A 61,596-nucleotide genomic window follows, 5' to 3' on the forward strand; every position below is an offset into this window, starting at 1 on the left:
CAACTAGGAAGTTTCCCGTTTTAGGACAGTCAAATTGGCAGGTTGCGTGTACATAATTCCAGGTAGGTACATGTAAAATATAAAATAAAATAAAAATATAACATATAAATGTAAGAAAGAAAAATAGAAAGAAAATATTTTTTTAGGAAAATACAATTTAGCAGTAATAAACAATAAAATCCAGATAGGTACATGTAAAATATAAAATAAAAATATAAAAATATATATTTTTATATATATTTTTATATTTTTATATATAAAAATATAAAAATATTTTTATATATATTTTTATATATACATGAAAAAATAATATTTTTGATTCTATTTTCGTAATAACTGACTCGTTGTTTGCAAACGGTTGTTTTTGTAAATTGTATGTAAATAACGTGTCTATGTTTTTAAATAAAAGTACACGGAGAAAAATAAGTATATCTGATTTATTGAAATCCTGTCAAAAACGTGAAATATCAGTCCATTCAGTATATATCGGAACACGTGTTCACGCAGGTTTGCTTTTCGAAAAAAATGTAATGACGGAATGTCACAATATTAGAATTTTTATGAGCAGGTGTTCCGCTGATATCATAAAATACAGACGTTTTACCGATACTTTGTTAGGAAATCTGTCAATTCAATCGATTTTTAATAAATTAGCAATTATTTATAACAGTAATTTTTCTCCGTGTGGCATATAATTTACCTTAAGTTTATTACCCGGAATAGCTACTTATATGTAGAGAAATGATTTGATGATAGACTAAAACGGCCGCCATCTTTAACCGGAACCGGAACCTTACAAATAAACCTACAGTAAAGCGACATGCCAAATGGTCGAGTAGTCCAAGATAAAAGAGGACTTTTTTATGTGAACAGCGCAGAAGAATCCCAACTGCTCCCAACCAGTGAGACTATGGCATCCCAAATCGGGGTATGTTTTTAGGCTAAAGGTAGTTGGAAGGGGAAGGAGATGGGAAAGAGGAAGTACCTGAGTGTTCAGATCTAGTCACCAAACACGGCTAAAGCCATTTCAAGCTTCAATTCTAAATGGTGGTCTTACACCAGTGCGATACTGACGGTATTTTCAATTATGGAACGTGACGCAAGCAATATTATGTTATTTTGTTAAAATGGGACAAATTGTGAAATAAAAGTTTATTTGCTCCCGCCGGTATTTGAATCCGCGACCTCCGGCTTGCTAGTCGAGAGCTTTATCCCTCAACCACGGAGGCCGTCATTTTTTTTTATTTTGTTCGTTTTGCTATATGACAGTTGTAAAACCATTCAATTTAAGACTTGTTAAAGTTACACGATATGACGAATGTGCACAATCAGTCATTCTAAAAATTCGTAATCAGAGATTTTAGTCACTATCATGTCAGTATCATTGAAATGTCTGCAGTGAAGCTTGTATGGAACCGGTGAACATTTTCTTGAGTGTTTTTATCTTATTCAGTCTTGTGTGATATGAGAATAATTTTTCTTGTGATTCGTTGAAAAAGTATTAATAATCAAGGTATGATCTATTTTTTGCACTAACTGTTTTGTAAAACTTACACATAATTGATATTATCAAGTTTCAATATTTTTTTGTTATTCGTTTTTAGTGTCTATAATATAATAACATATGTGAAGATACAAGTTATAGCGTTATGAGTATGAAGATGTTTTTAAGAATAACAGTTTAACTTACATATATTATTGGTATATTAACATTTTATTACATTTTGGTAATTATTTAGTATTAATAAATAAAAAATATTTAATTATATAATTAAGAGTATAATTAAAAGAGGTATATGTAATACGGACTTAATAATGTAGCTTTAAATGAGTGTTATTATTACGAGTTTAAATAACACAATGTTTTTCAATTAAGTAGATATATGGTACGTTTTTATGTGCATTACAATAGCCATTAATATAATTCTCATGCATTACAATAGCCATGAATATAATTTTGTTTGCATTGCAATAGCGATTGATATATTTTTTGGGAATTACAATAGCCATTAATAATACATTGTGCATTACAATAGCCATCAATATTTTTTGTAGGTGGTAAGTATATCTATTTTATGTATTTAATTTTAATTTAATATAATTTAATCTTGGATGATTTGTATAGCACCGTTTTTGTGAAAATACACCTTAAGAGGAAGCTACAAGCCAAAAATGAGTATATTCTTGGTATATCTTATATCGTTGGTAATAGGCATTAGAAACGTTCGATTTCAAGCAAAAAACTGGTTTTTACTTATTTTGTAAATAATTTTATGAAACTGTCACAGATAATCTTAGCTATAATACTGTATTTTTCAATAGTTTTTTCCTTTATGCGTTCATATATTTCTATTGAAAAAATATTTTTTGTAGTAGTTTGCATTTATATTTTTTATTGAGAAATATATTTTTTAATTTGTATTCTACTCAAGCGAAGCAATAGGAAAACCTTCAATTTAACTAAAGTATATTTTTTGGTTTTCATAATGTACACTTATTCGGTAAGATTAATCAACATAGTGATTTGGCAATAAACTTCGCCTTAAAGGCGGTGTAGTTAACATTATTTACGTATTTATATTATTATTAACGCCCCACTTTAGGAGATTTTACATTTGAATAAATAATATACCGTACAAAATTATACAGTATTATCCTTTTTTGATTTAAATATGAATACCGCACAATAATTCCAACTGTTCCCAACTGTATGGTACCAGTAAGAGTGTGGAATTCCCAATTGGGGTATATTGTGATACTGAAGGTATTGGGGAGGGGAAGGCGATGGGGTTGAGGAAGGTGGGGGAGTATTTGACTATTCTACTATAACTATTATAGCAATTTCAAGCAACGTTTCTAATCTGAATGGTGGTCTAACACCAGGGCGATACTGAGAGTATCTTCCATCCTGGAACGTACCGCAAGTTTACTATGTATTATTTTATATGAATAAATTTCGAAATAACACAAATTAATCAAATAAAATTTACTTACGCACGCCGGGGTTTGAGAGAGCATTACCCCTCGACCACGGAGGCCGTCAGAAAATAATCTAACTTCCCTAGTAACAATATTTTTAATTTATTTAGTGATAAAATGATATTCACTGACTCGCTATAATTATTTCCTCGATTAGTATTCTGGGAAATGAGTTATCCCAAGTGTTGTGATATTTTTTGAAAAATCGTATAAGTTATTTTTATTCTAGAACTTTATGATTAAATGCCTTTTACGATTTTATCTGATTCCATCTGATTGTGAAATGAAAATCAATTTCGAACTAGTATTATTGCCACATTGTTGTGAAATAAAAATCTGTGCAATTTATTCAAACTTATCTAATCGATATCTTAAGATTATTATGTTTGATATTTCATGGCCAAGGGTATTATCGTGATCGATTTTTGGGTTACTATGCCGTCTTCCTTTCTTTAGCCAACGTTTCGGACAGCCTTACAGGATCCATCATTAGGGCAGATGTGAAACTTTAGTTAGCTAAGGAGGAAGCGCAACACGGCATAATAACACAAAAATGAATCACGATAAAATTTGATTAGTTTATTAAAATTTATCTAATGGCGAGATGAATTCAAAATTTTCACACTTTATTGAAATTTATTTTATAGCAACCTTGTTGTGAAATCAAATTAAAAACAATTTATCGAATTTGTAAATGGATAGGTGCCGAGCTCCCCCTTGTCAATACTCCCAAACTCGTTCCATAATCACATCCAATTCATAGTAGTAATATGAACTAATAATTGTACTTTAAATCTATTATTAATAATAAATTCAATTTCATTATTTTTTTAGAAAACTTTCCTATATACTTATATAGTATTTCATAGTACCTACCTCAAACCACCCTATTTTCCACAAACTTCTAATGGATGGTCCACAAACTTGTCACTATTCGTCAATTTAACATCAACATTACTGAAGAACTCTCGATAAACAAACTCATTGTAACAATTAACGGATATATGACCTTTCCTTAACTTTGTAAAAAAAATACGCCTACTACGTATCTAATAAAAAAATTACAATAATGTCCCAAGCTGACGATTTTTTTTATTGTATTTTTTCATTAGGTAATTTCAAGTTATGATGAAGTTCAAATATAACATTAAATTTACAATTACATTACATTGAGTTTGTTTTCTTTTTAGTACATATTGATACACCTTTTTTTGGAGCAAATGCTCGTGTTGAAAAGGCGGAGAAAACGCGTGTAAATAATAATTTAACATATATATATAACATAATTAAAAAAATTGCAAAAAAATATCATTTCTTGGTAGAATCAGAAACAAAGTAAATAAAGAAACATGCCAGATAATATACAATACAATTATATCACCACACTTTAATTACTGTTCAAGTATTCTTTTTCTCTGCAATAAAGAGAAAATGAAAAAAATTCAAATACTGCAAAATAAAGCAATGCGAATAATACTTAAGCGCAACATATACACACGGATAAGAGACATGTTAAAGGAGCTGAATATTTTGACGGTGAAGCAAACTGTGTATTTGAATGTACTTATTTTTATACATAAAATTAACATAGGGATGATGTCTAAGGAACTGAAAAGAAAAATAAATTACAATAACGAGATACACGGACACGGGACGAGAAATTCTAAGCAAATTAGATTGCCAACAAGAAAAAAAACAAGCACCCAAAAATCTCTGATGTACCAGGCCGTTCAACTCTATAACAAAATCCCTAAGGAAATTGCTGTGATAGAAAATATTAATAAGTTCAAAAATGAATTAAGAAAATATGTCTATCTCAATTATTAATGTTTCTTTTTTTGTGACTTTATTGAAATATTTAAAGAAAGATTATGTTTGCCAAACAATGTACATGTTTATAAAACTATTAGCACACACGAAGATGTGAGCTAACTTAAGATTAATAAATAAAATTAAATAAAATAAAATAAATAATTATATCAAATAGAAAAGAGAAAGAGATAAGAATAAGATATAAGAAAATAAGAATAAGAAATAAGAGAAAAGGATTTCAATATAATAATAAAATGAGAGATTATATTGTGTTTTTAAGTATAAACGATTTTGATATGCTATTGATATAGTGTTTTTATTGAATTTTTGAATTTTTTATAATTCGTTTCCAATCTTAAGGAGGTAATTGGTTAAACCATTTGACACCAAAATATTTATAAAATTGTTGGGCTGTGGTAGTGTTACAGCGTGGGATAGTTATATAGCCAAGAATACTATGTCTATTGCTGTTCGAAAAAGTTATTAAGAGATAAGTTTTGAATGCTCCACCCCAACCAACAATTCCATATTGTAATACAGATTGAATTAGTGAAAAATAGATGGTACTTCATAATTTAAAATTTAGTATGTTTCGTATTCTAAGAAAAATGTACAGTAATTTTCTTAACCTTTTTACTGTTGCATTGATTTGTAATTTCCACTTTATGTTACTATTTATAATTACACCAAGATATTTTACATTAGTTTTAACAGTAAGTACAGAGCATTCAGGTTTACATAAATTTGAAATTCTATTACAATTAAATGAGTGTATACTTATCTTTAAATTATCAGAAAATGAAATATTAATAATTAATAAAAAAAAATTTAAAATGGTGAAAGGTATTATAATATTTTTTTCAGTATTGAGTTTTAACAATTTTTTATCGAACCATTTTTTTAGTATGTTTATGTCTAACTTTGCTGTTTTTTGGGTTTCATTCCAAGTTAATCCCTCAGTTAAAATTGCTGTGTCGTCAGCGTATGAAATAAGTTTAGACTTAATTGAGAGTTTAAACATATCGGTGACATAAATGATGAAAAGAATTGGACCTAGAACAGTTCCCTGCGGGATGCCAAAATTTGTGGTCTGCGAATCACTCAGAGAGCCATTTAACTTTACAAATTGCTCTCTATTAAATAGGTAATTTTTGATCCACGTAAAAGCATTGTTAGTTATACCAATTCTCAATTTTCGCTAGTTTCGAGATAAGATTAGAGTGCGATATACTATCAAATGCTTTTCTTAAGTCGACAAAATGTTAAAATGCATTTTTTTTATTATCTAAAGATTTGTATATTTCAGATGTTAAATCAACGATAGCATCTTGAGTGCTCATATTTTTTCTAAAACCATACTGATGTGCATTTAAAATATTATTTTCTTTTACAAATTTAAATATTTGTTTTTTTACAATTTTTTCAAATATTTTGGCAATGTTTGAGGTGAGAGAAATTGGCCTATAGTTACTACTTAGATTGGGGTCCCCAGATTTAAAAATTGGGGAAATAATAGTTTTTTTGTAGTTAAAGGGAAATTTGCCATTTTCAAAATTGTATTTATGATGTGAGCCAAAGGTTTACAGATTGAGTCAGATTTTTTAAAAGTATTTCTACAGAAATGTTTTCAAAGCCAGAAGAAGAATAACCTTTTAATTCATTAACAATTTGTTTAATTTCATCAACATTAGTTCGTTGAAATTGACTCAAGGTGTTACAATTATTGGATGGTGATGGTAGATCTTTATTATCAGTGTTTTTATTTTTAAGTGCTAATTTTTCATTATTATCAGTGTTTTTTATTTTCATTTCTAATTTTTCACCAACTGACCCAAAATATCTGTTAAAAATATTTGCACATTTCGTTGGATCCGTGTTTACATCATAAAGTTTGTTATCAATATCTGTGATTTTGTTTATGTTAGATTTTTTTGGTTTATTATTGATAATTTCATTTATAGTTTGCCATATCTTTTTATTATTGTTGCCAGCATTATAGATTTTTTCTTTATAGAAATCTTCTTTAGTTTTCCGAATAATGTGGCATAGTTTATTTCTGAAGTTTTTAAAATATTCGTATAGTTTATAGTTTTATGGAAACTTTTTATGTTTTTTATAAATTTTTTCTTTATGTCTAATTGACATTATGATTCCTTGAGTGATCCACGGTTTTAATTTTTAAATTTAGTTTTTGGAGAGTATTTTAGAATGGAAGAGGAAGATTTGATGTTCTTATTCAAGATTGCTTCAAAATTTAGTGAACATAAGTCGGTGTTATTAGAGGATAGGACAGTTTTCAATATTTAGGTTTTGTTGTAATTTTTCGTAATTAATGATAGTTTTTGGAAAATTATTGCGGAAGTAATTATACACATCTATTTTGTCAGTTTTAAAAGCTACAATGCATGTATGATGATCAGTTATGTTATTTTTCCAAATAATTGTTTTTATTTTTTCAGTTTCATTAGTATTACACCAGATATGGTCTATGCATGATGACCTTTGTCCATGAAATTCTCTCGAATATTTTTTTTACACATGGTTTAAAATTTAGCTCCGTTAATGTGTTGATATATTCATTTTTTTCTTTATTTCTATTGTTTTCAAATTCATTAGATATATCAATGTTAACATCGCCTACAATAAATGCATTTTGAGAAAAATTAGTATTTATAATAGATTTCAGATTCTCGGTGAAATTACTAATGCTCGAGTTATGTGTTCTATATAGTGCTATTATATCATAAAACGTGTGTTTTTTAATAATTTGAATATGAAGACAATTTACAAGATCGATATGAATTTCACTTACGGAAATATTCTCATGAATAGGTTTTACAAAAACAATGATTCCGCTGTTTTGATTTATTTTGTAAGTTGTGACAAAGTATTTGTATCTAGGTAAATTATAGGTACCAGAGTAGCTGCTAATTCTGGCTTCAGACAACACAATACAATCCGGTTTATGAGTGAGTTCGTTTAATGCAAGTGTAAAGTGATCAAAATTTTTTGAGACACTTCGAATATTTAGGTGAAGGATTGTTAATGCTTTTAGAGGATCTATTTCTAATAATGTGTTATTACATTCGACACTAGTTAAACAAATATTTTCCGAAATCTTAAAAGATGAGTCTGATCTCTTCAAATAATGAGTCAGACATGGTAGTGTTTTAAGAGTATAGAAAAACAAATTATTGATTTTTACATTATTGTTTTCTTGAAATATAATTGTAGGAAAAAATGTATTTGAGGAGAAAAAGTTTTCGCCGAGTTAAACATTAGTTTCAGCAAGAAAATAAATATTAAGAAAATTATTATCAGAAACACTTAGATTACTGAATTTACTACTAATAATACTAAATTACTGTCAAATATTATTATTCCACTATTTTTATTGACATCTATTTTGGTAGCAATATAATTGTATTCGGGTAAGCAATAAGAAGGTGACTCAGTATTTGTAAATGTTTCGTATAATACTATGAAGTCCGTTTTTTTTATTAAATTATTTATTTTTACAATTAGCTCTTCAAGATTTGTTTGAACACAACGTATGTTTAGGTGCATAATAATTATATCATTGTTGTTTTTAGGAATAATTTTATTACATGAATCAGTGGATATGTATTCATATTCTTGAATTTTAATATTTTTTTCAAAGTCATTATTTATGAAATCATCTGAAATCTTCATGAAGTATTTGATACAGATGAATGAGTAGGTATGACATATTTTTGGGAAGAAGGTAGTATTTGTCATCTGTATTATACACTTTTTTCTATATTATAAGTGTTATCTAGTTCGTTCGTACTAATATTATTACATCCTACTTGTCTAAAAAGTGTCATTTGTAAAATGGATGAGTGTTTAAATAAATATGTTCGGAAGTATATTTTGTTAGTAATTAAGAACTCGTTTCTATTAATAACGTCGTAATTGGGCGGAAAAATAATAATCGTAAACTTAGAATTAATAATGTAACTCGACTGTGAGTTGTTAGTACATGTAGATACTGCAAATTTGAACAGGCGCTATTAAACAGGGTGTTGACGTTGATATGCTATAAACAAAGTATAGTTGAAATATTAATTTCTTACTTGTTTTTTTTTAATGAATATAGTATTTTAATTATAGTCAAATTTCTGGGAAGCAGATTCTGTGATTTTCTTGACGTAGTGGCACTTGCTGTCATTCGCTCGATGGTTAGAATTTATATTTATATTTCTTTTTTTATTAAAGGCTAGACAATTGTAGCATTTTGGTGTTTCATTTTTATTTGGGCAGTTCGCTAGAATGTGTTCTTCTGCGCAGTGGAGACATTTGGGTTTTTTTGTTTTCTTTCGGCACTTGTTGGCAGTATGTTCAAACCACAGGCAGTGGTAGCATTGGGACAATGGGTTGGAGTCCTTTACGTGAACCCGCATAAATCCCAGGTTAATTCTTCCTTTTTCGATTAATAGTTTTCTCATTTGACCGGTTGTTTCTAGGGTGTAGTTGAATAGTTGATCGCTTCTTTTGTTTTTTTTATTTTTGCCATTATTTTGGGTATGTGTTTGCTGTCTTCTTTGGTAAGTTGATAAATGTCTTCATTTTGTTCTATAAAATCTTCGTTGAAATCTTGAATATTGTAGTCTTTATGTATTCCTTTGATGATAACATTTGGTTTACGTTTTTTTTAATTTCTGATGTAGATATGCTGTTATTTTTTTTTTCGTTTATTTCTTTCATAATTTTGTCAGCGTCTTCTTTTTTGGGTCAAGTGATGGTAACATTGTAATTAATTGTTTTTTTTATTCCAGAAACTTCAACTCCCAATTTCCCGACTCTTATTTGTTTTTGTATGTTTATTTTTATTTGGTCTGTGTTTTAATTATTATTTGAAATTATTTTAATTGTATGCAGCTCTTCTTTTGGCAAGTTTGGTTTTCCTTTTTCAATTACGCTAGCGTACGTTTTTTTGTCGTCCGCCGCTGATTGTTGCGGGGGTTGGGAGACAATTTTTTCATATGTCATTAATTTACCCTCAATTATTCCTACCTTGGTACCAACGTCAATCATTTTGCTTGAGAGGGTAGATAATTTTGTCAAAAGTTTAGTTCATTGGTAATTTTGAGAGATGGATCCGTAATGGCATTATGGATGCCGTCAATGAGTTCTTTCGCTTCATTAATAGATATAAGGGCGTTATTGTGAATATTCATGTTGTTGTGTATGACAGCCCTGCTTGAGCACACAATGTAATTTATTAGATGCGGTAGTATATTTGCACCGTGTTGTGTGCACCGTTACACCGATACATGCGAGGTAGGTACTGTGAACTGTGATTTTATGCGTCCAAAATGAAATGTTATTATCACTTGTTCTGTCACTGTCACTGAAGATTTTTATTTCACTTTAAAATATTTTAATATTGTTCTGTTTTAACCAGCTGTTAATCTTGTTTATCAGTTGTCCCTCAAGGGACTACTTTCGATTTAAATATATGCTTTAAGCGGACTTTTTACCGGGTTTAATACAAATTTAACACGGAGCACAGACAACGTGTGTCTTTCGATATTATTGTTCGCGTTAATTGATAAAACAGTTTTCTATACAAATTACATAATTTGCTAAACTTTAGATCAATTCAAAGGATAACGAACATAACTAATGAGTTAGAATCATATTATATTTAATTGGTAAGAAACATTTCTTTCTGAAATTTTCTACTATTGATGTAAGTCCATCAATAGTAGAAAATTGAAGTCATAGAAATGAGACAGGTTTAGGACTAAATAATCTAGAAGCAATAGAAATAAACATTTATATTTATTGAGTATCCCAATAGGCCTCTTGCATCCCATTTTTTTATTTTATTTTCCGGTTTAGGCAAATATTCTAAGACATTCTGTATTTTTTTTTTTTTTTTAATCGTATTTTTGAAACCATGGCGATTTTTTGAAAATTTTAATCCGAAAAATCGGACCATTTTTTCATAAACCGGAAAGACGGAACATAATTTATGGGTGCGAAAACAAAATAATTACATAGCCCAAAAACATTTAAAAAAAAAACGACGCATTTCACACGAATGGCAGAGGAGAATAACGAGGCATACCAAAAATATTACATCTCATAAATATTTTTTTCCTTGAACCTTCTTATTGATCATTAATCCTTATTAATTTATTTAAAGTTTTATTCCAGCAGTACTGGGAGGATATTGCAATCTCAGTCTGCCATATTAAATGAGATGACATATAATATAAATATACTTATACACAATATTATAGGATTGATGAATATATACGATTATAATGTTCAGTCACTTAATCCAAATATTTTACAATAAAACCTAATGTACATAAAATTAAATGAATTAAAGGGGAAGGTTTATCAACAATATGAAATATATAAACAAGTATAAAGAAGGTTCTCATAAAATATATTTAGTTGGTCGAAGTACCTATATATTCTATATGTACCAAGGTTGGTTTTTGTTTTTGCAATGAGACTATTTTTAACAGCTGCACATTCTAGTTATATAACATATAACTTGATATTGTACCTCTTGTTTGATACTATCCAAATGTTGCGATTTAAATTATTCTTGTACTCATAAACTCATAATAATATATTATTAAATTTGATTTTGTTAAAATCAGGACCATCACCATTATACTTCTAAGACAGCCGCCACGGAAGGATAATCTGTACGATTTTCACATCATAACATCTGTCACTTCTGAATAATATCTGTCATGTCAAAACGAAGTACTTCCAATTCTAACGCTGCGTTTTGTTACTGTTTTGTTATTTAATTAAACATGGATTCGTGTAGTAACCGTAGGATCCGAGATCGTAAAAATAATTATAAATATTGTATGGTTCCTTTGTGCCCAAATACTTCGGCGACTACTAAGGAAAAAAGATTTTTCGTTGTACCGCGAATTTCAGCAATTAGAAAACAATGGTGTATTGCAATTCATAGGTCCAGTCAATTGGGTGAACTGTCAAATAAAACCGTACGATATGTCTGTGAAGATCATTTTAATGTAAGTATATTTTTTACAATATTATTGTTTGAACACAATATTTAAAAAATACATATTTTTCTTTGTTGCATGCTTCACGAATAGTTTGCTGTACAGTACAGTAGGTTGAGTAGGTGGGTCTATTACCTAGTGACAACAAGCCTACACACATTACAATATTGTTACACTTTTGCAGGCTATTCTCAAATGAAGATACTTATTATATTTGCATTGTTAAGTTTGTATTGAATAAATACAATGTCTCTTGATAAGTTGTATTTTTATTTTCAGTTAAGCGTGGATGCTCGGAAATGGCCCCAACATCTAAGTAAAAGGGTGCTTTTAAAAAAAGGAACCATTCCTCATAAATTTGAATGTCAAATTGGAGCTGATGGGCGAGATCTACTCAATGTGGTGGATCAGCATCCAAGCTCATCTAAAGGCGGTGAAGTGTTTGTTGCAAGTCTCGAGCCAATGTCTCCTTGCCTGTCTGATGTGGATGAGTCTGTGCCACAACAGATCATCAATCAACCTCAAGACTACGTTGAACTGGAAGTGTCGTTTCCTCTCGAGAAGCCTCAATGCTCTGGACTCCAAATACTTCAACAACATGTGGATGGACCACAAGATACATCAAGCTCCGAAGAAAACTTTCACATGTTGATAGTTGAGAACGCAACTGATTCGAAAGCCATTCAATGCAATTTGAAAAAGAAATTCAAAAGTAAATTGACAAATACAGGAAAAGAACACAGTAGGGGTCCAATCGAGTGTTTAACTACTCGTGACGTAAGTACTTCTCCTGTGAAGCATAATAAAAATACCAAGAATGTACAACTAAAGCATGTCACTCTTCAGCCAGACAGTTCTGCCTCGGAATCGGCATCTGGTTCAGAATACTCCCAACAAGCTACGTCAGATTCGTACGTTGATAGTAGTTCAAATAGTGATTTCAAAAGTCTGTCATTGAAATTAACTCTGCAGCATATTGAAAACAAACCAAAGCTGTATTTAGGAATCCTTAAAGATTTTTATTGGATTGTTAAAACCCTAGCACTCCTTGAAAATATAAACATTTTAAATGTTTTAATCGTTTTAAAAAAAATTAAATTAAACTCTAGTTTCAGCATTTTAGGTGATGAATTTGGCCTTTCTGAGGCTCAAGCTTCAAGAATCTTTAAGCAAAGTTTACCGAAGTTATCTCGTCATCTTGCAGAACTGGTATTTTGGCCTAAGTCAGAAGCAATAGAAGCCTTACTACCAATTCCATTCAGAGCAAGATACAAACATGTCGTATCAATCATAGACTGTTTTGAAATTCAGATAGAGAAGCCATCAAATCCACTGCAGCAGGCACTAACTTGGTCAGAATATAAAAAATGCAATACACTCAAGTACCTAATATCAATCACTCCTGATGGCTTTATTAACTTCATTTCAAAGGGCTTTGGTGGACGTACTACAGATATGATGATTGTGGAAAAGTGCGGCTTCTTGGACAACTTGTCTGAAGGCATGTCGGTAATGGCAGATAGAGGTTTTAAGCAACTAGCTACTATTTTAGAAGGCAAACATTGTCAACTTGTGCGTCCACCAAGTGTTGTTACAGGTGTAAATAGCACTAAAAGAGAGGTGAAGTTATCCAAGCAAATAGCAGCCCTGCGTATACACGTTGAACGTGTAATAAGCCGGCTCAGAGAGTATAATATTCTAAAGCCACATTCTTGTATAGACTTCCATTTGACTCAACAAGTTGACCATATTGTTATGATTGCATGTGGACTCATAAATCTACAAAAACCAATAATTTGATCATATTAGTCTTATTAATATTATTAGTCTTTTAGTGTTTTGTGCTCTACGCTAATGTTTAGTTTAAAATGTTATGTGCGCTTCATTATCATATAAACTTTAACTTGAATATAAATATTCATAATATGTACCAGTGTAATTTTGTTTATCCTTCATGTAATGTATATAGAATAAGTCTAAAGTGTATAATATTATGTAATTATAGCGCCAGTATGTGTTTTTTATAAAAACATATGTTGGAGCTTTTACTTAGAGTTTATAGGCAATGAAGCCACCAAAAGGGATAATATCAAATACTGTAGAATAATTTATGTATAACACCTTCAACTTCTTACATTTACCATACATTCTGATTATGCTATACTAGCGCCTCCTAGCCCCGTGACTTCTGTGGGTTGGTTTTTTTTAATGCATGTTATTTGAAATGTTTTCTTTATTTTACGTTAATAAATTATATAAGTCGAAAATAAAATATTTAGTAACCTACATACGACCTTACTGTTCTTATGCTCACACGTAAAAAGAATAGTCCCGAAGAAATGCAACATGCTACACTAGCGCCATCTAGCGGCCAGCGTTACCAGTCAGTGCAAGTACTGACTATAATAATGCTTCCAATATTTTACTGAGAGTGGATTGATTGCTATTCATTCATTACGCCTTACTTTTACATCAAGTTTATATAAATACAGTTGTGTTGTAGCAAAGTGATCATGTTCCACTTTTTAATACATTTCTATTTGTGTTAGAATTTCCACTTTGTAATCATTTTCTTACTTCCAATAATAAATACAAAAAAAATCTATGCGATAATACAATAACATGTGTACGTATTATCAAATAAATACTAGGTATAAATGTAAAAATATGTCTTATGTAAACTTTTTGTTTTTGTTTTTCTGTCACTTTATACAAATACATATTATACTATGGTGGATGGGATGAAAATAATATGATGCTATTGTACATAATCAATATAATCATGTATTATTATGAATAAAGAAGCGAGTGTAGTGCAGTAAATACGTGATTTATTTCAAATAATGTATACCTATACATTTTTTTTAAGTACAGGAAATATAGCTCTGGACCAAAACAGCATGGCTTTATTAATAGCTTCGACACAGAATTCTTCATCGTAATCGATGTGGAAAACATTTATTTTGCCAGATGATTCAAAGTTGGGTTCAGCAACACAAAACACTCCCTTGAATTTGTTCAGTACAAACATTTGTATTTGCATTTGTGCATAATACTTTCTGGCAACAACACCCTCAAAAAAGTAATTTTTCATTGTACTATGTTTGACTGGACACTTGACCTCAACAATATAATCATCAGTGACTGCATCCGGGGAGCCACCGATAATTGGTAATTTGCAACTGATTTTGAAACCACATTCTTTATATTTGTGTCCCAGTTGGTTTGCTAGTACCTTTAACACCAAAGGTTCTAAAAGCCGACCTCGTTGCATAGCCTTTGTGTCTGGAATCTTGGCTGCCCCTAAGATGACTTCAGTCAATGTTCCATCCAATGTTTTGCAGTTAGCTGCCTCGTATAGTTTGGATGCAGTAATTCTGCCATATCGCATTTCGTACCATAACGGGCAGTTAGCCTGCTTTCTTGTTAATGAAAAAACTTCCTCGAAGATATTTGGAGGAATATTTAGATCACATGTAATAAAATTGATGAAATCTGTAGCACTTGTATTGTGCAGGTTTCGTGTTTTCTTAAAAGCAGAAATCATCCTGTGCATGGACAAACAGTCAGTGGGCTTCGGATCCATGTAAAGTTGAGTCAGTTGGCATCGAAGCCCCTCCTTAAGACTCCTTTGGAGTACTGCTGCCAGGAAATCTCCATTACCTTTTTCCACGCTTTTTACTGCGTTCTTGCCAACTTGGGATGCCAGAATGAACTTTTGGGAGGTTCCGACACACGATAACTTTGATTTTCTCCAATAACAGTCGACAGATGTCGACGCTGGTTCTTCACTTCTCCTATGGAGCCATGTTAGAAATGCCAGTGCATGTTTACAGCCACCTGAAAGCAAAATGTTCCAAATATAAATTATTTGTCAACAGGTAGCTGGCAGAGACCCTCGCAATGATTCTGTGTTTGTTACATCACACAAGAGTTTGCTCTTCCCCACATCTCCATAGGGTAGAAGAGTGTAGAGGTTAGAGGAGAGAAACATATTTTACAATATAGCGACATACAGTTCAACTAACCTCTAGAAGCTGCACAGTCTTGACATTCTAACACCCGTATTCAGAGTCGATCCTTTAGTTCAAGAAACCTTCCTTTCCTTTAAAAAACACCGTTTTATATTCAGAGACACGCCTAAAGTCGGTGTGACGTCACTTAGTAAGGAAGCTACCTTTCTCAAGATTTCAAAAAATTTTGTATTCAGAGACGTCACTATGGAAGTCTCTACGACACTGCGCACGCGCATACTTGCTTACTTTGACTTTTAGCTGTCAAAACTCGAGGTTGGTGGGTAGGGTACCTTTGCCTTGCTAAGTCGGTGATTTGTTCCCAGTTGTTGCGGTTGTTGCTGTTGAAAACATAAAACAATGGAGATGCAGATTATGGAAATGGAGATCATGGAAATGGATAACGAGTTTTTGGATTACATCGTTGATCCATACAATACACGTGACGACGTTGGCACGGACAATATGGGCAGCGTGCGGCGTTATTTACGCGATTTTGAAAATCCCGTGGAGTTTTACAGTGACCGGCAATTTAAGGATCGTTATCGGTTGGAGAAAACAACTGTAATGCATATATTAATTCCTCTATTATTTCCGAATTACGCTTTAGTTAATAATAGAGGCTTGCCCATACCTCCTGTTATTCAGGTAGCTATCGCGCTGCGATTCTACGCTACTGGTAATTATCAGGTAAATGCGTCTTTTTTACTAGATATCTATTGTCAAATTATGTTCTACTTTTGTGAAACGAAAATATTACATTTTGTGATGCTGAAACTTGTTATTTACATTATGTCTGTACTGATTTGAAATCGACAAAGAATGAAAGAATGCATATATTATTTAATGAAAACATGATGTCAACCTAAAATTAACCAGATGCCCTTAGATGTACAAAATATCTAGATGGAGTGTTCATCTTGTATTATTTTCAATGTTCATTAACTACCTACATATTTTTATATGATTCCAGATTGTTGCGGGAGATCTACACAAACTGAGCCAACCAACCTCCAGCAGAGTAGTGCAAAAGATTTCCTCCAGATTGGCGCAACGGATAACTGAATTTATTCATTTTCCTCAACGGCCCCAGGACTACGCTGAAAATCGGAAACTCTTCTATTCAAGAGCCCAATTTCCAGGAGTCGTCGGATGTATTGACTGTACACACATTGCCATCAAGAGCCCAAGCCGAACAATAGGGGAATCTTTTCGCAACAGGAAAGGATGGTTCTCCTTGAATGTGCAAGCTGTGTCAGGTCCACGTTTGGAATTTTTGGACATAGTTGCCAGGTGGCCTGGTTCTACCCACGATTCCAGGATATTTCAAAACAGCGCGTGCCGCCTAAAGTTTGAGGAGAAAAGGATTACAGGCATTCTTCTCGGGGACAGCGGATATGGCCAGACAAATTATATGTTCACACCAGTATTAAATCCTGCAAATGAAGGGCAAGAAAAATATAATAAGGCGCAAATTTCCACACGGAATGTAGTCGAAAGATTATTTGGTGTATGGAAGAGGAGATTTCCTTGTCTGAGGAGGAAATTAGAAAATAAACTAAGTAATACTACAAACATTATCGTTGCGTGTGCCATTTTGCATAATTTATGTATATCGTCAAACGACCAGCATTTTGGGCGGTTTGAGGGTATAAATATACCTGTCAATTCGGTGGTGCAGTCTGCTTCAGGCAGAACGATAAGAGATGCATTTATCCAAAGACATTTTACGTGATGTGTAATGAACTGTGAAAGGACACCATATATGTAATGAATAGTGACGTCAGTAATTGTGCCGTGTAATGAACTGTGAAAGGACACCATATCTAATGTATAATAATTGTGCTGTGTAATTAACTGTGAAAGGACACCATATATAATGTATAGTAATTGTGCTGTGTATTGAACTGTGAAAGGACACCATATCTAATGTTATGACTAATGAAGTCATATTTTTTAATGCATAGTAATTGTGCTGTGTAATGTCATGCTGTGAAAGGACACCTTATCTAATGTAATGAGTAGTGAAGTCATATTTTTTATAATATGTTATAATTATGCTGTGTATTGAATTATGAAAGAGCACAAGGGTTTATCTTAAATATATACCTATGTATGTATTAATAATGTCCATTATCAAAAAAATTGAAACAGAATGGAAAATAAATAAAACATTTATTGGAGATTAATATATTTTTTATTCATATTTATTTATTGGCGAGCTCTTTTTCCAATTCTGCCTTCGCTCTTCTTATTTGTAGTTCTATAAGTTCGTTCTGCAGACGAGCTCCTTTCGACTGCTCCCGAGCAGTCTCGATCTGCTCCCGGGCAATCTGCTGGGCAGTCTCCCTCTGCTCCCGGGCAGTCTCGATCTGCTCCCGGGCAATCTCCTGGGCAGTCTCCCTCTGCTTCCGGGCAGTCTCCTTCTGCTCCCGGGCAGTCTCTCTCTGCTCCCGGGCAGTCTCCATCCTTACTACGTGCATTTCTTCATCGTACTTTGTTAGATTGGTGCTTCTGAGGCAACGCACTTGGCCCTCGTCCCGAACCACCTGCCCACTAGATGGTATCAAGTCTGAAACAACACAAAATTACAAGCTGATTAGTGAAACAACACAAAATTGCAAGCTGATTAGTCATCAATGTAAATAACAGGTTTATTTGTGTAAATAACACTCTGTGCCCCATGACATAGTGCACAGTCGGGAAACACGCCAAACACGCGCCCAACATATTTATTTATTTACACAGTAAAGTAAGTAAGTGTAAAGTAAATATAAAGTGCAAACTATAAATTACAAGTAAAAATTAAAATTTAAAGTAAGAAAAAAAACAGTAAAAATGTAGAAATATAAATTATCTCTAAAAGGTACCCACAAAGATTTAAATATAAAAAGTAAGAAATCCTGGATTATGTCATCCGATTTGATAAATTTTTCAAGTACCTATGATTTCTAGTACATTAAATAGTTTTGGAGTGCAGTACTGGTAGGCATATTATGTTTACATGATGTATTATCGTGGTACCTACTAGCAAACAAATTAAGTTTAATGCATCTCTTGTATGAGGCCAGATTACCGACGAAGTGATCGATATTAGCATATTCATTGCATGTACACGGATGACATTTGTCATCAACAGCTCGGCTGTGGAACGATTTGCTGGCCTCTGTTTTTCCTCCCTCCTACAACATTGGTCTCTTCAAGACCCATTTTCACTCCTTCCTCAAAAACATTCCCCACACAGCATCTTCAACAGGGCCCCTCTTTCTTTATGGTGGAAAACGAGAGGTTAAAGTAAAGCTCTCCGAACTCCGAGCATTATTTGAACCTTTGTACGAAAATGCAAGTAATCACAGCAAATAGAGAGGTAAATATAGTCACCTTTCTTGGCTATAATGCGACGTGTCTTCGTCTTGAGCTGGGGCGTTGAACTTTCCTCCGGTGTTTTTGTTATATCTGAAAATTAAAAACACTTTTGCAATATTTCTATCTCGAAAATTATTTAAGATTTAGCATGACAACTGATAAAATTATGTAATAAGTTCCTACAGAGAAATGCGAACACTACCATCTAACAACAAATCACATTTTGAATTGATAAGAATCAATTATATTATCAAAAATTGACTTACCAAACACCGGCACTTCCGTCGACTGGTCAGTCCATGGCATGCTGAATAAAGCAGACGTGCTGGTGCTGGGCACAGCGGTATCTGAAACTTAAACAATACTTTATAAGAAATAAGGTCAAAGTTAAATAAACAAGTAGCCAAAATATTTCACATAACTTTCTTAAACTAACCGCGATCGCTGTCGTTGCTAAAGCTCAGTTCAACGTTGGTGGCCAAGTCCAGCACGCTGTCAACGGGATGATGCTCATCAGAGACAGTTGGCGACAGCCTGCCCCCTCCCGTCTTCATCCTGCTCCTCTTTTCCTCGCAGAGCTCCATCTTCCTTTTTGACTTAATGTTGTCCCAGCATTTCTTAAGCTGCGCTTGGGTCCGCTAAGAAGGAATTCAATAATACAGTATTATAATAGTATTACGGAATCGGAACAATAGAAGAGTATGTATATGAATGAAAAAAGAGTATCCCTGTGGGGAAACGGCGTGATGGCTAGTTAGTATTTCAATTACAAAAGATACAAACCTTTTGATTGCCGGCGATTGAGTTGAAATCATCTGTCAACTTGGCCCACGCATTTTTCTTCTCGCCAAGTTGCAGATGATTAGTCGAAATGCTGGCAACGGCAGGATATGTGTTTATTAAATCTAATAAACATTGCCTTTCACTCGGCGTGATTATAATACGAGAATTCATTGTTTAAAAAGGAAACTTTCGAGACACTCAACTGAAGATGTAACAGAGACTTTTGACAGGCCGATGTTATTTACTTATTTACGACAGACGCTTGAACTAAATCCATAGACAACAGCATAGATAAACACACAGATTGTCCCAAAACGGGGCATGTTGTTTCCGTAGAAGCAGGACATCGACAAGTTTCGGATGACGTCACACCTTTCTTTCGGCGTAGACAAAAGGTCTCTACCTGAGGAAAGGAAGCTCAAAGTGTGGACTCTGTATAGAAGCGTTAAAGGTAAGGACGGTTCTTACCTTTGCTTAGGTAAGGCTGACACTTGACTTAGACAACTTTAAGGATCGACTCTGAATACGGGTGTAAGACTTGTATTTCATCTTCCATCTCATCACACAAAAGTACAACAGAGTATGCTTTTTGGCGGACACGGTGCTCGGGGGTTATTTTTGCTTTCACTGTGCAGATAGGACCTTCTCTTTTTACCTGCACATACCCGATAGCATTATCACCATAACTTTCACGTGCAGACCTTTAAAATATATAATAATAACACGTTGAAAACAAAAGACAGTTGCATATAACTGAATGTTAACAATTGTCTTAATAATAATAATTGATGGAAACATAATATATAAGTACATATTAAATGTTGTCAAAATATATAACATAATATTCGTATATTAGAAGATACAGAAAAAATACTAACCTTTTTGTTTTGACATTTCTAATTTCGCTTCCAATGAAATTCATATTATTACTTAGAAAAGTAGCCATCATAAATGAATCTATGTTCGGCAAATTGTCAGACTGACCCTGAACAAAACCTACTTCAATCATTTCCAAATAATATATGCTTAATTTCTCAACAAAGTTAGCGGACTACAATACAAACAGCCAAACCCCAAACAAGTGTCAATATTCAAATTCACAAGTCGCCGGAAATCAAGGTGTTGCCATATAAAAAAAATAATCAGTGTGGAATTTTACAAAAATTAATTCAATAATATTGGAGACGGAACATTTTCAAGTGGTGACGTCACAAGCCAAAAATAACAGATTTATTTATTTTATTTAAAAAAAACTATACATTTCAAAATTTTTTGAGTAACATTTTCGTAATCTTAGTAGAGAAATCTATCCACTCATTTTTTTCCAAGTCATTAGAAAATCCTTGCAAGTGGCCTATTAACATACCTACTCTTAATATTTATCGAGTATCCCAATTTACATATTCTCCCCTTCGTCTTTATATTTATCGAGTAGTGCGTAGTAGTGCGCCCTACTGTCGAATTTGGCAGCCATCTCTGGTCCGGAGCCCCTAAATACCTGAAAAAAACCCTTGACTCTGTGCAAAAACGGGCGGTCCGTTTGATAGATTCCCCAATCTTAACAAACGGACTGCAATATTTAGAGCACAGGCGTCAGGTAGGTATGCTGTCCTTGTTCTATCGGAATTACAATGGAAGATGCTCTGTGGAACTAGCATCATTGATCCCTTCGGCACCGGTGCGTAGTCGGGATACACGCCAAACGCGCGCCCAACATTTGTACACAGTTGACACTTGTCACATGAGAACGGGTCGCTTCTACGATTCGTTCTTAAGTTCAACAGCTCGGCTGTGGAACGAACTGCCGGCCTCTGTGTTTCCTCCCTCCTACAACATGGGACTCTTCAAGACCCATGTTCACTCCTTCCTCTCCACAAAAAGACCCTCCACACAGCATCCCCAAAGATGACATAGGCCCTGAGGGAAATTATTTTCTTCAGGGCCTCCTGTGTGGAGTTAATATAAAAATTAAAAAAAATCCCAATTTACATATTCTCCGCTTCATCTTTATATTTATCGATTATCCTAATTTACATATTCTCCGCTTCATCTTTATATTTATCGGGTATCCCAATTTACATATTCTCCCCTTCATCTTCTCCATACACACAGGTGCCCCGCACTCTTTTAATTACCCCTCCCCCCAACAAATTTTATAATCTGTCTCCCTCGTCTATGTTTCCTAATTTAATGTAATTTGTATTAATTTTAATGTTTATTTAAGTATTTATACATCCCTGAGGAAGGTTCGGGCCAAACTGAAACCGGTTGGTGTTTTTATTTGTGCAAAGCTCAATAAAGTGGTTTACAAACTAAACATTTTTATCAACAATATTATTATAATGTCTAACCACAAATTTATTGCTACCTGTGAAAGTTCATGTAATTAATTAGTTTTTTTTTCTATGCCTACACATAAATATAATACATTTAAAGAAATTTAATTAATATTTTCTTCACTTCACAGTCGTCGTAAAAATATCACTCTGTTATTTAGTGTACCCATGTTACCAAAATAGTTTATAATATTTTTGTTGTTTGTTTTTGGGGTGTTATGCCGTGTTGCGCTAACTCCTTCTTTAGCCGACGTTTCGGACAGCGTTGCAGTGTCCATCATCAGGGCAGATCCGGTAGATCCGAAGATCTTCGGATCTACCGGATCTGCCCTGATGATGGACACTGCAACGCTGTCCGAAACGTCGGCTAAAGAAGGAGTTAGCGCAACACGGCATAACACCCCAAAAACAAACAGCAAAAATGCTTTTGGCCGTGAGAATCTAAAAACTAGTTTATAATATGTTTGTCACTAGATAATGGAATAAACGATAAAGAAGAAATCCTACCTCATCATTATCACGATAAAGAAAATACATGTAATGTTTGAATTGTTGACATAACAATGACACAAAATTATAATTTAAATTTAGAACTCTGGATTTAAACACATGCCGTTAATGGTAAGCGGACTTAAGAATCTACAATAAATTAAGTTTCATAATATTAATTTCAAAATATTAATTTATTTAGATTCACTGCCCAAATTCGAACGTGGCATCATGTCAATAATTTAAACTGTTCAATGCGCATACATACAGACACACACACACACACACTCACCCTTACATTAAACACACACACACCTCTTTTATTAATTAGGATCTAATTCCTATATTTTGTTTCATCTCTGTAAATCATGTACTGTTCGTTAGTATAAAATTAATAAAATAAAATTTCTAGGATAGTTAGGAGTTTTAGGAAAACTTAGTAAGTTAAAAAAGAGTATATATCTAAAGAATCCACTAAAGATATGTCCACGACTTCTACCATTCAGATTTGCGTCATATATCCGTCTCCCTTGAGCAGAATAAAAAGCCAGAAAACTTAGCTAAATGTATTTATAAACATGTAGATATGGCAACGATAGTGAATCAGTTGCCAATCAACTTCCTTGCAAATAATATCACAAAAAAAATATATCTTCGGCTTTGTTCTGTGTACCGTAACAATAATTGTATAGTGTGAAAACTCATACAATCTGCAATATTATAAATACATTTAGCTAAGAAATTGACGATTTTGGTTCCTCGATGGAGCTTTGTGAATGTTGTGTAATTTCGATCGACTTATGAGGATCACTGACGGTATTGAACTTTGTATTTGGGAAACCTGAGGAAAGCAACTCTAGATGATATGAGAAGAGAGAATTAGCTTGCAAAGGTCTGAGGCTGCTGAAGTAGAAAAATAATTAAACTAGCCATTTATGCCCTTCTTAAAAAAATTTAAAACATCATGGAGATAAACAAATTTAAAAACAACATCAAAATATGGCCAAGTTAAAACGAAGATGGGAATTTTTTTAAATATGATGCAACACAAACACAACCCACAGTCAACAAACATGTCGGTGTGGAAATTAACAAACATAATCAACAAATACCAAGATGACGAAATCTTGACGTAACACACACAGTTCACCTCGGATCAGAAATCCCTAGTGATTATAATAATAAAATAATTAAAAAATGTGATGCCTCGAAGCGCCTTGTCGAAGTGTATTTGTGGAAAAGTACTCCTGGATGGTGTGTCATTTTATCCAGCTAACGAATATCAAATCATTTATATAATATTTCAGATGGTTTTTATTCTGGTGATATTCCTCTATGACTATCTGGGTTTCAAATGGACGGCTTTCATCGTGGCGCTGATATTGGCCCTCTTCTTGTATAGAAGAAGGGTGAACGACTATTTCCCCAGCAGGGGGATAAAAAGCTTCCCTATTACTATTCCTTTCTTCGGTCACATGTTCAAGGTGTTCATCCAGAGGGAACACATCAGTTCGCTGACCAAGAGACTCTATGACGCTTTCCCTAATGAGAAGTAAGTTTATATTTGCACACATGGTTTTAATATCTTTATACTTTTGACCCTCATGTTGCTAACTACTACGTATTAGTATTTTGCATACGATAATATCGCGCAATACAGTCTTTCAATTCTTCATTAAGCCTATTCTATTTGTAAGCGATGTTCCAAATAGGCAAGACTTGAAGCGGTGCATTCATGTAACGAACAACTCAATATAATATGCATGTTTCAAGGTTAACATTTTAAAGATTTTGATGAACTTTGTGATTATTTTGAGATGTATTGGGTAAGTTTGAGGAACTCCACGGAACTCACAGGTTAAACAAACTATTTAAATGGTAATATAAAATCGTTGGTTACGTGATAGTATTTACGATCAAGGCAGCAAACAATCAATCGTTGACTAGAAAACCCGGCAAGTCTATAATATATTATAACTGTTATGGAAAAAACTGCAAGGTTGGATATTCTAAAAGTGTTTAATGTCGCCCCGGTAAGAAATCAAAATATAGCTCCCTATTTATAACTAATACCACTCGATATTACAACTTTCGTTTCGTAAAATGCTCTTGCTCCTGCTCTTTACCCAGATCTTTCTATTTCTCTCGACGACTGATTATGCTAGCAACCTTGCTCACAGCGCGGCGGTGTGATGCAATTCTCGATCAATAAACAATTCTCGATCAGGATGACTTAAAAATCGAAACATTAAGAGAAATTGATTTTCAGGTACGTGGGAATGCACCAGTTCACGAGGCCAATAGTCATGGTCACTGATTTGGAAATCATCAAACAAATCACCATCAAGGATTTTGACAGCTTCCAGGATCACATCAGTGCAATAGACGAGAAAATGGATCCCCTTTTTGGCAGCAACTTGTTGTCGCTGAAAGGTACGGATTTATTCCATATTTTCCTCTTTTGTCATTTTTGCTTAATGAAGAAGTTTCGCTTAGTGTAGAAGTTTACCATGCCTTGGTGGAACTTAAGCGAAATTCATACTAAGAGATATTTAGAAAAAATCTATAATCAGATATAATTATTTAGCATGAAAGCACTTTTTGAAAGCACAAATTTTGGGTTCGATTGCCAACATTAAAAAATATATTTGTAATTTTTTACTAGTGTTTTTTCTAACGCACATGTAATATTTTTGCAAAAATATAGATAACTGTAATTTTAGGACAAAAATGGCGCGACATGAGAGCTACTCTGAGCCCTGCTTTCACCAGCTCAAAGATGAAGGGGATGTTTGGGTTTGTCACGGAGTGTGGAGATGAGATGACGTCATACTTGGACGAGGAGTTGAAGAAACCAGAAAACACAAGTTTGTTAACAACCGTACTTCGTAAATTTAATGTTTTAAAGTTAGATAATTACTCTAAGGTAGAAAAATAATTCTAAGCTACGAAATCAAACTTTACTAATGGCCTTCTAGAGATTCTGATATTACTATTACTATAGTTTTGGTTTCATCGGAATCCGGAGCTGTATTAATAGTGAAGTCGAACAGCTTCTGATTTCTCTAAAAAGGACTCTCTTAGGAAATTTTCGTACATAATTCTTTCTAAAATAATCATATTATATGTATATATCATCACAGAACTAGATCTTAAATGGAATCTGGCTTCTTCCACAAATATTCTATACCATAGCCGTTCCTAGCCTTCTTCTCCAATCCTCAGGCTTTTAAGCTATAATTCTTCGTACACTCGTTAATCTTAAATGATTCAATATGTCAGTGTTCTATCATCTAACATTCTATGCATATGGCCAGCCGATAAAAATCCCTGTGACCTACACTTAAAATGTTTAAATATTTTTTCAGCCAAAGAACATTTAGAACTAGACTTAAAGGACATTTTCACAAGGTATACCAACGATGTGATAGCTACTTCCGCTTTTGGGATTAAGGTCAACTCTCTGAGGAACAAGGACAACGAATTCTACAAAATGGGAAAGGCATCTAATTTAGTGCTAGTCAAACTCTTACTCATGTTATTCATTCCAACTATTTCGAAGGTAAACCCAGTTTGAAATATTTTTTCATAGAAAACTCTAACATAAAATAAAGCCAAAATGTGTGTGCCAAAATATTGGTAGTTTACTTTATTCATTCTTCATGACATAGCTGAAAATATTCTGGTTTCTGGAAACCTTTTTTTTGTAAAAATCCGCAAATAACGTTTTCCTAGTCTGTACATTTTGTTTTGATGATATTCCTCTTGATATTGCTTCATTTTTTAAACTCAAGATATTGCTATTTTTTCACGGCAGGAGTTAAATAAGAAAATAAACTTTATCAATAAGGTATGTGGTGGCTTTCTCTTCGAGTAAAAGTCATCAGTTAAATTCAAATTTAATTCAATTTCTCATCTTTTTTTAATATTCCAGTTGCTGCGCATCAGAGTCTTCCCCGGTAAATGCAGTGAATTCTTCAGGAACCTTGTGTCTAATACAATGCAGACTCGAGAGGAGCAGCACATCGTTAGACCAGACATGATCCAGCTGCTGATGGAAGCCAAGAAGGGGTCTCTGAAGCACGAAGGCAAGGAAGACAATACCACAGAGACAGGTTTTGCCACGGTTCAGGAATCGGCTTTGGGAAAACAAATGGTTAATAGAAGTAAGTCTTCAAAAACATCCCCAGTTTAACCTGTATTTCGAAATTTGGAAAGTAGTGCAATAATTGCCTACACGCCAATCGTTATTAATGGAAGTGTCGCTAGCCATTAAAAACAATAGACCCATTGTAATCTCACGTCTTAACTCGCTAATTTAAGAGTAAATAGGTACTACAGTTCCATTCAATTTAAAACTCTGGAAGGCCTGTGTTGAATGCTTGAAGTTACCTTTTGGTTCTTCAACGTGACTTTTCAGGTATGTGAGTGCTAGTGGAATCAAGAAATGAATCAGTATTCTAAATCTTTTTCACAGAACTTAGTGCTTTTATACGATATTCGACTTATCAGCTTCCACAACTTTTACTCCATTTCAGAGAATTTTTTTTTATTGAGAATGGCTTTAGATTGATTAAAATTACATTTTTCCTAGAATGGACTGATGACGAGATCATCGCTCAGGCAGTCATCTTCTTTCTGGCTGGCTTCGAGACATCATCAAACCTGCTGTGCTCTGCAGCTCACGAATTGGCTATGAACCAAGACATCCAGAAGAAACTGCAAGCGGAAGTGGATGAAGTGTCAGCTAAGTGCGGTGGGAAAGTCAATTATACTGACCTCCACGCAATGAAGTATATGGATATGGTAGTCACAGGTATATCTAACTATGATGAGATGTTCAGCAATATCCTATTAATTATAATTCCATTAGGCATTGTTGTAGACTAAAAGTCGTATCGATGGTAATGGCGGTAAATGTACACATCTCTAGTAGTGGTCCCATTTTTACGTTGTTCTCCGTGGTATCATTAGAATCTTTACGTGTTCTTGTTGGTTCGACGTGTATGAATAAGAAGCAAGTATTGGATAGTTGGCAAGTATTGAATTTGTTAAAAACCTTATTGATTTAACAAATATCGATCGGTCGCCCAATTAAAATATAAAAAAAGCTGTAATACCCATTGGCAGCACGATCAGAGCAATATTTTAAATCCAAATATATACTAACCAAATTCCATGATGATGATTATGAGGTTTAAAGGTAATTGGCCAAATTTCGAAGCAATTCGAAGCAGACCGGGTCAATGACATCACAAATATCTGAATAAAATGAAGTTAGCAACTAAACTCGAAATGTCAAAATGACCGTGTTTTTAAGGATTGGAACAAAGTGGTTCTAGTCTAAGAAAATCTTGAACGAATATCAGTAAATATTTTAACCCGAGCAGTCAACGGCCCTTCTCACTGTATAGCTATACCAGCGCTGCAGCAGCGTATCAGGGAATCTTTATAAGAAAGACTAGAGTCCATAATTCGTTATTATTAAAAAAATCTTTTTTTTCGTTAGTGGCAATTTTTTTGTTTTTTTATGACTTTTTTCGATATTTATTTACAATATAAATAATAAACAGTTAACAAAAAATTAAGTATGATAGTTATAAAAAAAATTGTTTTTTACAGGTTAATTTTTTTAGTGACAATTGTCTACGATTTGTAACAATTTTTATAATTCAGATGGACGAAATGCATATAATTAATTTATTACAGAAACTTTGAGGTTTTGGCCGCCCGGTGTTGCACTGGACAGAAAGTGTGTCAGAAAATATACTCTGCCACCCCCAAACGATTCCACGGAAACGGGAACCACTGTAAGTTTTACCAGTCATTTTATGTTTCAAATGTCTTACTCATTTGACATACACAACTCAACCAGAGATATACGGTTAATGTTTTGAACGCCGATTTAAAATATGCATTTAAGACGGAATATACAAAAAAAAAGAAAAATTAATTTTCATTTCACCAAATCGATTGAAAATGTATGTTTTTTAATTCCATGAAAAAATCAAAATAATTTTATATTTATATCAATTACTGGTCGAGTTTCACGAAACGAAACTTTCGCCGTTGGCTTCGACTCCATGGAGAGATATATTGATAGCGCAGGGTCGTCTGAAGAGCAGAGGAACCTACAGGCGTCCGAAACGTCCGTCGTTGCCTGCGACTCTATGGAGAGGTATATGAATGCCGCTGGGTCGTCAGAATAGCAGAGGAACCAAGATTATGAGGGCGATTGAAGTTGATATCATGATCCCAACAATGAAGGAATGACTCGAGAAGAAGTCATCTAACTTTGTAGCTTATGAATGCATCTTACTGTAACACACCTTTTTTTCAGTTAAATGTTGGTGACGGATTATGGATTCCCATTCATGATATCCACCGGAACCCTAAATACTACGATAATCCCAACACTTTCGACCCCGAGAGATTCTCCGATGAAAACAAAGACTCCATCAACCCACTGACCTACCTGCCATTCGGAATTGGACCTAGGAATTGTATTGGTAAGAGTTTGATAATTACAAAGAAAACTTTTCAGATCCGCCATGGTTCTCTCCTAGTTTTCAGTACCTTTCGAATATTCATACAAGATGATGTAATCAGGATTGCAAAATTTAAAACTCACCGTTGTAAATTTTTCCGATTCAATTCTGATATAGGCTTGTTCGAAGTTTTACAATGCAAGGTAAACTTTGTGCAGGCTTAACATATTTTCACACTCAGTCATTATTTTACGGGATGCTATTTCATATGAGCAAAAATTGATTCTAACATGAAATTCTCGTCTGTTTCCAGGTTCCAGGTTCGCCCTGATGGAGAGCAAGGCCCTTATCTTCCAGTTGCTGCAGAAGTTCACCCTGGTGCCTTCCGCCAAGACTTCAAATCCCATGAAGATTTATAATGGTTCTTTTAATTTCGCTCCAGTAAATGGCTTTTGGATCGGAGTAAAACACAGGGAAAATAAATAGACATCTTCCTACAGATATATCTTAAACAAACCTGGATATTAAAAAATAATAATAAATCAATCAGAGGGTTTGCAAAAAATTTAATACATTACTTGTTTACGTTTCTGCAATCAAAAACATATACAGTTCTTTATTTGTATGGTAAAAACTATGTGCAAAGCAATGAGTATCTTATAAGATAATTAAAAAAACTTTTTAAAACACATCTTTTTGTTTTTTCCGTATTGGAGTATCGTGAAAATGAAAATGCGCATTTGTATTAAGTGGTGAGAAACTATGAATAATCTAAGCTTTTATACAGATGAAACTATTTATTCATATTCATGTTGCGTACAAGTAATTTATCTTAGTAGTAAAGAATAACTTGCAAAAATCGTATTTTTATAAAATAATTAAATTAACGCCATTAATTATAACGAACGTCGCGTTTAACTTTAATTTCAAGAATCACCAAAGTTGTCTCTGAAATATTAAAAAATGACGGATTTATTTGTGGCTTCTTTTCGAGGTCAATTTGAACGATACATCTTTTTAATGTGTGTATTTATGTCAATGATTGTGTGTATTTTAAAATTAACGCAAGTCACCGTCACTTAATTAAATATAATTACAATATGAGAGTTTGTATTCCATAATTTTACATGTTTGTAATATTATGGTGATAACGCCGTTACCGTCATTGGTAGTATCATCTTATCTTATAAATAAGTATTATAAAAAACACATCAGATTTTGGCTAAGATACACCGAAAAATATGCATTTACTTATAAATATACAGTCATCCGTATTATCGGTTATTATCGGTCCGTATCATCATTAGTTGGGTAAAGTCATACATTCTTTCCCTTGTTTTCTTTATTGACAGCACTATATTTGTGTTTTTGCTTTTTGATTGCAATTTTAATATACTCTTATAAAACTTCTTCTTTCTACTAGGGTGTAATATTGTTTATTTTTACTTTAAAATTTCCCCAAAAGTGTCACATTCTATGTTATTTTTTGTTTACATGTCACGCAAAGAATTACTTTTGATAATCTCATTTTATGTCTTTTATCTTCAAATAAAATGTATGCTTCATACGTTTAACGCGACTGGATCTTTATAATTGACGTGTTCAAAGATGGCGTTAGATTGGTTTTTCTTGACCTGCTAGGGCAAAGTCGACCGTAGGTCCGTCCATCCTAGGAGGTTTTGGTCCATCACACCGAATATTGTTTTTACACGACTTTATCACTTATGTCGTTAAGATTCCCACTTTATTTTAGAGATTTTTATTTTTTTTTATTATTTATTAACCAATAAATTAACATACATTTTTTTTGGTATAATCCACCTCACTAGGCTGAGCCTGTTCTGAGGTGGCGGGAGTTTGATTTAATTTTAGATAATGCGAATTTACATAGAATCAAAGATGTAGATAAAAAAATATACATAAAATATAAATAAAAAAAAGATATATAATAATTAGAAAGATAAGAATTTTAAAAAGAAAAAGAAAAACATAGGGAATTTGATAGGGAAAACATTTGATAGGGAAAATTCTACCGCAGGTCTGTCCAATACACCAGGGCCGCGCATCACATATTTTTTCACATACGTCCTTAATCTTCTAGCTTTATTTTAGGTGAAGGTAATTTCAATAAAAGGAAACATTCGTTGCATTTTTAAAAGTAGTTTATTGATATTATTAAAACATGTAGCAACTAAGTAACAATAACATTGCTTGTAACTGCTGTCAAACTTTGCTCTTCCAATATTTTTTTTAATAAAATAATATATTGCGATCATTTTAATAAGTTATAATTTAAAAAAATTTATTACATTATATAATAATGACAACGCGATCAAACTCTAAGCCTGCCAGCAATCCGGAACTTTTGCAATTACTGGACAACAAGTTTGAAGACTTCAAAATTCATTTCCTAGAGAAAACCTTTAAGGAATTTAAAAACACTATAGTCGAAGTCATAAAAAATGAATTCAAGGAGGAAATTAACGAGCTTAAAAAGAAAGTGTTTCATTTGGAAAAACAAATTGAAAGCAACGACCAATTTAATCGTTCAAATAACGTCATTATAAGTGGGATCCCTGAAACCAAAAACGAAAATGTGTACGACATTCTCTCCAAAATTAGTGCTACCGCTGGTTGCAATATCACCCGACAAGAAGTGGACTTCGCCAGCAGAATTGCTCCCAGAAAAAATCATGATGCAAATAATGGTAAACCAAGGAACATTGTCGTCAAATTAACACGCAGGTACCTCAAGGATGAACTTATAGCTGCAATAAGGAAGAGGAAAGGGATGCTCGCTTCTGAATTACAGCTCCCTGGTGCCGGTAAAATATACATCAACGACCATCTAACCCCAAAAAACCAACATCTGCTGAAACAATGTCGCGACATAAAAATAACCGGTAAAATTCGCTATTGTTAGAAAGTTGCAGTTTAAGAAACTGCAAAATATTTACTCGTATAAGCGATTAAACCCCCATAATCCTAATTGCTGACCAAGAGGATGTCAACAGGCTATCAACATTGAAGTCAACACAAGATGCACATTCTACCAGATCAACCGGCCCTTTAGGAAATATATAAATCTAACATTATTTAATTACTGTACAAAGTCACTAAAAAACACGATTCACACGATCTGTCACTACTCTCATGAATTATTACAACCTGCTAAATACAAAAAAACTATTACACATCATTGCAAGTAGTTGTGCTATTACGACACAAATGTTATGTTTACAATCAATTCTAATCATAAATGAACTTCTTAACCTAGTTCTGTCAATATCTGATACCATAGACAAAATCACTTACCACAAACAAACAAAATATTCTCATGTTCAAAATTGCCCCCTTTCAAAGCATAATTACTTAATAACACATAAATTATTTTCACATCAATTTTACAAAAAGACATATTTAGTAATGCTTAATTATATACTTTCAAAATGCATTCTAGCAAAACGGCAATAACATTTTACTATCAAAATGTACATGGTTTAAAAAGCAAATTAAATGATTTGCACTGCGAAGTGCTCAGTTGCAATTATGATTTAATTTGTCTTACAGAAACATGGTTAGACTCCTCAATCTATGACCATGAAATAGTAGATGATCGATATAATATTTACAGACGAGATAGGGACACATCGAGTTCTTTTAAAAAATCAGGTGGTGGAGTTCTAATAGCCATAAAAAAAGAAATGACATCTATCACAGTCCCAACACACAACTCAAAATTTACAGAAGATTTATGGATTAAATTTAAATTGTATGAAACATCTAGGCAAACCATCAACTTATGTTTGGCGTATTTGCCTCCAGATATTCCAATCGAAAATCTCAGAGATTTTTTCGAAAAGTGTCAAACAACATATAATAATTTATCATCAGAGGATGTAACAATAATAATGGGCGATTTTAATGTACCATCTATTCAATGCCCACTAAATGTCAATGAAATTCACACCAGACCAGTCATATATAATAGCCAAAAATCAATATCCCTATTAGAATTTCAAAATTTGACTGGACTTAATCAGTTCAATCACGTCTCTAATAATATAGATCGAATTTTAGATTTAGTGTTTTCCAACAATCACCTTGAAATTCAAATTGCTTCACATGTGCTATCTAAAGTTGACTCCTATCATCCTCCCATTGAATTCGAGTTTCTAATGTCTAAATACAGACTCCTACCCACCAACCCAGATCACATCAAATATAACTTCAAAAAAACGGACTACACTAAATGCAATGAAATGCTATCACTAAATAACTGGAACGATCTTAATACTCTGAATTGTAATGACTCCCTACTACATTTTTATAACCTATTATGGCTATCAATTGAAAAACATACTCCGCACTTAAGAAACAGCAACAAAAGGTTTCCAATTTGGTTCAGCAGTGCTTTGATCCACCAACTCAGAGAAAAAGAAAAGTTTAGAAAAAAGTGGAAAAAATACAAAAATCAATGTGACTATGACAGTTTTTCCATCTTGAGGGCTAGAGTAAAATTATCCATACTTTCCTGCCTTAAAGCCTATGTAGATTCCATAGAAAATTCTCTCCCTAACAGTATCAAAAATCTGTCAACCCTCATTAAATCGAAAAGAGTTTCTAATTCTCTCCCAAAAATCATGCATCTCCACGACAAATCAGCAACAAATGGCAAAGAAACATGCGAACTCTTTTCTACTTACTTCTCTTCTGTATTTAGCTCACCATCTAATTCTAAAAGTGACTCTAAACATTCTTTCCCACTCTATAATTATCCACTATCTCATATCAAAATAACCCTAGACGAGGTCAAGGTGAAGTTGAACACTCTCGATATCAATAAAGGTTCCGGTCCAGATGGTATTCCTCCACTATTCATTCGAAATTGTGCAGATCAACTTGCAGCACCTTTACACAAATTATTTGTCAAAAGTCTGAACGAAGGGGTATTTCCAGATCTGTGGAAAGTTGCCCACGTCATTCCGATCCATAAGTCTGGCAGTAAAAACGATGTAAAGAACTACCGTCCTATCAGCCATTTATCTTGTTTTGGCAAAATATTTGAGTCCATTGTATATAAAGAAATATTTAATCATGTAACACACATACTTAGCCCTTTTCAACATGGCTTTGTAGCTAAACGATCCACAAACACTAATTTAATCGAGTATATGGAATTTCTGTGTAAATCAATGAATAAAAAAACACAAGTAGATGCCGTATACACCGATTTCAGTAAGGCTTTCGACAAAGTTAGTCACCCTATCTTAATGAATAAACTGGATAAAATCGGCATACACGGAAATCTGCTTCGTTGGTTAGAATCATATTTATCAAATAGAAGTCAATTGGTTACTGTTAACGGTTTTAACTCTTCCCCAATATTAGTCACGTCGGGCGTTCCACAAGGATCACACCTTGGACCCTTGCTTTTCTTAATCTTCATCAACGACCTTACATGTAAACTCCACTGTAATTTTTCTCTATACGCTGACGACCTCAAGATATATAAAGCAATTAAATCTATGGAAGATTGTGAACTCTTACAACAAGACCTTAACACATTATCTGCCTGGTGTATTGACAATGAAATGGAATTGAATATAGCTAAGTGCAAAGTTATAAATTTCACCAAGAACACCAACAAAACTCTATACTCATATAGCATATGTGGTCACAATCTGGAAACAGTTGAATCGATCAAAGATTTAGGAATTATATTCGACAACAAACTAACGTTCAACCAACACATAGAATACATTGTAAATAAATCAAATAAAGTACTAGGTTTTATTGTAAGATCAACTAAACTGTTCAAGAACTCTAATAGCCTAATAATTCTATTCAATTCGTTAATCCGCAGTGTTCTTGAGTACGGGTCAACAGTCTGGAATCCACATTACATTACACAAGTATCCAGACTTGAATCTGTCCAAAGAAAATTTACACGGATTTTGTCTTATCGATCAGGTGTCTACCATCTTCTAAATGGGTATGAACAAAGACTTACATATTTCAAATTAGAGAGTTTAGTTAAAAGACGAAATATAAATGACCTCTTAATGCTTTACAAAATTGTGAATAATCGTGTTAATAGTAACTTAGTCAATCAAATCAATTTTTACGCCAGGCCCAAATACACTAGAAATATGAACATATTTTGGACCGAAATTTTTGCCAATAACACTGGATATTTTAATCCTATGTCTAGAATGTCTCGATCATACAATGATCTTGCTAAAATACACACTGTCATAGATATTTTTGCAAATAATATAACGTGTTTCAAGAAATATCTCCACGATTTCTGTACTTAAAAAAAAAGAAAAATAAATAAATAAATAAAATGTTTAGTGGTTTAGAATTTTTTTTAATATGTACTCTTTAAATTTTTCTACTTATTATGTGCTTCAATCTTTGTAATTAAGTTTTAAGTTTTGTATTTAAATACTGTCATTATTTTACATGTTTGCTTATGTGAATGTGCAAATGTGATTGCTGCAGACACATTAGTCTAAGGATATTTATAATTGTACTTTTTTATTTTGTAATCCATTATTAATGTTTTTATAAATATCCTGTTTGTGTCTCGAATAAATAAATAAAAAAAAATAAATAAAAAATAAAAAAAGTATTTGTCATAGTTTTCAACGAGAAAGTTACGACTTTTGTTACATGTGTTTGAAAATCCAAGGCAGCGTATAAAAACTGTCAATTTTACTTATTATTCAAGTTTCTAAATCAGGCGCATTCACGTTATCTTCAAAGTCAATAACAAAAAATTTCGATATATAAAAACATTCACCAATTGCAGTGTGCTGTGAACTTGAAGACAGTGGGGTAAGAAAGGAGATGGTGATTATTCAGATCTGGTTACTAAACCCATAACCAGCAACGTTTTAATCTGATTTAATTTTGGGAATCTCGTATGGTATTCACGTAAAATAATAACCGGTGTTGATTACGCAATGTGACAACATTCATAATACATTGGCCACTATCGCAGACTGTTGACTGGTTCACATCACCGGCCACGAATCTCTTCGCAAACTGTTTGTAGGCACTTACTATAATTTATTGTTTCGACTGGTTTTATTCTTTGTTTAGTTTCTGTGTAGAGCGCTACTGTGCACAGTACGCAGGTAAGACTTTTCAATTTTTTATTAAACATATTTATCAATATATACCTACCTGTATACTAATATTAGTTTTTTGGAATTGTAATTTGTGTCGTCGCGTCGGTTGTTAAATTGAGCGAAACTTACAAACAATCAACCAGTAAAAACAACACAGTTTTTTAGATATGATTTGAGATTTTCACGGCAAAAAGCATTATATTGATTTATTTTTGGGGTATTACGCCGTGTTGCGCCACTTCCGCCTTTAGCCAACGTTTTGGACAGCATAACATCAGGGCGGATGTACCCTGATAGTGGACACTGTAATGATGTCCGAAACGTTGGCTAAATATGGAAGTAGCGCAACACAGCATAATACCCCCAAAATAAATTAATATCAAAGTTTTTTTTTACTATAATACGTAAATTATAAAATGTATTTTAAGATTTTATTTCGTAAATTAACTGCTATAATGTCATCCGATTTCAGAGAAATTCGTATATAGCCGCGAATGTGTACCTGATTACCACCAAAAGTGTTTGATAGAATGCATTGTCATCGACAACGAGTCTCATCTCGATCGGATGTCGGAAAGTGGGTTATTTTCCGATTAAAAAATTTGCATCGTTGGTGTACCAATTAAACGTTGTTAATGAAAGCAGGTCATGTCCAAGAAAAACTAAATATAATATTTCGTGCTATGTCCTTATTACTCTTTTCAATTTGGAAGGCAGATGACCAATACCTCTGCCATAGGTCACCCCAAGTGGATTGCTTCTTTTGGTGGCTTAGTAGGGGTGCCCGCGTTCCTCGGGTGACTTGTGTTCAGTTCTTGGCGGCGGATGCGGATCGGCAGAGGCCGGTTTGATTACACCCTTTAAATTCTCTATCTGGTCTCTCTCGACCCATCGTGTGGCACTGCAGCGGGGGGGGATTGATTCATACGTCCATCACTTCAGGATACACTGGCCCCATGATTTTTACCCACCCATCGTAACTTTTTCCTTTCCTTCCTTCCCCTAAAAACACCCTCCGCACAGCACACCCAAAGGTGACATAGGCATTGAGGGAATTTATTTTCCTCAGGGCCTCCCGTGCTGCACAGTGTTGATGTAAAACGAAAAAAATGAAGATATTATTAACAACTCGCAAACGAAAAAGATTCGTTCGCATCGTAGTCCTCAGCTAAGCCGGGTCTTTGCTTTAGATCTGAGCTAATCCGAGCCTATCCCCTTCGGTCATATGTAGCGTTATATATATATATATAACGCTACATATGACCTATGATATATATATATATACGCAATTCCTCAAAACTCTTACATTCGACTTTCAGACATGTTTTCTTACGTCCTTTATGCCTTGATCGGCTTGGTGAGCTTCCTATTTCTGTACGTGAGATGGGAGAACAATCACTTCAGCTCGCGGGGAGTCAAGAGTCCTCCGACCTACGTGCCCTTCTTGGGCCACATGGTGAAGATCATTCAGAGAAAGGAGCACTTCAGGGACTGGATAACCAGAATGTACAAGTATAGCCCTGGAGAAAGGTAAGGCAAAAGAACATTTGTTCTGGGATATCAGAAATATGAAAATTCTCTATATTATGTTTATAAAAAATTCTTTCTAAACATTGTTTCCGAGGAACGGGTTAATTTTAAAACAACGCAGCAAAATCAAAACTACTTCAACTTTTCTAGTTACCGCTTTTGCCTTTTCACAAATTTCCACCTATCTTGCTATCTTAGTCCTTTCAGTTAATCTTCGTTAGTCTTTAATACCATGGAATGAAGATTAGTTTATTTGGTTTTCTATCCTATCAATTTCCTCTTTTCTGTACATATCTTCTTCGCCCTTCATTCATAATAATTCAGTGCCGGCAACCCGGGCATTTATTTATTATTAGTTATGTACATACATGATTTTTCTCCTTACCCTCCTCACTAGACAAAGTCTGTTCTGATGCTGGTAACTAACAATTTCTAATTACATAAAAACAAATAAGTGGTAAAAAAAAAAATATATATATATATATTATAGTAAAAATAATAATAATAAAATAAGAGGAAAATCAGAATTTAAAAACAGAGTAGAAAAAAGAAAATATATAATTTTAGATACTAAGAATATTACTTATCTCTCTTCTTTATTTGACATTCAACCAGTTTAAAAATCTTTTGAATACATACATTAATTTGATATATTAGAAATTATAATAAAATAGTTATAACTGCAGACATCTAATATCCCATAATCAATAATCGTACCGCATACTTTATATTTCAGATACATTGGAGTCGTTCAATTCCTCAGTAAAATGGTGATAATCACGATGAGACATTGGATCCAGTGTTCGCGAACAATCTTTTCGCTCTTGGAGGTTTGTTATTATATTTCTAATCGTCTTGTCCAAACCTAATTTACTTCAGCCTCAGAATATTACCCACTTTTAGGAGACTTCCTCCCATCGTCTCTGGGTACCGCTATTGTTGATATTTATTGTAAAAGATTTTTTTAAGTCAGCTCCGTTTCGTGCTAACATTAAGCTAATTGTGCAGTCCGTGTTGTCGATATCCTCAGCAGCACTGTTAATGTACTGATAAAGTCTAAAGAGGGATATTTGTTTATAAATTGACGAAAGATAGAAATTGTTTTTGAATTCCTATTGGAACTAAAAATCCCTGGACGGAGCAATTCGATAACAATGTGAAGAGGTGGAAGATGTATAAACAATGCCAAAAACAACTTCATTTTTTAAATGACGTATGCCAATCCTTGTCTGATCAAATACCCAAAAAATTAAAGATCTTATAACTGCGTTAACCACAAACTATTAAATAATAATAGTAAATTTTGCTTTTGCATAAAAAAATGCGCAATCGAGTTGTCGAGTACATTTAATTATGTGGACAGCGTTTTTTACTTTACGTGATAACAATCGGGAAACAAAACTCATTTAATTAGTAAAAATTTTTTTATGATTTCTATAGCGCAGTTTAATGAAAAATCACCTCAAGGTCAAGACGTTAGTCTGGATATTCTTTTGGATTCGGATTTGGCTTCCAAATCGCGATACGCGACTCGGAGCAACGTGTTGAAGTTGTGTGGGCAGAATCTGTAAAAGGCGAGCGTACGGCGCGTCAGGAACGGCTGGGCGATTAGTTCTGTCTTTCGTCGCTAGGAAGCTAATGGCGAGCATTTCGGTTCGGCAAGTACTTAAAACCATAAAAAAAGCGGGATGAATATGAAATATAACACATACTAACACCAAATACATACTGAAGCAGAAACTAAAACAAATACACTAAAAACACTTATATACATGTTTAATTATTATTATGGATAACAATTTCTGTAACTTAACATTATTAAACTTTAAAAAAAATAGTTTCGAATAAATAAAATTCTCAGCGCGGGACATCCTAATGACCATGTCATTGATACAAAGAAAGAAATGCAATAAAACGTATATTATTATTCTGAAATCAGGACCCTGATGGAATCAAATCAGTTAATTGTTTCAAAGATTTATTTGTTAAGTATAAAAAATAATAATACACAAATAACTCATTACGTGTTCAATGTCCAGGTCAGAAATGGCGAGATATGAGGGCCACCCTGAGTCCAGCCTTCACCGGTTCCAAGATGAGGGGGATGTTCGACTTTGTAGTCGAATGCGGACAGAACATGTCTAATTACTACCTGGAACAAATGAAAAAGCCAGATAATAAAAGTAGGCATTTATGTATTATCAACCATTTGTTGCACCCATCTAAGGAAATCTGTACCTAATTGTTTGTGTGTTTAGTTCGTTAGACTCATTTATTTTTTATTAAATAATATGATTATTATTACTATTTTTATTTTATTATTGTGACAGCTTTTTTGGCGTTCAAATCCATTTTCAAACAGTGGCTAGGCCGTCGAGTAAACTTTGGTAAGGTCACGTTGATATGACTTCACAAAGGCATAAAAAATCATGTCTTAGACATTTGTTTACCCAAAAAAATAATGATTGATATGACTTATTTATATGATGCTTTAAACAATTTCTTTTTTTCCTTTTTTCAATGTGTAAAATAATTTGACAAAGCAATGGCTCTGAAAGTCGAAACATCTGTCACAATAATAAAGAAGTTGCAGAACTTTATAATAACATTACTGATTTTAATATACATTAAGTTTAAACTAACAAATCATTCATAGTTTTCACCTCCTCTTTTTATTGAGCAAGAAAACTATTTGAAAACGTTCAATTTATTTTCAGAGAGAGGTCTACTCGAAGTAGAGATAAAGGACGGCTTCACCCGGTACACTAATGACGTCATCGCTTCCTCGGCCTTCGGGCTGGAAGTCGACTCGCTCAAGAACAGGGACAACACGTTCTATCAAATAACCAATGAAGCCATCACGTATTTTTTTACTCAGCTCATCAAGATCAATCTTCTGTCTTCAGCCCCCAAACTGATGAAGGTGAAATTAATATGTTTGAATTATTTGAAAATTTTTGATAAATGATAAATCGATTTTTGGAAGGACATTTGATTTCGAAGGATCCATTTGGACAAAGTTGTAAAACTGTGAGAATTGGTAGAAGAGCGTCAAAAATTATTCTTTTGCTTCAATAGATTCTGTCATATCTTTTCAAAATTCCATAGTATTTTTACTGTTCATAATAAAATAAGTAAATATTTTTTAAGTTTAAGAATTATGCACAGATACCACGATTTTGCGTCAGATATTTGGAATCCCAATATAAAATTTACAAAATATTTAAAGTATCAAAATAAAATTTATGTGATATTGCTGTAGCAATGTAGCAATCATTAAATTAATCTCATATAAATATGAAAAAAATCACTGATTCATTATTTTTATACAAAGTTGTGAACTCTATTATCGATTCATAATATACTATATTAGTTAGAATTGCATGTCAAAGTCTTGAACACAACACCAATCGAATGATAATCAGTGTACCAGATTGTAAGTCGAAGTATGCGATATATTTATTAATGGGACATATCTCCAAAACATTTAACTCCTTAGAAGATGAAGACATTTTCATTTTCATTTGTAAATTTAAAACATATAAAATCAATCTTTCTGTATCCATGTTCACACATATATATAATTATCTTCAAAATAACGGTTTGATTCATAAATATAATTAAATGAAGATTAAAAAATACTCCACACTAAAAAAGCTTTATGTATCTATTAATTTCAGTTTTTCAAAGTTACTCTGGTAAATGAGAGAGTCCAGAATTACTTCAGGCGTCTGGTGGGTGACACGATGGAAGCCAGGGAAAAGCAAAACATAGTCAGGCACGACATGATCAAAATGCTCATGGATACCAAGAAGGGAATGCTGAAGCACGAAGACGACAAATATGGAGACACTGTTAGGGATGGATTTGCCACTGTGGAGGAATCTCAAGTGGGGAAGCAAACTGTCCAGAGGAGTAAATAGCCACTTTATCTGGTGGTTAGCTTAACGTCAGAGCAATGTTAATCCTGTAGACTGCAGCACGAGCTGCATTTGTTCTTGGTTCCAGTCACGTAGAAGTAGATTACGAAGCCATGAATTGTGGCTTCTTCCATTAATCTTTCCCTTACTAAGATCATCAATAATTTCGTGATGCATGTTCTTGTATTTTCGTTATTCTTAATGTAACGAATATATTGGATCTTAAAAATATATATATTACGAATAACTTAACAATTCTTGTTTATCCCTCTATGTCCAAGGTATTTTGAAAAATCCTCATGCAAATGTTTGATTTTGTGTCCAGTTTCCTTGCCATACAGAAAGGACACATAATGGTTTATTTGTATCTATTTTACTTGCTGTAGATATATAATTTCTCCACTTTCTCTCGTAAGATTACACGTTTTTCATGTGGATTCATTTCCAGATCAAGTAGTAGATCCATTTTAAGTTTTCTAACTGCACCTATGGTAGATTCGGAGATACTGTGTGGATTAGACCTAATTATACAAACATTTATTTAACTACCCTCAGAGTGGACTGACGATGAGCTGACTGCCCAGTCCGTACTATTCTTATTTGCCGGCTTTGAAACCACTTCGACCCTTCTGAGCTTCATGGCCCACGAGCTGACGCTGCACATGGACATCCAGCAGAGACTGCAAGAAGAGGTTGATGAACTGGACAGAACCAACGGGGGCAAACTCAACTACAACGACCTGCAGGGGATGAAGTACATGGACATGGTTGTGACAGGTCTGTATTCAACTTTTCGTACTAGTTTACTGAAGGATTTGCGATACGGAGCATTCGTCCGCAGAACGCTGGAAAACAGTTCCATTATGTGGGTACACCCCAAAGGAGTTGTACTGAATTATGTAACTCCTGGTATTGTTGACTGGCTGGGGGTATAGCTACTACCAATTTTTTTTTGTTCTTGACTGGAATGCCTGACTTTGACTAGGTAGGTCGTCGAAAAATCTTTTTTTACGAAAGCTTAATTATCGAAAAGCGTACTTACCCCGTATGTTCAGAAATAAATCAACTTATTTGTTCTTAATAATCTAGTGTCTTTTTTTGAAAACTTTCACTTAAACACCTATTGAAAGGGTTACGCATGAAAAAACATCAGCATTTCGAAGTTGTCAACATGGCATTTTTTCTTCCAGAAACCCTCCGCTTCTGGCCACCTATCGTGATGATTGACAGGAAATGCACCAAATCATACAATCTACCTCCAGCAAATGATTCTAGCAAACAATCTTACCAGGTAAAAAAAGAATATTAAGAAAGTTTTTTTTAATGTACGAGGGTAGTACAACAATTAAAGACCATTTACGTTTTAAAATTCAGGAAATTTATATCTAAACAGGTTTTTCAGGCTTACAAGGTTTACAGTACAATTCTCATTCGGAACCTACTTATTAGCCTAAAATATTTTAAAAATAAAAATGATTGAAATTTCCAAATATCACACGACAGGAAAAAAAATCAGTTACATGTTAAACATTTTTATTACATAATAATTAAAATAAAATATTGGTTTGAATACAGATTTATTGTATATATTTATAACCAACCGGTTTCAGTTCAATCCGAACCTTCATCAGGGTTAATAAAAACATATTAAATTAATTACAGAGGTGTATGGGTACTTATAGTAAAGCTGGAAGAGAGAGAGAGAACATCAACTTTGATGGGGGTGGAAGACTTAGGTAAGAGAGAGGGGGTAAACATAGGTACAGGGAAGGGAAATACATTTAAAATGGGACTGTTTGTTAAATCAAATTGTTTATTTAACAAATTGGTTTTATTGACTTTTAGGGTTTTTATTTTATTTCAAGTGCTTCTAAATTGTTGAAGCGTAGACCTATCCCATTTCTATGTAATACATCTATACCTGAAAGCTTTTAAATGAATGATCTTTATCTATTAAATGTGTTGCAAATTCCGAAAAACCTACCTATGTTGTTTAAGCATCTCAAGTTCTCAACTACCCGCGTTTGAACTTTTCTTGCAGTTTTACCAATGTAAAATGAATGGTAATCATTACATTTAAATTTACGGATTCCAGAATGGCTTAAATTTTTTTCTTTATCCTTTGAGTTTATTAAAAGTTTACCTAGGTTATTATCGGTATAAAAAGCGGCTTTAATTTATGTTGGAAATTTTAAAACACATGAAAATGAAAAATTATTAATGTATAAAATTCTACGCCAATCGTGGTTTTTATTTATTGCCATGTTGGGGATACTATTGTACAGGAATTTATTAGAAAATATGATTCATTGTTTTTTTGCAAGGATTTTATCAATTTAGGTATGGGTATAACATACTCTTTGGGTATAACCGTTATTTATGGCGATAGATTTGATTATAGAGAGTTCAATATTAAAGTTAACTTTAAATAGCGGAATAGTGACAAGTCTATGGACCATAGAATTGAAGGCAAAATGTTTATGGGAAATGGGATTGTTTGAAGTACTATTAATAACTGTATCGGTAAAGCTAGGTTTTTTATAAATATTAAAATTGAATTTATTATAAATAATGGAAAGGGATAGGTCTAGAAAATTTAAACTACAATTAATAACTATTTCTACTGTCAATTGAATATTTTTATGGAACGAATTAAATAGTCGTACAATAAATTATAAATACAGGTTGAATCATTAATTAATACGTTAGAACGATGGAATTCTACCTAGCATGATATAATCACGATCCAGTACGGCCTCCAGTTTATTCCGTAGTCTTTCATTGGTGGATTTAGTTAGGCAACAATATGAGGTCAGAATTCACGGTCCCAATTTTCCATCGGAGTTATACCCCCCTGCTCATAAATAAACTACTCACCCGATCCGAGCGGGAAGTACGCGCTACAAGCTACTCCTAGTAATACCATCATCTTGTGAAATATTTTGTCCGTACCGCCGCAAATGACAAAGGTCTCAAAATTCTTGGACATCCCTCGGATTATGAGATTCTTTTAGCAACTGGTGTTAAAGTGTTTTTTTTGGTTGAAGTTTCTGTCGCCAAGACTCTAGTAGATAAAGGTATCGATATTACACTTTTTAAATGTTTTTTTTAGCTAAAACGCGGGCAGGGAATTCTATTCCCAGTCTACGCCATCCACCACGACCCGCGCTACTACAAGGACCCGGAAACCTTCGATCCGGAGAGATTCTCCGACGAGAACAAGGGAGACATAAAACCAGTCTCCTTCCTTCCTTTCGGAACCGGCCCCAGAAATTGCATCGGTAAGTTGATCAACTTACCAAAATATAATGTTTCAAAACAAAAACAAAGAAATCGTTTCCACAATGATTTCTCTGGGTGTAATCACAACCATCAATTTTATAAAAATGTCATCTTTAATAAATGCAAATTTGCTTTGTTGCAGCATTTTAATTATAAAAAACATAATTTAATACATTATTTGATCAAAATTATAAACATGTTTCGGCATCAAAAGTTCATCGAGATGCCTACAATATACAGTTCACTTTGTAAACTGATGAAGGAATCTTCGGTTGATCAATTTATGTACTTGTTTGAAGGAAATAAACAGCGTTTATAATACAAATATATTTATAAACATGTGAGGTGTGTTAAGGTTAAGCCAGAAAAATTTCGTATTCTAAAGTTGGTTAAAAATACGAGTTTTTTTGCGGGAAAATTAAAAATTCGTTTTGCCGGGTTGATCTTGACGTTCCACTTATGTGGATTTTTATAAAATTGGTGAGTTCGTGCCAATATTCAGAGTTTTGATTTAGCTCCAGAGGAAAAATCCTTCACCTACACAATTCTTTATGTCCGGAATAGAGTACAAAGTTCACCTCCAAATATCTTTAATAGGTCACTTATCTTTCTTTACATTAATAAAGTAAAAGACTTCTTGTTACCAGAAGATTTTTAAATCTTAACAAAAGATCCAACCATTAAAATCTTTAATAACGTTAACATCCTTATAAACAGTTGTAACGCCATATTTCAAAAACAAAACCCACACAACAATAACAAAAACCAAAAAAATACTAGCAGAACTTAATAATTATATTATGAAATTTCATTTTAATTAAGTTAAAAAAAAATTAAATGAAGTTCTACGAATTAAAGACAAAAACAATAAATACTGTCTTTCCTTCTTCCTGCAGGCTTCTAAAGAAGTCTCTTTGGCAGTATGGTATTGTAAGGTGTGAATAAAAGAGCCTGTGTCTTTTATCTTTGCTACAAGTTGCTAAATAGCGTTTCAGGTTTATGTATACTGTTTACAATTAGCATATTATAATTTTTGTAACTTGTCTATTAGAATCTATTTTATTACTGTGTCTGTATTTCTGTCTTTTTCAACTGTCCGATTTGATTTCCTAATAAGATCATTGTTTTTCTATCATTGGATTGTCTTTTATTCCAGGTTCCCGTTTCGCCCTGATGGAAGCCAAAGCCTGTATTTACTACCTCCTCCTCAACTTCGACCTTGTGAAGATTCCGCGCACCCAGGATCCGCTTCAGATAAAGAACGAATTTTTCTCAATGGCCGCACGCGACGGCTTTTGGGTCGGTCTAAAGCCAAGAAAATTAATATATAAAACACAACATGTGTAATTAGTTATTGTTAACAAAGTTACTTTAATTTTGTTACTAACATTATTTTCTATTGCCACATTTTACGAATTGATGGTCTTACACCAGCGCGATGAGAGTATCTTCCACCCTGAAACATGCCGCAAATATATTATTGAAATTAATAAGTTGTGAAACAACACAAATTAAACACATACATTTTATTTGCGCTCGCCGGATTTGAAACCGCGACATCCAGCTTTACCCCTCGACCACGGAGTGGTTGTGTGTATCTAATCCTACAGTGAAATAATTAAATAATGTTGTGTATGAAGTTTTAACGATTTTTTGTGATTGGAAATTTACGAAACGAAACCTTTTCTTTTCCGATTAATTTAATTCGATAAAAATTAAGCTACGCTGAAAAATCACGCTTTTTTTTCAATAAAATTTATTCAAATATTTAGTACAACCAGTGAAAAGATAAACCTATACACTGGGTCTGAATAAAAAAAAATAGAAAAGCTCAGAGCAAAAAAAAAGATTTTTTGTGTTCGCTATATGATTAAGATTCGCCAGTTTCCCGCTTGTACTACAAGTTTCCAGACATCGTGCATAAATGGCGTGTCTGTGTGCCTAATTTACACTCATCTTTTCCTTACTTCTAGTGAAACTAATCTTACATTTGCAACTGTGAAAATTTATAAACTATTTTTAAAAAAGTGTAAAAAAAAATTACAAAAGCCAACCCTGCATGGGCAGTATTTTTGTAATTCTTAAGGTTTTATTGGAAGTAAAAAAAATTAAAAGGAAAATATAAGAAGCGCAATAATAGTAAGAAACGAAATAAATGTGATACCAATAAGTGTGCCCCCCTCACCACCTCCAAGAATCAAAATAATTAAAACCATCGCAGAAGAAGGACAGAAGGTCGTTTGAATAGACTAGCTTTAATGCATGTCCATCGAGACATTGCGTTTAAAATAATAGGTAACGAAGTACTGGATATCTTCACCAGTAGTTTTATGAATATTAATCTATTTTCATATTTAATAATTTGTATATAAAAATTTCAAGTATGCATTATTAATATTCTTCTAAGCAGGTCGGAAAATGAAATAAACAAATAATATAATATTGATTTTATTTTGTAAACAATTGATTACTTTTCCATTTTTTTAATATCAGACTAACGTACATATTATGTTCATTTGTTTTCATTCCAAAGTTAGATCGCTTTAGTCCTTGGTTTCAATCCAACACAGAATCCTCTTTCTGATCACATTTTGAGAGCAAGAAGAACATAATGGCCTTTATGCTCATCAGGGCGAATCGTGAACCTGAAAAACAAAATGAAAATTTGTCTAATTTTTATTAATTGTGCACGATCCAAATATTCGTATTTCAATATTGTTCAATTTTGTTAAATATAAGGTTTTAATAATCTGGATACAGTCGCCATCTATGTATTGTTTGAATAGTTAATTATTAGAAATGGTGTGAATCTGTGCTAACATTTTTAGAGCTCTAATATGTCGATAAACAGTTGTCTTCTTTTTCATTGTGTATATCAACAACTGTCAATGGATTAGTATTTTTAATCTATAAAGGGCCTGTTCCCAGTAAAAAGTGTTCTTTCCTTCAGAAATTTATTACAGTAAACAGTGTTTATCTGTACAAGGGTCGGGGCCCGTTATCAATAAATTGTTATTGGCAACGTAGATATTATAAAAAACATGTTTTGTGATACGAAATAAAAAAGTTAAAATACGACAAAAGTGTTTCCAGTATAGTCCAAAACCAGAAAAATATACATGGTCCTTACGAACCGCATTATAACCAAAGGATTATAAAAAAACAAGAACCAGCTGCCAGGATAGAAATCAGATTGGAAGCCAGACTGGAAGCAAGAAGAGGATGATCATTGAAATCGAGACTACGCTTCAGGTCACGTAAGATAAGTGCCTCCTATATGATATTCCAGCTCCTTTCAAAATTTAGTCAAGCCTCATGTATTGAAAACGTGTTATTTTATTGTTTTTGAATATTAGAATCAGTGTTCAAAAAATAATTCACTACCCACAGGATAGAATTTCAGGTACAAATTTTGAATGTTGTCATTGTTGTATCTTTAAAACGGCTTAGTCAAATTAATTTAATACGCACTCACGGAAATAAATTTTAATAAATAAATAATATTTTTGTTGTGCGGAAACAACAGACATGGAGAAATTAAAGCTGTTAGTGTCTAAAAAGGGCGCGATTAAGGGAAAATTGACTCGTTTTGCAGAGGCGATAAATACATTATCAGCAATTGAGATCAAATTACGATATGACCGGATAAAATCGCTCTGGGATGACTTCGAAACAATTCAGGAACAGATAGAATCATCACCAGAAACAAACGAACTCGACAACGACAACCAGAGGGAAGCGTTTGAGAATCAATATTTCGCGGTATTAGCAACGGCTAAGGGGGTGATGGATTCGGTAGAGCAAAACAAAGTGTAAATAAAATTGCCACATTTACAATTGCGCGAATTCAATGGCGATCAAAAAGATTGGGTTAACTTCGTCGAAAACTTTAAGGCCTTGGTCCATAATAATAGTTCTTTAAGTAACGTGTAGAAATTCTTTTATTTGCAATCCACGCTGAAGGGAAATGCCTTGAAGGTTATTGCCAATTTAGAAATCTCCGAATTAAATTATACTTCGGCTTGGGAATTGTTGCAGGAGAGATACTCAAATTTAAGAGCTACCGTTCATAAACATATCCATATGCTGTTTCAATTGAAAGAAATAAAACAGGAGGACCCGGTCTCGTTGAGATATTAAATAGACGAAACGAATGTTAATCTGAAAGCGTTACAAAACATTGGAGTCAAGGTAGACCAGTGGGACGCATTGATCATCTATTTAATTTCATCCAAATTAGACACGGTTTCTCGTAGAACATGGGAACAATGTACGTTGGAAGGTGAGCTACCTACGTTAAAAGAATTGTTGAAGTTTTTGACCACTAGAGCCCAGGTGTTAGAATTAATGAATACTTCCGAAAAAAAATGCCAACCTACATCCAAGGCAAATAGGCAACAACTACAATAAAAAAGATTCATCGGTATTTTTAGCTATAAAACCGAATGGCTGCGTTTTTTGTAAGGAAAAGGGGCACCAAATATACTACTGCAAGAAATTCCACAAATTAAAAATTCAAGATAGGATCGAAGCGGTCAAATCAATCCAAGCATGCTTTAAATGTTTAAAATTAGGTCATCTTGCACAGAGTTGTAAGGTAACATTTACTTGCAGGCATTGTGACAAAGCAAGTCACAATACTTTGCTACACAAAGAAGATCATCCGAGGGATACTTCAAATTTAGATCCTGATGCCGAGGTGTCAGTCTCGAATCATTCTGCAGCCAGAATAGCAGAAAATTTGATATTATTGTCAACTGCCATGATAGGAGTGGTAGGTCGTGACAATAACATTTTTAAAGCACGAGTCCTGATCGATTCAGGGGCACAATCTAACTTCATGACAAAAGATTTCGCAAATAAATTAAAATTAAAATGTGAAGTGATAAACAAACCCATATCTGGAATTCATAATAACATCACACACACAAGGGCGGATCCAGCTTTGGCGCCAGGGGGGGGTCACGTAGTCGTGGTCAAGTTTTTTTTTTTTTTTTTAAAGAAAGACAAACATTCCCGGGTTACGAATAACCCAACAATAACTCCTACCACCACCACAGAAAGCCGAAAATGCTTGCTTGTGTTGTGATGGAGGACTTAGGTCCGGTCAGTTACAGTTACAAGAAGTTATAATTTAATTTTGATAATAATATATACAAGTAAAAAGTATGTATTGTTGGATATGGTAACACTAGGTATATCATTAAGATTGTCTTTTGCTCCGCAAGCCCGGGCGGCGTAGGCTCGTGTAATGTCAATTGTCAACCAATACAGTACAGATTACAATTATTAATCGTGTTCTTATTTCACCACAATATAACATGGTGTCAGGTGTGTCTTCAACATAGTATTGTGTGTAGGAATCTTGCAACTTTTTGAATTTCCTTTTCCTCGTTGTAGTTATTCGCCATCATATATAAAATCATAAGTACACGGTAAAAGTTCATAACATCTGTCAAAACACCGCCATCTTTAGCAAAAAGCATAAATATACCAAACCACCTACTCATGCAAAAATTCAAATCAAAGGTTAAGTGGTTAAGTTCGCAGAGAACAAACAATAAATCTAGTGAACGTTAAACGTCAAATTCAAAAATTCGCCGGATATCAAAGTGTTGCCGTATAAAAAAAATAATCAGTGTGGAATTTTACAAAATTAAGGGAACATAATCGGAGACGGAACATTTTCATGTAAATCATTCAAAATCCATCATTAAAAATAATACTATGCATTTCTAAAAAAAATTACTAACGTTTTCGTAATCTTAGTAAAAAAATCTATCCACACTTTTAGCCTTCATTTTAATTGATTCTGAAGAATTTGTTACAAATATTAAAAATGTGTCCACTTCCGAAGTTATTAATTCATCATCTAGAAAAATAAAATCTGGTACTTACCGCTAAGTCCGCTAACTTTATAGTTATACACGGGTTATAAAGTTTTAAAATCGTTGAACGTAAAATATATTAATTGTAAGGTATTGTTTTATTAATCTAAAATATAAATAACTTGCATCCCTCGTGCGGCATAATTTTATTTTTTTTAAATTCAATTATAATTTCGCCGAAATAAATTAAAATGTTAGCCTTGGGCAAAACCTCGATGAACGAGGTTGTGTCTCGCCTTAAGAATTGCTTTAGGAAGTATACCTGTCAAAAAACTTCCGAAAGAATAAGTTCTGTAACTTACTAAAATTACGTTAAGTGACTTTTGGTGTCGTTTACATTGGGAATTTGGCCAAACTCGCCTTCAAGAGCGATTTACAGGAAAAAAACTTACGAGTCTAACCCCAGCCTTAGAACATTAACAAATAACATTTGAGTTTAAACACACATACACTGGCATAATTATGAAACTGATTAGATTACTTACCATTTCTTGTAATGAATTGAATTTGCAGCAAAAATTTTTAAGAACACTATTACTTATACTGGAACTTATTTTTTTTTAACTTAGTAAACAAATAAAAGTAAACACTTTATTAATAAAGTTTAGTCGTTCCGATTGAGGTTAGGTTTTGCTAGACGCTAGACGTTAGTCGAAACAAAGCGCGCGCAAGCGTCACACGTGGTTACACGAAATGTGTCATAATAATATGAAAGGTGGCGGCCGAAGCGCGCGCCGGTGGCGGTGCGCGGTGACGCGGTAACATTCGAATTTTCGATGCGTTCGTTCCCGAATAATGCGTTTGCCGTCAAACAAAGTATTATATTAAATTAATTAAATATTGAAAGTACTTAAATAAAATTTATATTGTGACAAAAAATATATAAAAACATTATGTTTAACAATTTTAATTAGTGGTCCACCTAGGTCCTGGATGGGCCCAGGACCTAGGTAGTCATGACCCCCCCTGGGCTGGGGCCCAGGGGGGGGGTCATGACCACCGTGACCCCCCCCCCTGGATCCGCCACTGCACACACATTAAGGAAAGAGTTTCAGTGAACATGAATTCTCTTAATACTGAATATAAACGTAAAATATCTTGTCTAATATTGCAGGAAATTACGACAAACCTTCCACAAGTGACCCTGGCTAAAAAGGAATTCAAGCTGCCGCACAGTGGCCAATTTTGATGATTTGGCGCGACATTGCTCTCGGCGTTCGACCATTTGGCATCATTGATGTTTTTTTTAAGTATTAAAAAGAAATACCACTTCTTTTTTGTTAATTCTTATTAGTTGAAATGTTGATAATGATTTTAATGCTTTTATAAAAAGTACCGTGTAACTTGGGCGCTAAGTTTTTATTTTATAGATTATAATTCTTTAAGAAAACAGATAATAAAAAAACAGTGAACAATTTTATACATTATAATAATAATATCAGCCCGAATATCAGTGTACCCCTGTTCTGCAACTAATTACATAATAATTGAGTTTCAGATGTTAATTTTAATTGACATCGAATAATTGTGAATAATTGTGAATAACTGAAATTTTATTCTAACGGTACGCGGAACTAAATATTACATACAGTTGATCTTTCTTTGACACATCGGAGTCAAATATTGGATTATGGAAAAAAAATGACGAAAATTAAGTACAATCATTTTTTAAAAATGCAATTACTGGAGTGGCTGGCTAAAGTTGGTGGTGATATTTTTTTCCCGTATACAAAAAAGACACAGCAATAATATCATTTTAAAATTAGCGTAATATACTCCATCAAAGGCAAAAAATTGGAAAAAAATTCAAACTTTGAACCAAGGCAACAGTTATAATTTATGAAAAAAATATATTTTTCAGTTATTTAAATAAACCACGTATCTTAAAGAATATCTTAAGTGATTTTTAAAAATACTTTTTTGTACAAAAAGTTCACAAACAACCTGATTTCGCACGCCTTCAAACTCGCCTAGATACAGCAGCATAGTTGCGCGCCCGAATATCAGTGTACCCCTGTTCTGCGACTAATTACATAATAATTGAGTTTCAGATGTTAATTTAAATTGACAGTGAATCATTGTGAATAACTTAAATTTTATTCTAACGGTACGCAGAACTAAATATTACATACAGTTGATCTTTCTTTGACATATCGGAGTCAAATATTGGATTCTGAAAAAAAATTGACGAAAATTAAGTTCAATCATTTCTTAAAAATGCAATTACTGGAGTGGCTGGCTAAAGTTGGAGATGATATTTTTTTCCATGTACAAAAAAACACAGCAATAATATTCTATTAAAATTAGCGTGAAGACTTGTGAAGATTTTTATTCCTACGCCATTAAAGGCAAAAAATTGGAAAAAAAAGTTGGATAAACAAGGTAAACAAGGTAGACTCCATCAACCCACTGACCTACCTGCCATTCGGAATGGGACCTAGGAATTGTATTGGTAAGAGTTTGATAATATTACAAAGAAAACTTTTCAGATCCGCCATGGTTCTCTCCTATTTGTCACTACCTTTCGAATATTCATACAAGATGATGTACCTACTCAGATTATAGATATTTCTGATATAGGCTTGTTCGAAGTTTTACAATACAAGGTAAACTTTGTGCAGGCTTAACATATTTTCACACTTGGTCATTATTTTACGGGATGCTAATTCATATGAGCAAAAATTGATTCTTACATGAACTTCTCGTCTGTTTTCCAGGTTCCAGGTTCGCCCTGATGGAAAGCAAGGCCCTTATCTTCCAGTTGCTGCAGAAGTTCACCCTGGTGCCTTCCGCCAAGACTTCAAATCCCATGAAGATTTATAATGGTTCTTTTAATTTTGCTCCAGTAAATGGCTTTTGGATCGGAGTAAAACACAGGGAAAATAAATAGATATCTCCCTACAGATATATCTTACACAAACCTGCATATTTAAAAAAAATAATAAAGCAATCAGAGGGTTTGCAAAAAACTTAATACATTACTTGTTTACATTTCTGCAATCAAAAACATATACAATTCTTTCTTTGTATGGTAAAAACTTGTACTTAATGCGCAAAGCAATTAGTATCTTATAAGATAATTAAAAAACTTTTTAAAAAATACATTTTTGTTTTTTCCGTATTGGAGTATCGTGAAAATGAAAATGCGCATTTGTATTAAGTGGTGAGAAACTAAGCTCCGGATGGTGCAGAGGTATATATTTGTACTTTCATTAAATGGATTTTTAACTTAAAATAACTTACGAGTATATGCCAACATAGTATGTATTATTCTTATACTTAGAAGGATAGAAGGTCCAACTGACATTCAAAGAGAATACTTCTTTTTATGTCTGCTTAAGGAATTAGGGCTTGAATACAAAAACTTGTCTCGTAAGCATGCGCATGTGGCTTGACGGTGTCGATACTGAACCCCGGAGGGAAAATGAAAGAGACTATCAGGAGTCAATGCGATACCTAGTGGAAGCCTGATTTCTCCAATGGTTGAAGCGCAGATGATGATTTTGATGAAGCTATTGCTTTTTGCGTGCTGAATCCAGGAAGATAAGGGACCAGATATATTTATTGAAAATGCTTACGATTTGCTAAATAGGAATAATGATGATTTTTCTCCTTCTACTCTTTGTATGCAAGGAGCTGATGGGGGGCGGGGAGAATCAGCGGCCGCCAATAACTTTTCGTTTGCAAAAATGGGTAGGAAAAAATGCATGGAGAGTGATTTTGAAAAAAAAATACGTTAAAAATGAAATTTCATTTTTAGCCGGAACAGTCCTTTTTTCCATCTGGAGAGAAGATAATGGAAAATGAGCTACTTGTTTATTACTTTATTCATAATTTTGTTTTATTGTTTATTACTTTATTCTATAACTATATATAAGTGAACATTCACAGCGTTTCTAAACCTACCATAAGCGGAGGTAGTCAAAAGGATGCGAAGTGAAAGGTCGCCACATCGGTAGCGGGATTTATATATATATCTATGTACAAGCCAGTGATTCCTAGCATTATTTATAGTAAAAAAGGTAAATAGTCACATTTTTAGATGATTTTTTTATTTAAAAAAATATATTTTTCTTCAAAACCAAACCAAAAAAAATTCTTCGACATTTTATCATCGGTCACTCAGCCAAGTAACTACCCAACCCCTGGAAGTATAATCTATGCCAATTTGAAGGAAAACAAATTAACTTGAGACATTTGGACTTCTACACCCAAGATAGGCCAGTGTAATTGATTATCAATTTCGCCAGAAGTAAGGAAAAATTGAGTTTTGGGCACAACGCACTTCCATTGGGAATAATGTTAAGTTTACCTGAAGAAATTTTCTTGCCATACATCATTTATACTGCTGAAGGTGTTTATTTTGACAAACGGCAGTTTCCTAATTTCCTCCGGGACATCTTGGTTGGAGTGTTTATGAGGCAGGAAGCCTTCCCCTTTGGCAAGGGAGGTTCCCTCCGTAAGGATTCCACACATATTTCCAGTGTAGACCAGGCGATGCTTGTTCAGATATGCCTCAAATACACAGGCGAAGTATGAATCTTCATCGACAGGAACTTTCGTGTCTGGCTTCCCCGTTGGATCATCTTAAAGAGAAAAAAATGACTTAGTTATTGCGGGACGTTAAACATCATATTTTTTTTAATAATTTTGTACTGGGCTACTTCAGCGTCATCCGTCCATTGCAGGCCCGGTCACTCCTCGCACAGCCTCTAGACGCCTTCCCTCTGGAATTTCCGCCAGTATTTCATGCGGAAGTCGGTCTTCTGACATTAATACATGTGTATATATTAACGACGACCCGGACTGCACATATAAGTAAGTTGTATATCTATACAGATCTGCGTACACAACAGGCTATTGCAGGAGGTTTTGTGTTGTCTCCAAATCACATGTTTGAAATTATATTTAGGCAGACCTAAAACTTCCCGTTATGAAAAAAGGAGAGTAAAAAATACAAGTTATAATCATGTTTTTGGTTAAATGTAACAATAATACCTGACAGCATGTACTGTTGATATTTGTGCCCCCGGGTGCTTAGCAACAAGTGCTTTTACGATATTTAAGGCCAGTCCTCCGGATTTTCTTTGGGCCATAAGTGGGACATATACAAGACCCCTCGGAAAAGGCAAGCACTTATCCTGTAAGGTATGTCCTTCTTGTGTGGAGTACAACTGATCCTCCGAAAAAGACATTGGTTTGCCACAAAAGGCACTTAACCGCGAGATATGTCACTAGAATCCAGCACATCTAAGCAATCTCTGTTATGTTTTAAAAAAACCTGTGTAGCTTTTGGTTTAGTAACGGTAACACCGATCTCGCGCCTCTGAGCTAGATGCATAATGGTCTAAGTCAAAAACGACACCAGTTTCGACAAAAGTATGGTTGACGTATTTCAGCTGGGAAAAATCATTCAGGTAATCTTGTTGCGGTCCGATGCTATAAAATCCGATCTTTTTCGGTTCGGAGAGTTTGGCGAGTCCGTTTTGCAGTTCATCGGCATTTGGATAAGTTCCCGATTCCATTTTCCCCGTTTTGCGAAATCAACAATAATTTTCGGGCTGATGAAAATCTAGGCACTAACTTTATTATGGCTTGAACTCGAACTTCAAACCACACTAACTACAAAATAATTACGTTATATTTGTACATACAAACTAAAAATTTAGAAAACAGTTCAATTTTCTAACTTTTGAAGACAGAAGAAAAGACTGTCGAGTCGTGAATTTATCCCCGATTATTTCGATGGTGGTGTGGCCATCTGCAAAAACCCTTTTTATTTAATAAGGGTATTTTCGTTTTTATGGAATATGGATGTTTATAATGGGAGTATTTTTTAGTAATGGTATCATTCGGCTTATTGTCGACTCTCGATAAACGTAAATATCTGTCGCGGGCCGGAATTTTATTAGTAGTGCTATCATTCGGCACTCGGCTCATTTATTTAGGAGTTGGTTTATTTCAGCTTATCTTGTCGGCCAGAGTCGGGTGAGTGGTTTATTCATGTTATCGGCTCTTGATAAACGTAAATATCTGTCACATGTCCGGAATATCAGCTTCTTCCTAAGCTCGCTTTAAGAGATATTACACTTTACTAGACAAGTTGCTCTCCAGTAGGAGCCCTGACCACTGTTGCCAACGGATCTTGGCCTAATGTCGCCGTTTTTCAAACATTTAGTAGCCTAAATTTCAAATCCATGGGGGGGGGTTGTTACAGAACTGCTGAAAAAAAATTCCGCACAGCCAAAAACATTATGTGATTCCCCACAACAATTTTGAAATCCATGGGGGGGGGGTGGCTACGGAATTCCATTTTGAAAAATTTGTCTCTGAAAACATTTTTCCATTGAAATTAAGAATCTGTCTCTGGGGTAGCCTAATAGGCTAACCAGTCGCCTTTTGGACTTTTTCGTCACCGATCCTCCTTCTGAGTAGCCTAAATGGCGATAAATCGCCTTCGTTGGTAACACTGGCCCTGACAAGATAAGCCGACTGAAACCATTACTAAAAATTACTGAAATACAAAATGGACTAAGGTGAACGAAACATTTATAAAAATGTCACAAGCACACGAACACCACAAAAGGTAATACAACTAATTATAATAATAAAATTAATATTTGGGTGATTTGTATAGCGCCGTTTTTTTGCAAAATCACCTCAAGGGCGCTGAAATGCAGAATATGAAGAATAAATTTCTTGTTAAATCAGATCCCGTGTGTTATTTATAGATGTACACTTAGGAAGGTTTGTTTCGGAAAATTTTAACAATTCTTCAAATTTCAAAGTTGATTTATTCAAGTTCTGTTCTTATATCATTATTGGCTAGTTTCTTGACAAAACTGATATAATAACCGAACTTGAATAGGACTTTCACAGAACTCAAAAATGAAGGTTGAAATTTGATGAATTGTTAAAGTTCAAATTTGAAACAACCTGTCCTTACAATATCCTTCTCGATAACCTGAAAACGGAAAATTGATTGAAAAATATGAACAAAATAACATCAATACAGGGTGTATCGGCACGTACCCGACAAACTTTAACCAGCTATTCCTTAGCATATTTGGAGTAAAAAATCTTATGTGCACTTTGCTGTCCGGTAACGTTTTTTTTCAATAAAAAATTTACTATTCATATTTTCGCCACATGTCACCACTGTTTTATCCTTTGTCAAAGTTTGAAAACCCATCTGGCAATATTTTATTCGAATTCCGTTTAATAATGCACGTGTGTACCTATATTGGCGCACTTTTACAATCACAACGAAATGGCACGGCACCATTCGTCTCATTTTTAACTATTATTATTTAGTGTGTGCAAAAGTGCGAAGACGCTTTTCGACATACTTGCTTATAACAGCTGTTGAACACGAAAAGCAATACCAATGACAGTGATGTAGTGTGGAAATTTTTATTTTTTTTGTTTTTAATTGAAATAAAAATGCTACCGGATAGCAAAGTGCCCATAACATTTTTTACTCCAAATGTGCTAAGGAATAGCTGGTTAAAGTTTGTCGGGTTAGTGCCGATACACCCTGTATAACTGATTAAAATTACTATACACCTAAGCGAGAGTAATAAGCGGTACCTACTATGTTTTATAAGTAATGTGTAAAAAATATTTTTTATAATTTTATAATAAGATTAGAATAATAATATGATATAGGAATGTGAGTGAGATTACGTGAATATTTGTAAAAATGCATGCCTAAAACCTCCTTATCAAGTGAAATATTTATAACAAAACATTGAAAGATCAATCAAAAACATGTTTTAATTGATCTTTCTATGAGTTATAATATTAAGTTTTCAATTGAAATATTTATAACAAAACATTGAAAGATCAATCAAAAACATGTTTTAATTGATCTTTCTATGAGTTATAATATAAAGTTTTCAATTGAAATATTTATAACAAAACATAGAAAGATCATTGAAATTTTATAAGTCTATTCTGCCAGGAAAGAGAGCTGGCGATCCAGTTGTTACCGATATAAAAGCTATAAAATATACCCAAGGAAAAATATATTACAAATTAAGGCAAACTCATAGCAACTAGAACCCAATACCGGAAAGAATTCCTAACACACGATGCATCCAATTTAAAGATTTGCCAGCCCTGTATACGGAAAGGATTAAAATCAGGATGGAAAAGTACCAGCATTTACAAGACTTAAAACAGACATTAGAAAAGGAGTACCACTCCTTCTACGATATCCTTCCGCATCATTAAAATCATTAAAAATGCACCTAAATAGTCTCGTCATATAATAATAATTATTCTCATTTATGCTTGCTAGTAAATAACTTTATAATTTTTCATTTTTTCTATAAATATAATTTCATCTTAATTTAATACGTATTGGAATACATGCTTTATTTTATTTATCATTTCAGGTCTTATTATTTAACTTCAAAATTATTCATAGTATTAGTTATTATTGTGCTGTTATTCTTTGTGTACTATTATATTTATACTGTTATTCTTACATACTGAGACTAAATATAATAGTCAATTAGGATGTTACTGAGTATTTAATAAAATAAATACCGCAGTTCTGTATTTTTGTGTTTTATTTTGTGAATGTAAAATTTCTAAAACTGTCCGCAGAAAAGTAGGTATCTTTTGTAAAATACGTATCTACATTCTCGGTTTTTATGTAAACTACCTAACTCCGATTCAAAATAGAAAGCCTTACTTACAAATATTTAATGATAAAAAATAATTTTCGAAATATATTATATGTTCGAAACATAAATAAAAACAATGACCCGTCTTTGTTTTTTTTCACAAAGAGGTTTTTTGTTCCTCATGTAAAATTTGACATTTGGTGGTTATGCATTCTACGAATTAATGCGACGATATGTCCCTCTTATGGCCAGCAGATAATCCAGGGGAAAGGCCTAAAACTAACAATAAGTCACTCTCAAGTTCCTGGGGTCATAAATTTGAACAGTCCATGTTGTCAGGTATTACTATTATTTAAAACCAAAAATCTGTACTGATATTATTTTTTAGTCTTGTTTTTCTCGTAACGTAAGATCTGAGTAAATATAACATCAGAGTGAAAACAGCATCAAACCGGGTTCCAGGTTCACATTGACGTTGTGTACGCAGATCTTTGCAGATGTACATTTTATCTATGCTGTCTGGGTCGTCACTAATATACAAACCTTTATTAAGGTCAGAAGACATTACTCCCTCATGAAATGCTGACGGCAATTCCAGAGGAAAGGCGTCCACAGGCTGTGCGAGAAATGGCCGAACCTGCTATGGACGGATACCGCTAAAGTAGCCCAGTATAGGGGCAGAATATGATGTTTAATGTCCCGCACTAATCTAATCATTTTCTCTCTTTAAGATTTTAAGATTAAGATAAGTTTGGCGTGATCTGCATTCCACCCACGGAAGCTCCTGTCGATGAGAATTCATATTTTGCCTGTGTATTTGAGGCATATCTGAACAAGCACCACCTGATCTATGCTGGAGAGATGAGCGGGTTCCTCGCAGAGAAAACACCCTTGGAGCAGAGTTTCCAACCTCTCATAAACTTCAATCAACATGTTCTGGAGTAAATTAAGAAACTACCGTTTGCCAAATTGAACACCAACACCAGTACATGCTGCAATGGCTATCAAGAAAATGTCTTCAGGTAATCATAATGTTGTTCCTACTGAAAAGGTAAACCAATAAAAGAGCGTTGCGGGCATGTCAGTGTGACCGATGTAAGTCCAATTTTCCCTTACTTTTTGTGTATTTGACCAAAACGTTATAAAGATTAAAGAAGAACATAGGAATGCCTCATATTTTCCCCCACCCCTTCATCTCATCTCTATTAAGTCTAATTTGAACTCAAATCTTGCATAATTTTTAAATTTGTCAATTTAAACAAAATAATAATAAATCCACCTTTCCTCTTTCCATAATCTGAAATCTTCACAATAGAACACAAGTTGTAAAAAGTGATTTTGGAATACCGCAAGGCACTGTATTGGTGCATTACTTTTCATATTGTATGTTAACGATATTTTTAAACAAACGTCAGTGGAATCGTTATTGCTTACTCGGATGACATTGCCATTATAGTTAAGTATCAGGACTGGAATATTGTAAAGGAAAACAAAAAAAAATATCTGCCAATCATAAAATACTCGTTTGATGCAAACCTCTATCAATTATTATCAAAAAACAATTTATATTCCCTTCTCAATAAATAAACACAAAACTTACCCAAATATTGAAATAATTATACACAGTAAAAAATCCTTCTACAACTCACTTGCTGTAACTTTCTAAACTGTAGTAGGTACATATTGTTTTGTCTTTACGTTTTATAATAACTAAAAACAAATAAAAAACCAAAATTACTTTTTTGATTATTCTACTTATGTATTTTATACTTTGGGTACTTGAAAATATAGTAATCGTTTTTATATCACCCACACTCAGGCAGTGCCTTCGTGGGTTTTTATTTCTTGTTTATACTATTTGTTATTATATATTATATTTTACTATGTGTTATTATGTATTGTATGTGTAAAGA

At 33.4% G+C, this 61,596-nt stretch overlaps 3 protein-coding genes across 4 annotated transcripts; 2 read left to right on the forward strand and 1 right to left on the reverse strand.

Annotated features, from left to right (window-relative positions):
- Positions 1-1,391: 1,391 nt before the first annotated feature.
- LOC149410506 (cytochrome P450 9e2-like) lies at positions 1,392-48,200 on the forward strand. Its single transcript, XM_089648264.1, has 18 exons — positions 1,392-1,513; positions 24,111-24,355; positions 25,073-25,236; positions 25,527-25,670; positions 26,172-26,365; positions 26,738-26,969; positions 27,398-27,619; positions 28,513-28,613; positions 29,144-29,312; positions 29,605-29,771; positions 38,748-38,790; positions 40,000-40,143; positions 40,678-40,883; positions 41,641-41,875; positions 42,436-42,657; positions 43,071-43,171; positions 44,993-45,161; positions 46,319-48,200. Exons 2-18 carry the CDS (start codon positions 24,111-24,113, stop codon positions 46,507-46,509), a joined length of 2,949 nt encoding a protein of 982 aa, XP_089504390.1. The 5' UTR covers positions 1,392-1,513; the 3' UTR covers positions 46,510-48,200.
- Positions 12,279-13,616, forward strand: LOC149410507 (uncharacterized). Its single transcript, XM_089648263.1, has 2 exons — positions 12,279-12,528; positions 13,021-13,616. The coding sequence occupies exons 1-2, from the start codon at positions 12,279-12,281 to the stop codon at positions 13,614-13,616; spliced, it is 846 nt and encodes a 281-aa protein (XP_089504389.1).
- LOC149410508 (uncharacterized) lies at positions 18,021-20,502 on the reverse strand. Of its 2 annotated transcripts, none has more exons than XM_089647977.1 (5): positions 19,979-20,502; positions 19,632-19,833; positions 19,462-19,542; positions 19,211-19,285; positions 18,021-18,401 (listed from the first exon to the last, which is right to left on the reverse strand). In XM_089647977.1, exons 1-5 carry the CDS (start codon positions 20,147-20,149, stop codon positions 18,037-18,039), a joined length of 894 nt encoding a protein of 297 aa, XP_089504103.1. In that variant the 5' UTR covers positions 20,150-20,502; the 3' UTR covers positions 18,021-18,036. The 2 variants fall into 2 exon arrangements, with proteins under 2 accessions (XP_089504103.1, XP_089504102.1); XM_089647976.1 differs by having other exon boundaries at positions 19,462-19,548.
- Positions 48,201-61,596: the final 13,396 nt, after the last annotated feature.

The sequence above is a fragment of the Hesperophylax consimilis genome, chromosome 27, assembly GCF_061612785.1.
Source record: "Hesperophylax consimilis isolate HC1 chromosome 27, BYU_Hcon_1.0, whole genome shotgun sequence".
Taxonomy (NCBI): Eukaryota; Metazoa; Arthropoda; class Insecta; order Trichoptera; family Limnephilidae; genus Hesperophylax; species Hesperophylax consimilis.

Excerpts from the sequence above, each read along its gene's own strand:
- LOC149410507 (XM_089648263.1), top strand. The coding sequence starts at position 12,279 with ATGTCTCCTTGCCTGTCTGATGTGGATGAGTCTGTGCCACAACAGATC. Across the intron at positions 12,529-13,020 it reads TTTGAAAAAGAAATTCAAAA|AACTGGTATTTTGGCCTAAG; the intron begins GTAAATTGACAA and ends GTCATCTTGCAG.
- LOC149410508 (XM_089647976.1), bottom strand. The coding sequence starts at position 20,149 with ATGAATTCTCGTATTATAATCACGCCGAGTGAAAGGCAATGTTTATTA. Across the intron at positions 19,834-19,978 it reads CAATCGCCGGCAATCAAAAG|CGGACCCAAGCGCAGCTTAA; the intron begins GTTTGTATCTTT and ends ATTCCTTCTTAG. Across the intron at positions 19,286-19,461 it reads GACGGAAGTGCCGGTGTTTG|ATATAACAAAAACACCGGAG; the intron begins GTAAGTCAATTT and ends TTTAATTTTCAG.
- LOC149410506 (XM_089648264.1), top strand. The coding sequence starts at position 24,111 with ATGGTTTTTATTCTGGTGATATTCCTCTATGACTATCTGGGTTTCAAA. Across the intron at positions 26,970-27,397 it reads AAAACAAATGGTTAATAGAA|AATGGACTGATGACGAGATC; the intron begins GTAAGTCTTCAA and ends CATTTTTCCTAG. Across the intron at positions 42,658-43,070 it reads CATGGACATGGTTGTGACAG|AAACCCTCCGCTTCTGGCCA; the intron begins GTCTGTATTCAA and ends TTTTTCTTCCAG.